The 56021-nt window shown below is 42.2% G+C and overlaps 2 protein-coding genes and 1 pseudogene across 4 annotated transcripts; 1 reads left to right on the top strand and 2 right to left on the bottom strand.

The window, feature by feature from the left end:
- Positions 1 to 14423: 14423 nt before the first annotated feature.
- LOC110486127 (cyclic AMP-dependent transcription factor ATF-4) lies at positions 14424 to 17575 on the bottom strand. Of its 3 annotated transcripts, none has more exons than XM_021557498.2 (3): positions 17387 to 17575; positions 16067 to 16477; positions 14424 to 15731 (listed from the first exon to the last, which is right to left on the bottom strand). In XM_021557498.2, exons 2-3 carry the CDS (start codon positions 16359 to 16361, stop codon positions 14812 to 14814), a joined length of 1215 nt encoding a protein of 404 aa, XP_021413173.1. In that variant the 5' UTR covers positions 16362 to 16477; positions 17387 to 17575; the 3' UTR covers positions 14424 to 14811. The 3 variants fall into 3 exon arrangements, with proteins under 3 accessions (XP_021413173.1, XP_021413172.1, XP_036796663.1); XM_021557497.2 differs by having other exon boundaries at positions 14424 to 15734; XM_036940768.1 differs by lacking the exon at positions 17387 to 17575 and adding an exon at positions 16736 to 17364 and having other exon boundaries at positions 14424 to 15734.
- Positions 17576 to 32820: 15245 nt separating this feature from the next.
- On the top strand, positions 32821 to 40280 carry LOC110486128 (cathepsin D). Its single transcript, XM_021557499.2, has 9 exons — positions 32821 to 33340; positions 33732 to 33900; positions 34191 to 34314; positions 37049 to 37167; positions 37404 to 37603; positions 38340 to 38462; positions 38765 to 38909; positions 39111 to 39209; positions 39437 to 40280. The coding sequence occupies exons 1-9, from the start codon at positions 33273 to 33275 to the stop codon at positions 39596 to 39598; spliced, it is 1209 nt and encodes a 402-aa protein (XP_021413174.1). The 5' UTR covers positions 32821 to 33272; the 3' UTR covers positions 39599 to 40280.
- Positions 40281 to 44689: 4409 nt separating this feature from the next.
- LOC110486129 lies at positions 44690 to 53990 on the bottom strand (annotated as a pseudogene).
- Positions 53991 to 56021: the final 2031 nt, after the last annotated feature.

Below are 56021 nucleotides of genomic sequence, written 5' to 3' on the forward strand. Positions count from 1 at the left end.
TGCCCATAAGCTTGACACCTGTAACAGCGTAATGTATTCGGCAGAAAATCTCATACACGATAACCTAATATCACTTTGTACGGCAAAGACTCAACATCAAAACTCAAAAGAACAAGCAATGGCTCTTCTGCTTCACCACTCACGCCACCCTGTTTGTGTCGCACAAAATGACAAGCATCACAAACACTGGCAATCTTCCCCTTCAGTTGGTCAACTTTTACATTTACTACTACCCCAGTAATTACTCCTTTCAACAGCACCCTTTTCTTGAGTGCAAAACAATTCCCGTTTCTTGCAATCATTCGTTCACCGTGGAGCGCCTTCTCCCTCTGACCAGCAGAAACACAAACAATTATCACAAGAGCACAAGACCCTAAGTGATTCCACAACACCAAACTCTGTTTTCACCCACCCTGAAACCACACACTTCAGGGTCTTCTTCTTTAAGTTTTTATTGTCGGTTTGCAACCAACTGACAGGTGCATACACTGCCACCTACTGTACTGGAGTGTGAAGCCGGTCACAACTTATCTATGGCGCTATATTCTCTTAGCTAACCCTTCATTTCTAATAAAATAAAATAATTTCCTACAAACCTCACTACTCCCATCACCCCCACCCAAAATACCACCCAATCCCCATTCCCATCCAACCTATCTGACCGTGTCAAACAACCTCTCCCTTTCTACATCATACATTTCACAAAATAATAATACACGCTCAACCGTTTCCTCTACCATACAGCCATTACAGACTTCACTGCCATGTTTCCCTATCAACTTCAAAGAGGAGTTAAATCCTGTATGCCCTTATCTCATCCTATACAACATAACTTCCTGCCTTCATATCCCATTACATGACACTATCTCCTGTACAGATTTCCTTGTACTGTAAAAATGTCTGCCCTCGCTACTTTCATCCCATTTTCCAATTCTTCCGAATTAATGTTTTAATTCCCCCTCTGCCCAACTGCACCTGTATATCCACCATGTCATTTTTTCACTGTTTTTTTGCTATTATATCTACTATATCATCCAACAGAACTGAATTTCACAGGAAGGCAGCAGAGAAGCAGCTGGGTCATCTAGGAGGAGGGGCCTGGAGGTCCACCATGGTGCTCTTCACTGGGGTTGACCGGCTACCTCCTGAGGGGACGTTCGTAGAGGGGTTCATTGCAGCTGGGGAGCCCCTTCAGTGGCTGGTGGAGAGGTGTGGTAACAGATACCATGGCCTGGATAGTAACACACAGCAGAGTGGGGATGACAACACGTTGAACACACAAGTTCAGGAGCTGCTGGAGAAGGTAGAGGAGCAGGTTAAGGAAAACCATGGCTGGTATTTTGCAGTAAACGAACTGATTCTGCTAGAGGAGGAGCAGGCAAGGAAGGCGGTGGAAGAGAGGCGGATGAGAGAGGAGGAGAGGGAGAGGCAGAGGCTGCGGATGGTCGGAGGGCCTCCCAGAGGTGACCAGCTCTTATTGCCTTCACTCTTAGAAGAAAGGGTTTCAAAAGGGTTATCCGGCTGTCCCCACGGGACAACCATTTGAAGAACCCTTTTGGATTCCATGTAAGAACCCTCTGTGGAAAGGGTTCTAGATGGAACCCCTAAAGGGTTCTACCTGGGACCTAAAAGGGTTCTTAAAAGAGTTTTTAACAACGGTTAATTTAATAACACCGGTTAACGTTGTTACAGAGTTTTGTATACTTGGCATAATAGTTCATAAAAGTTCATTAAGGTTTGAATAAATAACCTGTGTTTCTACGTTTTGTATACTTGGCATAAAAGTTCATAAAAGTTCATTAAGGTTTGAATAAATAACCTGTGTTTCTACATTTTGTATACTTGGCATAATAGTTCATAAAAGTTAATTAAGGTTTGAATAAATAACCTACACGTTATAAAGCTTTCTATCTCTCTCTGTCTCTCACAGAGCTGAGGGTCCTTTTGCTGGGGTGGAAAGGAGTGGGAAAAAGTTCTGTAGGGAACACCATCCTGGGCCGGCGGGACTTTGAGTCGGGGACAGAGACGGAGCAGAGCCTTAGGAGGCAGGCCGAGGTGGCCGGACGCAGGGTCACCATTGTTGACACCCCCGGCTGGGACTGGTTCTCCATAAGACGCACCCCGAAACACGTCAGACAGGAGTCAAAGCGAGGGGCCACCCTCCTCCGGCCTGGCCCCCACACCCTTCTCCTGGTGCTGCCCATCATCTCCACCCTCACTTCACGTAAGAGGCGGACCCTGGAGGCCCACCTGGAGGGCCTGTTTGGTGATATGGCGTGTCTCCACACTATGGTGCTGTTCAGCTGCGGGGATTGGCTGGGCCGAACGCCCGTCGAGGAGCATATTCAGAGGGGAGGGCGGAAGCTCCACAGGTTGTTGGAATACTGTGGGAACTATTATCACGTGGTGGACAGCAAGATGCCGGGGAAGGACACAAGGAACATCTCAGATCTGCTGGACAAAATAGAGGAAATGATCAGAGAGAACGGTGATGAGGCCTTCTTGCCAATACAGAGTGAGTAGACAGTAGATGATACTGAACAGCACTCTTCTTTCCCTGCTGTCATTAATTCACTTCTGGATGAAATTCAAACACTTACCGTTCAAAAGTTTGGGGTCGCTTAGAAATGTCCTTATTCTTGAAAGAAAAGCACATTTTTTGTCCATTAAAATGACATCAAATTGATCAGAAATACAATGTAGACATTGTTAATGTTGTAAATGACTATTGTACCTGGAAACGTCTACATAGGCGTACAGATGCCCATTACCAGCAACCTTCACTCGTGTGTTCCAATGGCACCATTGTGTTAGCTAATCCAAGTTTATAATTTTAAAAGGCTAATTGATCATTAGAAAACCCTTTTGAAATTATGTTAGCACAGCGGAAAACTGTTGTCCTGATTAAAGAAGCAATAAAACTGGCCTTCTTTAGACTAGTTGACTATCTGGAGCGTGTGGTGGTTCATTTCTTTACTATCAAATGAGGAGAGACAAGCTTATCACACAAGTCAGAGTTATACTTAAACTAAATCTTTGCAATAGCAATGACTTGTCAACGATTCACCATTTCTAATGGTCCGTTGAGAGTGGTGAGACAAAAGTACAAAGGTCTTTTATAGACAAGATACACCCCATTTCAACCTACATGACGAACAACAGATACATAGAATGAGTCACAAGGGGAGACTTTTTAAATTAGAAAGGAGTATCCCGTAGCCAGATAGCATTCGCTATGAATTATCGTTCAGTTTGGTCCCTAAGACGAGGTTCCGATCTCGTTCCTGGTACTCATAGCACAAAAACACCAACTCGACCAATGACATAAATCAATTGTAAACTCCAGACACTACCACAAACATCCCCCAAGGCCAAAGGAGCCAGGGACTGGTGCACACACATTGTGGAAACCAGTAATTGGTTCCCCATTAATCACGCCATCCCTTCACATGGTTTAGTATAGGTAAAGACACATTCACATATGAAGACAATGTTCCCTTCTGTCCTCTTCCCTTTCTGATATTCTGCATAGCACCAGGGACATGTGAAAGACAAGCCTGACCTCTCCCCTCTCTGGGCCCCAGGTGACTGAGCCTCAGGTGACTGAGCCCCAGCTGAGGGAAGAAGTGCAACTGCCAACACCAGAGTCCGAAGGGATACATTCTAATAACAAGTATATCATATAAGCATATTACCATAAGACATCTTAATAATCTATGTTACACAACTAATTCTGATTCTTCCACCACAAGCGTCAGCAATTGTGGGTTCGATTATATGCTCAAAATGGCCAGAAACAAAGAACTTTCTTCTGAAACTCATCAGTTTATTCTTGTTCTGAGAAATGAAGGCTATTCCATGCGAGGAATTGCCAAGAAACTGAAGATCTCGTACAACGCAGTGTACAGTCGTGGCCAAAAGTTTTGAGAATGACACAAATATTAATTTCCACAAAGTTTGCTGCTTCAGTGTCTTTAGATATTTTTGTCAGATGTTACTATGGAATGCTGAAGTATAATTACAAGCATTTCATAAGTTTCAAAGGTTTTAATTGACAATTACATTAAGTTGATGCAAATAATCAATATTTGCAGTGTTGACCCTTCTTTTTCAAGACCTCTGCAATACGCCCTGGCATGCTGTCAATTAACTTCTGGGCCACATCCTGACTGATGGCAGCCCATTCTTGCATAATCAATGTTTGGAGTTTGTCAGAATTTGTTGGTATTTGTTCGTCCACCCGCCTCTTGAGGATTGACCACAAGTTCTCAATAGGATTAAGTTCTGGGGAGTTTCCTGGCCATGGACCCAAAATATCAATGTTTTGTTCCCCGAGCCACTTAGTTATCACTTTTGCCTTATGGCAAGGTGCTCCATCATGCTGGAAAAGGCATGTTCGTCACCAAACTGTTCCTGGATGGTTGGGAGAAGTTGCTCTCGAAGGATGTGTTGGTACCATTCTTTATTCATGGCTGTGTTCTTAGGCACAATTGTGAGTGAGCCCACTCCCTTGGCTGAGAAGCAACCCCACACATGAATGGTCTCAGGATGCTTTATTGTTGGCTTGACACAGGACTGATGGTAGCGCTCACCTTGTCTTCTCCGGACAAGCTTTTTTCCGGATGCCCCAAACAATCGGAAAGGAGATTCATCAGAGAAAATGACTTTACCCCAGTCCTCAGCAGTCCAATCCCTGTACTTTTTGCAGAATATCAATCTGTCCCTGATGTTTTTCCTGGAGAGAAGTGGCTTCTTTGCTGCCCTTCTTGACACCAGGCCATCCTCCAAAAGTCTTCACCTCACTGTGCGTGCAGATGCACTCACACCTGCCTGCTGCCAATCCTGAGCAAGCTCTGTACTGGTGGTGCCCCGATCCCGCAGCTGAATAAACTTTAGGAGACGGTCCTGGCGCTTGCTGGACTTTCTTTGGTGCCCTGAAGCCTTCTTCACAACAATTGAATAGCTCTCCTGGAAGTTATTGATGATCCGATAAATGATTTATTTAGGTGCAATCTTACTGGTAGCAATATCCTTGCCTGTGAAGCCCCTTTTGTGCAAAGCAATGATGGTGGCACGTGTTTCCTTGCAGGTAACCATGGTTGACAGAGGGAGAACAATGATTCCAAGCACCACCCTCCTTTTGAAGCTTCCAGTTTGTTATTCGAACTCAATCAGCATGACAGAGTGATCTCCAGCCTTGTCCTCGTCAACACTCACACCTGTGTTAACGAGAGAATCACTGACATGATGTCAGCTGGTCCTTTTGTGCCAGGGCTGAAATGCAGTCGAAATGTTTTGGGGGGATTCAGTTAATTTGCATGGCAAAGAGGGACTTTGCAATTAATTGCAATTCATCTTATCACTCTTCATAACATTCTGGAGTATATGCAAATTGCCATCATACAAACTGAGGCAGCAGACTTTGTGAAAATTAATATTGTGTCATTCTCAAAACTTTTGGTCACGACTGTACTACTCCCTTCACAGAACAGAGCAAACGGGCTCTAACCAGAATAGAAAGAAGAGTGGGAGGCCCTGGTGCACAACTGAACAAGAGGACAAGTACATTATAGTGCCTAGTTTGAGAAACAGACACCTCACAAGTCCTAAACTGTCAGCTTCATTAAATAGTACCCGCAAAACACCAGTCTCAACATCAACAGTGAAGATGCGACTCTGAGATGCTGGCCTTCTAGGCAGAATTGCAAAGACAAAGCTCAGACTGGCCAATAAAAATAAAATATTAAGATGGGCAAAAGAACAGAAGTCCAGCATCCCAGAGTCACCTCTTCACTGTTGACGTTGAGACTGGTGTTTTGCGGGAGACACTCTAATGTACTTGTCCTCTTGCTCAGTTGTGCACCGGGGCCTCCCACTCCTCTTTCTATCCTGGTTAGAGCAAATACAGGTTTTAGAAATGTTTGCAAATGTATAAAACCAAAAAACTGAAATATCACATTTACATAAGTATTCAGACCCTTTACTCAGTGCTTTGTTGAAACACCTTTGGCAGTGATTACAGCCTCAAGTATTCTTGGGTATGACACTACAAGCCTGGCACACCTGTATTTGGGTAGTTTCTCCCATTCTTCTCTGCAGATCCTCTCAAGCTCTGTCAGGTTGGATGGAGAGCGTCGCTGCACAGCTATTTTCAGGTCCCTCCAGAGATGTTTGATCGGGTTCAAGTCCGGGCTCTGGCTGAGCCACTCATGGAAAATCAGAGACTTGTCACGAAGCCATTCCTGCGTTGTCTTAGTTGTGTGCTTAGGGTCATGTTGTTAGGTGAACCTTCACCCCAGTCTGAGGTCCTGAGTGCTCTGGAGCAGGTTTTCATCAATAATCTGTATGTACTATGCTCCGTTCATCTTTGCCTCAATCCTGACTTGTCTCCCAGTCCCTGCTGCTGAAAAACATCCCCACAGCATGACGCTGCCACCACCATGCTTCACCGTAGGGATGGTGGTAGGTTTCCTCCAGATGTGATGCTTGGTATTCAGGCCAAAGAGTTCAATCTTGGTTTCATCAGACCAGAGACTGAGAGTCCTTCAGGTGCCTTTAGGCAAACTTGAAGCGGCCTTTTACTGAGGAGTGGCTTCCGTCTGGCCACTCTACCATAAGGCCTGATTGGTGGAGTGCTGCAGAGATGGTTGTCCTTCTGGAAGGTTCTCCCATCTTCACAGAGGAACTCTGGAGCTCTGTCAGAGTGACTATCGGATTCTTGGTCCCTTCCCTGAGCAAGGCCCCCCCACCCCGATTGGACCATTTTTAGATCGTCAGTGATGTGTACGCCAAGGAACTTGAAGCTTTCCCCCTTCTCCACTGCAGTCCTGTCAATGTGGATAAGGGGGTGCTCCCTCTGCTGTTTCCTGAAGTCCAAGATCATCTCCTTTGTTTTGTTGGCGTTGAGTGAGAGGTTATTTTTCTGCCACCACTCTCCCAGGGCCCTCACCTCCTCACTTTAGGCTGTGTCGTCATTGTTATTCAGGCCTACTACTGTTGTGTCATCTGCAAACTTGATGATTGAGTTGGAGGCGTGCGTAGCCACGCAGTCATGGGTAAACAGAGAGTACAGGAGGGGGATGAGCACGCACCCATGTGGGGTCCCTGTGTTGAGGATCAGCGAAGTGGAGGTGTTGTTTCCTACCTTCACCACCTGAGGGTCATCTGACAGGAAGTCCAGGACTCAGTTGCACAGGGCGGGGTTTCAGACCCAGGGCCCCAAGTTTAATGATGAGCTTGGAGGGTACTATGCTGTTCATTGACTATATGCTGAGCTATAGTCAATGAACAGCATTCTTAGGTATTCCTCTTGTCCAGATGGGGCAGTATGCAGTGCGATGGCGATTGCATCGTCTGTGGATCTATTGGGGCGGTAAGCAAATTGAAGTGGGTCTAGGGTGTCAGGTAAGGTAGAGGTGATTTGATCCTTGACTAGCCTCTCAAAGCACTTTATGATGACAGAATTGAGTGCTACGGGACGATAGTCATTTTGTTCAGTTCCCTTTGCTTTCTTGAGTACAGGAACAATGGTGGACATCTTGAAGCAAGTGGGGACAGCAGACTGGGACATGAATATGTCCGTAAATACTCCAGCCAGCTGGTATGTGCATGGTATGAGGACGCGGCTAGGGATGCCGTCTGGGCTGACAGCCTTGCAAGGGTTAACACGTCTAAATGTCTTAGTCTCCGTCAGCCACGGAGAAGGAGAGCCCACAGTCCTTGGTAGTGGGCCACGTCGGTGGCACTGTGTTGTCCTCAAAGCGGGTAAAGAAAGTATTTAGACTGTCTACGACGTGACTTGTTTTCCCTTTGTTGTCCGTGATTGTCTGTAGACCATGCACATACGTCTTGTGTCTGAGCCATTGAATTGGGACTCCACTTTGTCTCTGTACTGATGTTTTGCCTGTTTGATTGCCTTACAGAGGGAATAACTACACTATTTGTATTTGGCCATATTCCCAGTCAACTTGCCATGGTTAAATGCTGTGGTTCGCACTTTCAGTTTTGCGCGAATGCTGCCATCTGTTTTGGGTAGCTTTTATTAGTCACAGTGGGTACAACATCTCCTATACACTTCCTGATGAACCCAGTCACCTTATCTGTGTATTCGTCAATGTTATTCTCAGAGGCTACCCAGAACATGTCCCAGTCCGATTGATCAAAACAATCTTGAAGCAGGAATTCCGATTGGTCAGACCAGCATTGAATTGACCTTAGCACGGGTACTTCCTGTTTATGTTTCTGCCTATAGGAAGGTAGGAGAAAAATGGAGTCGTGATCAGATTTGCCTAAGGGAGGGCGGGGAAGCTGAAAAGTTGAGTAGCAATGGTCCAATGTTTTGGTCCAATGTACTACAGTTAATGTATTGCTAGAACTTCATTAGCGTTTTCCTCACATTTGCTTTACAAAAATCTCAGCTACAATAAATGCGGCCTAAGGATATGTGGTTTCCAGTTTGCATAAAGTCCAGTGTAGTTCTTTGAGGGCTGTCATAGTATCGGCTTGAGGAGGAACATGCACGACTCCCAAGAGAATTCCCTTGGGAAGTAATACAGCCGGCATTTGATTGAGGTTTTCTAGGTCGGGTGAACCAAAGAACTTATCACAATCACACCATGAGTGGTTAATCATGAAACATACACCCCCTCCTTTCTTCTTTGTTCCTGCCTGCGCGATGCACTGAGAACCCAGATGGCTGAAAGGACGGGGACAGTATATCCCGAAGGAGACCCTCGCCCTTAACTCGTCTACTTAATTATCCAGAGACTGAACATTAGCAAGTAATATACTTGGTAGATGGTGTGCACGCCTCCTGAGTCGGACTAGAATTCCACTCCGAATACTTCTTCTCCATTGTCCTGAACAAAGGTTCCAGTATGAACAAAGGTTCCAATTTGGGAAGTCGTATTCCTGGTTGTAATGCTGGTGAGTTACCGTCGCTCTGATATCCAAAAGTTATTTCCGGCTTCATGTAATAACACAAAACCTTTTCTGGGCTAATAATGTATGCTATAACACAGATAAAAATACTTCAAAGTTGCTTAGGAGCTAGAAGCAGAGCTGCCATATATGTCGGTGCCATCTTGTGTTTAGATTGCCAAGAATGTTTATTTAATCGATTTTAGAATAAGGCTGTAATGTAACAAAAATGTGGAAAAAGTCAAGGGGTCTGAAAAACTTTACGAAAGCACTGTGTTGACACTGCTGGAGGTAATAAATATGAGGTTGAAAAGTGGCATAATTGCCCTTTAAAATCCTTAAGAGCCTATTGACATACCCATATAAAGAAATCCCATCAAAATCTGTCAGTTTAAGCTAGAAATATCTGTTTGCAATGGATGTGTCTCAATCGACCGCATCTGCCTATGTCAGCCTTCCGCATCTGCGGTGGAAGGTGGCCGAGCTACAGCGGTGTTTGTCAGACCATGAGACATCCCGAAAATCGGTCTTCTCACATAAACGTCTGTGGCATCCGAACAGTTTCGCCTAACTATTATGACCACTGTATGGAAGGGGGAGACTCTAGTAAACCTGATGGTGTTCTCCGTTTTGCTATACGACCCCCACAAGTGTCACGGGACTCGTCTGAAGGTAACCCATACAAACAATTGGAAGTATGGAGGTAGTTTAGTTCCAACAAAAATAAAGGGGTAAATATATGTTGATAAAACGAACATATTTCCTGAGTTTAAAAAATATGACAGACAATTCAAAACCTTATTCCTTATGATTTATTTTTTTGCCAGTCTTTTTTGCCATTCATGAATGTGTTATTCAATGTGTTTCTATGGGCTATGGTACTTGTCACGGCAGATTTCCTCCTCTTCCTCTGAAGAGGAGGTGTAGCAAGGATCGGACCAATATGCAGCATGGTCGGTGTCCATGTTATTTAATAAGAAAACTCACCATGAACACAAATACAACATAACACCGTGAACTAGCAACAAAACAGTCCCATGTGGCACAGACACAGGAAACAATCACCCACAAAACCCAACACAAAACAGGCTACCTAAATATGGTTCCCACTCAGAGACAATGACTAACACCTGCCTCTGTTTGAGAACCATATCAGGCCAAACATAGAAATAGAAAAACTAGACATACAACATAGAATGCCCACTCAGATCACGTCCTGACCAACAGTAAAACAAAGAAAACACAAAAGAACTATGGTCAGAACGTGACAGTACTAAAGGACAAAATCAATATTTTTTCAAATATTTTTTACATTTTAAAGGACAAATAATCATTTTTTGGTTTGTATTGAACTGTTTATCAATGGTAAAACTTAATGCAAGTCCTTTATACTGCAATACTGTATGCAATACTTAGGGCAAGCACATTGACCCAGTATAGAGTTGTAGTGACATATTTTGGGCATTAAGAGATATCTATTATTTTGAATGCTAGAAAGTAGACAAAATAGATTGAAAACAAACAAAGGCTATTAAAGAAAGAACATAATGCATATAATAAAAATATGGGGATTGGAAATGATGCAGATAATTACATTGATAGAAGCCACACGATCTGCAATATTATAGCTGATCTCATTACTCATTACAACGCTATACAAGGTAACAGTAAACATGTTGTCCCCCCACGAATGATGCAGCCTTGGGCCAATTAGTAACAACAATTCAAACAAGGGTAACACTTTATTTGAAGGTACACATATTAGCCACTAATTTCTAGTTTATAAGTATGTATATAAGTAGCTTATGCCTTTATTGTGTTATTAGCAATATATAAGGCTTAATTAAGTGATTTGGCATAAGGCATGTAATGCTGGCCAATCCTCAATAACCTCATTATAAGTTATAATAAAGTAATAGTTATTATTAATAAAGAGCAAGTTACACAAGAAACTGTCTCAATGTGATACTAATAAGGGCATAGTATCTCAATATGTGTGTGACCGTATTTTTACTTGATGATTATTTCTTCCATTAATGACCTCATTGGACAGGAAGGGGCACACCTCCCTCATATATACCATACAGCCAACATTCAAGTTCCATTTTTATGTAAACAAGTAGCAACTCAAATTCCAAATATACTTGCATACATGTTGGCTGTAATTGCATATCATGTGGCATACTCACTATGACTGTGATATGGGGTTGCCTCACCTGATGTGGTCGCCTCAATGAAGGACAATTACATTGTGTGCAAAATGATTCATCATCACTTTAGTAAATCATTTTTAAAGTGCTAAAGACTTACCCTAATTTACCTCAAATGTGTCACTGGTGTTACCTTCATTGGTGTTACCTTCATTGGTGTTACTACTCCTACTGGTGGCACAATTCTATCATAACGGTATAAATTATTTTAAGTCATTAAGCTGCCATAATAGTTAATTTGAAATGGGAAGATGTACCCAAATACAGTGGGGCAAAAAAAGTATTTAGTCAGCCACCAATTGTGCAAGTTCTCCCACTTAAAAAGATGAGAGAGGCCTGTAATTTTCATCATCGGTACACTTCAACTATGACAGACAAAATGAGAAAAAAATCCAGAAAATCACATTGCAGGATTTTTTATGAATTTATTTGCAAATTATGCAATAGTCCCAGTCAAAAGATTAGACACACCTACTCATTCAAGGGTTTTTCTCAATTTTTTAAAAACTATTTTCTACATTGTAGAATGACAGTGAAGACATCAAAACTATGACATAACACATATGGAATCATGTAGTAACCAAAAGTGTTAAACAAATCAAAATACATTTTATAATTGAGATTCTTCAAAGTAGCCACCATTTGCCTTGATGACAGCTTTGCACACTCTAGGAATTCTCTCAACCAGCTTCACCTGGAATACTTTTCCAAGAGTCTCAAAGGAGTTCCCACATATGCTGAATACTTGTTGGCAGCTTTTAGGCCTACAGTATAAAATGATTCAATACAGGTATACATGTTGTTTCCACAAATTTCATTGATTGCAATTGAACATTCAAATATGAATGTGCAAGTTTTTTGAGTATGTGTACTGCAATATACTATTAGATGAAACAGTCAGTAAAGCATTGGGAGTGTCCAGAGTTGCGATATAAAAAAAGGAATGTTTCATTCCAGTAATACATAGCAATGCTGTCACACAACATCCCTCATTACATTGCAGTTAAGCAACATAAAGACAGGAGCGCCTTAAGGGACAGTTTTAAGACCATTCCTATTCAATCTAATTTCAAAAAATCATAACAGGGATCCAAGAAGCTAATCAAGGAATTACTTTACTTTTATATCCTTTCTCAATGTTAAATATGGAAAACTTAGAAGAAAAAACAAATGAAGAGCTTATTGTACTGAACTGTATTTAACAAACATTCATTGTTTTTTGCAATACCATTCAAATACCATCCAAAGATATTTTGTAGGTCTCTATGTCCAATGTAGGCCTATTGCATGTCTTCCCATATTTAAAAGATGTCTGTGAACTGAACATAAACTTCAAGTGTTGCTGACACCAACCACAACTGAGGAATCAACAGAACCCACAGCTTGATAAAGCCTACTGTCTCAGTCAAGGGTCAAGATTGGCCAGTAACATGTCCACTATGGATTTCGCATGAGATTCCCAAGGAAGACTGAGTCGCATGACACTCCTGGAGCCAGGACACTTCCTGCTTTGCGGTGAGGGTTATTATCCATTATTAAATGATGCAACATAAGGGTTTAATTAAAAATTAGCTATCAGACAGACCAGTTGTAACATCAAGAGTTAACAGAAGTTGTGGTAAATTAGGTTTAATTTTCCTACGGAACTGGTTGTGCTTCTCACTGAACAGACAGCATCTTTAGGGAGCTTGTGAATGATTTCAGAGAGCCATACATTGTGCCTCATTCACCACTTAAAACCTGTTTGGGGTAGGGGGCAGCATTTTCACTTTTGGATGAATAGCGTTCCCAAACTGAACAACCTCCTACTCTGTCCCAGATCCTAATATATGTGAGTATAATAGAACGTATTTAGCAGGCGAAACCCAGAGGACAAACCATTCAGATTTTTATTTATTTTTAAGTCACTGTCTTTTCAATATGTTTTCATGGGGAATCCAGAATTCTAATCGACTTTCCTGCAGTTCCTACCGCTTCCACTGGATGTCACCAGTTTGTAGAAATTGGATGAGGTTTTTTCCTTTGTGTAATGAAGAAGTACCATAGCTCAGAACGAATGTCACTTCATGTGAACGAATGTCACTTCACCTTTTGATAGAGGCGCGTAACCAGAAAAGTAGGGTCAGTTTGTTTTGCTCCTGTATTGAACACAGATCATCCAGTCTTCAATTTAATCGATTATATACGTTAAGAAATACCTAAAGTTGTATTACAAAAGTAGTTTGAAATGTTTTGGCAACGTTTACAGGTAACTTTTGAGATATTTTGTAAGTTGGAAGTGGTGTTTTTCTGGATCAAATGTGCCAAATAAATGGACATTTTGGATATATATCGACGGAATTAATCAAACAAAAGGACCATTTGTGATGTTTATGGGACATATAGGAGTGCCAACAAAAGAAGCTTGTCAAAGGTAAGGCATGATTTATATTTTATTTCTGTGTTTTGTGTCACACCTGCAGAGTTGAAATATGCTACTCTCTCATTGTTTACTGTTGTGCTATCATCAGATAATAGCATCTTATGCTTTCCCCGAAAAGCCTTTTGGAAATCTGACATGTTGGCTGGATTCACAACGAATGTAGCTTTAATTTGATATCTTGCATGTGTAATTTAATGAAAGTTAGATTTTTATAGAAATGTATTTGCATTTGGCACTCTGCATTTTCCCTGGCTATTGGCCATGTGGACAAGCGTCCCACCTACCCCAGAGAGGTTTGGCACAATCCCAAATAGAGAATTTCCCCCAAGCTATCTGGACAAAAGCCCCAGAGCAACAAAAAAAGTGTGAGAACCCTAGTCCCAGTTTTAGGTTGAATACAGTGTCGTGTCACTGTGGAGGTCAGTGAGGTAGCTGGAAAATGTGTCCAACACAAGATGATCAGAAAATACAACATTTGTTGGAACTTGGATGTATCCCAGAATGAACTAAAACAAAGTAAATTAACTATATAGGGGATATGGTGCAATTGTTAAACCTGACCCGTATCTGGGTAAATGGTTATGTTGAGCCAGAACATACTGATAATGTTCCTCCATTGAACCAGTATTTGTATGGGTCAGGTCACTGGAGCAGGTCATATCTGGGCTATATTCAAACAACTGGCCTCCGCACTTCTGAACACATTCACACCGGTATTAGCTAAATGAGGCCGAGGACTCCATTTTGAAATTACAATACTTATTTGAGACGCAGTAAAATGGCAAGATTGGTCCTAATAAATATACTGTCTTCACTGTATTATGATCACTGTATATTCCCAGAGTTTGCTAAATGAATTGCACAAGACCAAATGGATTTTACTTTTTAATAGATAAGGAAAGGAATACAATTAGATACAATTCAGACTACAGTAAAAATACACATGTATAATAAGATTCAAAACCTATTTAAGACTACATGCTTCTACAGAAATATAGACGCGTCTTGATAAGAATAAACAATGACAGAGACGACAGAAGATCAGACCAATTACACAAATCAATATACTGTTAGGAAAATACTTAAGGTTTTAATACAAGAGATCAGGGACTACATCAAACTCAAGCTACAAGAACAGTCTCTTTAAACTCAAAGGAAGAGACAGGCAGGAAGGTCAATAGAACTTGGGCTTTGGGAGTCTCAATACATGCATTTAAAAAGCATTATAGATAGTAGGATACTTGGTGGGTTACACTACAGTTAGAGGTCACCGAGTCCCTTCTTGCTCTTCGCTTGGCGCACCTCCTCCATGAGGTCTTTGAGATACTGGATCCCATTGGCGATGGAGTCTGCTTTCTCCGCCAGCTTGTGGTTCCTTTGCTCCAGCTTGTCGCACTCCGCGCTCAGGGCCTCCTGCTTAGTCTTCTTCTTCTGGCGGTAGCGCGTGGCCGCCGTCTTGTTCTGCACCATCTTCTTGAGCTTTTTCTCCTTCGGGGGTCCTCCAGTGGATGTGGTGGTGCGAGATGGCTGGTCTGGATGTTGTGGCCTAGAATTGGGGGTTGTTGGGTACGGTTTTCTCCTATTTTGGAACCTTGACCGAGTTGTGGCGATGGAGGGCCAGTTGAGCTGACCGGAGGCGCTTAAGCTGCTGTCACTGTCAGAGGAGAGGATCTCTGGGATGGTGACGGTTGTCACGCCAACCTCATGTTTAGGGGCCAGGAGGACAACGATGCGGGTTGGGGAGAGAGACAGCACGATGCTGGGGACCGACTGGGGTAACTCCAGGTGAAGCAGTTTCTCGCTGACACTCGCCGAGGCATCCACCTCACTGCCCAACTCTAAGGTGAAGGTGGGAGATGGAAGAAGAGAGGGGGCTGGGGACTGGGGCTCCGATTTGATCTCCAGCTCCTCCTGGGCATCAGGGACCCAGGGGGGAGGTGAATGGACCTCCTGAGGGTCTTCCTGGGGCTGTGAGACGGTCGGGGGGAAGAGTGGATCAGTGGTGGTGGGAAGGTCCGTGGGAGTAGGGAGAGTTGGGAGGGGGAGTGAGTCCAGCTCCATGGGACACTCAAAGGAAGTAATGAGGTCTTCAGGGGAGCTGGGGGAACATATAAGGGAGTCCAGGTCAAACTCACTCAGGTCGACCCTCTTAGCCATCCAGTCCATGCCAGAAAAGGCATCTTCTGTGGAGGACAAAGAAAGCAGGTTATTCAACTGCTCAATAGCCAAAGTAATATGAAAATACAAATATTTGCATTACAAGTGGTGATCATAAATGTCAAAGTGGAAGTCTTAAGTTTTCTTATTTGTGATAAAAGCATTTCACTGTAAGGTCTACTACACCTGTTGTATTCGGCGCATGTGACAAATGAAATTTGATTTGAAAACCTATTACCTTTTCTATACTGCAAAAAAAACAGATCATGGGAATAAAATATAAATTGCTATGGATTTCTACACACTGTCGACCAGTATGAACATACGTGTGGAGGACTTAGGACGTGGTGGTCCTCACCTTTCCCATTATCTGCAGCAATGTGATGGGTGTGGCCTAGCTCATCAGCAGATAGCCAAGGGAAGTGCAGCAAGTCTACCTCAGCCTTCTCTTCCTGGAGGAGCAGCGAAGGCGGAGAGGGAGGAGGGGATAGAAGGAGAATTGGAGAAGATGACGAGAGGGGTGAAGCCCCCTCTATCAAGGTAATTTCATCATGGTGGAGCAGCGACCCCATGGGGTCGGCCATGAGAGAGGAAGGCCCCCAGAGTAGGGCCTCCATATCGTCCAGGCCAAACTGTGAGCTCATCATGGTCATAGCTCTGTTGTTGCAGTACAGTCACTAGGATCTGAGACTGTAGGTACTGCAGTAGGAGGTCGAGCGGTTCTTTTATGCTGTCAACTACAGCAGTGCTAAGGGTTTCCACAAGGGACCTGGGAAAGAGATAGGAGATGACATGGTGAGTTCATGTAATAATGTAAACCGAAGCTCATAATGTGGGCTAAAGAAATTGCCTTTTCTCCTTTATGTTGATTCTATATTATGTCATGGTCATGTTATGTTATGTTGTGTTGTGATTGAGTAATGTAACATTTGTCTGCGCACATTTTTAATTGGGTGGCAAAAAAAATATGTAAGTCTGAACTTGTGTTTATATCTGTAATGCGTTTTGTGCACAACACTGCCCCTACCATTTTACAGCGCACCTCCTTGCACTGGCACTGAATACCCTCACTGCCTTTGTCTTGTGACTCGCACACGCGCCAAATGAGGTCAGTCAGTTTCCACAGCAACCATCGTCAGAACAGAAGCAAAGATTTGTATAACTAAACATGGTTCTATCTGTGATGGAAGTGTGTCTAGCGAATGAGATGGCTGCTTCCGCCTCCCTAACAGCCACGATTGTGTTCACCATCCCGCCTTAAACATTGATTATATCGCCATTTTGTTAGAAAAAGAACACGAACCATTTTGTTCCACGTTGGCATTCCTGGAATAAAATCGTATCACACATTCTATTTTTTAAAAATCTATATTTTTACCAATTTGGTGACAATGTCGCGGGTTGTTATGTTAACAGCTCACTGGCCATTTTACCAGAAAGAGATACAATGTAACATTCTCTGATCTGACTCGTGACGTCTGTATCCAATGTCATTCCAAGGATTTGTCTGGAGAATGGCAACCTTACGGCAAGATATACTATATGCATTTATAAAAATACTTCGCTACACAACATAAGCAGGCTAATAGTTTCACAAATTGAGGTTAGAGCGCATTGTCGTCATTGACCTGTCACAGATTCACGTTAGCCAGCCACTTGCCTACAAATATATACTTACGTCATTTTGACAAATATGAAGTTGAAGCAGTGCACTGGATTGATGCACTGTTGAATTTGCTGCTGCTAGGACCGCCGCAAACCGTTAAACTGCCATTTCGCCCAAGAAAGCGGTGTCACTTGAATGTTGTTAGGTGCTGGTTGAAAATGGCGCATGCTGAGGGCGCAGCGTAATATACAACTCTCAAAAAGACCAATGATGTATATATATATATATATACACACTAGATTACTTATAGGAAGGTTTGTGTTGAAGCCACCGTGCATCCATCTTGCCCCCCCATTGTAGAACATATTTTGGAAGTTAAAGAAAAGCATTTATTAATGTCTACATTCATTTTTGTCACGTTTATACTATTACAGACACCTTAATGCATACTTTGAAATTATATTATGTGAGATAAACATATAAAGTGAAAAAATAAAAAACACTTTCCTTAGTCAGATTCTTTGAGGTTACTGATGTTACTGTCCCCACTACAGTAACAAATACTTAAATACATGTAATTTTGTCCTTGAAACATTAAAGTGAAATAGAATTCCATTCATTCCTATGGAGGACTGCGCCTACTGGGGAGTGCCAATATGTCCGACCAGTGGCTTCAAAGACTCTAAATGGCCAAAACTCAGCAATCAAGGGTTTATATACATCGCTGATGCAGACCTAGGATATCCTTCCACAGGTCCTCACTAGCTTCTATAGCCACAAAGTCATAAACCTCACCCATTTCTACAAATTCTTCTTAAATTCTCTTCCTAACCGTATGCCTAATCCCTAAATTTAAATGAAGACCAAAGCAATTTTTTTCTGTGGAATCTGACTTTGTGGCTATAGAAGCTAGTGGAAACCGTATCATTCCGCACATTGGGGGTTAATAGGGGATAGTTTTAGAAATCATCCTGTAATGTCTAATACTAATCACATAATTTATGTGAGCCAACAACTTTTCAATAAAGTTTATTGCACGTCCTTTTTAGTATTCAGATAATTCACAAATCGGATATAGATAAAATGTCCTGTGGATATTCTCAGCAGTACACACTGCATAGTAAAACATTTCACATTCATACTTGTACATTTTAAATAGTTTATTTGAATCTACATATCACATTACAGTCGAGAGGATTCAAACATTTCAAAGTTCATGGATATATGGAGACTTATGGATACAGAAAGCACCATGGCTGCCCAAACAGCGGACACAGAGCAGTACCGCTGCTTTGCCTTTGTCCTATTCAGGCCTGCAATCTGAAAGCCACGTACTGTCAGCCTATGTACATGGCTGAGACTCCCAAATATTAGCACTGCTAATATTATATAATATATATAATAATATGATAACCGAGGCTGTTCACAGGGGCTGACATTTCAGTAACTTGTCAGCAAAGGCTGGCTTCATGTAGGCTTCAATAGGGCAACCCACTTCAAAAATGAGCACCTCCCTCCGGCCTCCCCCTAAAAAAACAATATCTTGTATGTGTCCAAAACATTGCCAGACCTTTACTGCATTAACGACGGCACACACACACCTCAAAATCTACTGGCTGCTAGAGAGAAAGTCTGACACACTTGGTGCAGTTCACTGAGCTCCTCCTGTAGCTCTTGGGTCACACCACGAATCCTGGTTGCAAACTTAGTCTCAGAGCCCTTTTCAGCCTCTGGCTGTCCTTGTCAGTATAATACAGGTCCATGTCTCTGGCAAACCCTTTAGGATCATCTCATACTTCATGCCCAACTGTTGGGACTTATTACACCCAGGATGCGCTGCCTCCAGCACCCTGGCTATCTGCAGGGCCTCAGGATCAGCATGATGGAGCCTGTGGAAGTTGTACTGCCTCAGCTCAGCCATCCCACTGTGGATGAAACAAAGACACAACTCCAAGTCTGCTATCTCGGCTTTGTACTTCTGCACCACCTCCTCCAGCCTCTTCCGGTCCACAGAGTTGATTTTGTTGTTGCCCATGGCCGCTTTGATGCCTATCCCACTACCCGACGACGCCACCATGCCCGCCCAATTGCTGTGGCTATGAGGGAGGAACCCATGGTCATGTGGGTGAGGACAATGCCCACAATGGCCACCGTCCCTCCCATGGCGTCCGTGGTGCCCCCTGCAATAGCCATGGTTTTGGTTTTTTGCACTTTGTCCGGCTTCTCGGCGAAGTCGTTGAGCTCTGTGAAAAGGCCTCGCAGAGTATCATTACGCTTCATTAGCAGGCAGTTGAACAGACAGAGGCCATTTTTCACATAGAGGCACCTCTGGTTGAACTCCCTGGTGGGATGGAAAGACCGATTTAATGAAAGACAGAGGGCTGATTAAATGGTATGCCTGCCTGTATTGGATGTAAGATCAAAGCTCTATCCTTGAAATGGTGTATTAACCACATGTGTACAGTAAGAGGTTAGTCAGGTCTCACCTGGTTTCATCCTCTAGACTGAGGCCATAAAATGAAGGAAGCATGTTTTCCCAGCCTGAAAGAGACACATACACAATTACAAACCAAATGTATTATCCCTCAGTAATCTATGGTCACATATTGCATCCTAACAGCTGAGAACAGTAGATTTGTTTTTACAGAAGAACAGTTGCACGTTCTTTCATCCTTAAAAATGAATTAAATACAATGTAATGTTGTGTCAAATAATGCGATATACAGTACCAGTCATACGCTTGGACACACCTAGTCATTTTAAGGTTTCTTTATTTTTACTATTTTCTACATTGTAAAATAAGAGTGAAGACATTGACATAACACATATGGTGAAGACTATGTAATAACACATAGTAACTAAAAGATATTAAATCAAAATCAAAATATATTTTAGATTTTAGATTCTTCAAAGTAGCCACCCTTTGCCTTTGACAGCTTTGCACACTCTTGGCATTCTCTCAACCAGCTTCACCTGGAATGTTTTCCCATGAGTCTTTTCCTAGCCACCATGCTTCTACATCTGCGTTGCTTGCTGTTTCTGGTTTTAGGCTGGGTTTCTGTATAGCACTTTGTGACATCTGCTAATGTAAAAATGTCTTCATAAACACATTTGATTGATTGATTGATTGATTGGAGTTCCCACATATGCTGAGCACTTTTTGTCTGCTTTTCCTTCACTCTGCGGTTCAACTCATCCCAAACCATCTCATTTGGGTTGAGGTCGGGTGATTGTGCAGGCCAGCTCATCTGATGCAGCACTCCATCACTCTCATTTTTGCTCAAATAGCCCTTACACAGCCTGGAGGTGTGTTGGGTCATTGTCCTGTTGAAAAACAAATGACAGTCCCACTAAGTGCAAACCAGATGGGATTTTTCTCTTTTTCTTATCGGTGTCCTTTAGCAATGGTTTCTTTGCAGCATGAAGGCCATGAAGGCCTGACTCACGCATTCTCCTCTGAACAGTTGATGTTGTCTGTTACTTGAACTCTGTAAAGCATTTATTTGGGCTGCAATTTCTGAGGGTGGTAACTGTAACAAAGTTATCCTCTGCAGCAGAGGTAACTCTGGGTCTTCCTTTCCTGTGGCGGTCCTCATGAGAGCCAGTTTCATCATAGCGCTTGATGGTTTTTGCGACTGCACTTGAACAAACTTTCAAATGACTGACCTTTATGTTTTAAAGTAATGATGGATTGTAATTTCTCTTCGCTTATTTGAGATGTTCTTGCCATAATATGGACTTTGTCTTTTACAAAATAGGGCTAACTTCTGTATACCATCCCTACCTTGTCACAACACAACTGATTGGCTCACAAATTAACTTTTTTCAAGGCGCACCTGTTAAGTGAAATGCATTCCAGGAGTGTGCAAAGCTGTCATCAAGGCAAAGGGTGGCTACTTTGAAGAATCTAAAATATAATATTTGTTTAACACTTTTTTTGGTTACTACATGATTCCATATGTGTCATTTCATAGTTATGTCTTCACTATTATTCTACAATGTAGAAAATAGTAAAAGTAAAGAAAAACCCTGAAATTAGTAGGTGTGTCCTAACTTTTGACTGGTACTGTACATCTGTGCTAATAATGTTTAACCCACATCCCACTGTCTTCATCCATCTCATTAGATGTTCATATTCCTGCTGAAAAACAAAAATAGGTACACATAGGTTTTTAGATCAAATTGAAATTATGGATAATCTAATAATGCAGGTGAACAGCAACAGAAAGAGGGGAAACCTCATGTGAAGCCTGGTTTTGGCTTAGGCACTGAGAATCGGACCTGTTCCTGTAAATATGCCTTTCCCCGTTCATGCCTTAGATAGTCACCATTAGGGTCAGGGTTTATCAGGGAGGCCACCGCTCCTTTTGAGTATGGTAAGGCAGGGGGGGTCGCAGGGAAAATATTAGTCTTTTTCTTATTGATTCTCCTGCGTATTCTGTGGTGCTGGGCCTACCTTGGTTAGCTTGTCATAACCCTACTGTTTCGTGGCCACAGAGGGCTCTCACGGGGTTGTTGCGAGAGTGTTCAGGTAGGTGCTTAGGGGTTTCCGTTGGTGCTACTACAGTGGAAAGTCCAGACCAGGTCTCCACTGTGCGCATCCCCCCCCCCCCCCCCCCCCCTGAGGTTTGCGCCCGTGCATTGATTATCAAGGTCTCAATAACATGGTCTCATGCCAAATGTTCCAAAAACATGTTTGCAAATTATTTCACGTGAAATTTCACTTACACATGTGAAGTGTCCCAAAAACACATGTTACACATGAACAAAGACAACAAATCAACAAGACACAAGTACATTTAATAACCATAAGGGGACTTTTTGAGTTTCAGGAAGGAAGGAACATAAATAGAGGTAGTTATATTTCACTGTGAACACTTCCCTGTCTCTGTCACACACATACAGTATCTGCTTCACCTCAGATGAAATCATATCATAATAAATAAATGGTGTACTATATCCTTTGAATGGCACCATGTGTGTATGTATAGTCGTGAGCTGCGTTTGTGCTTCTGTCAGCACCAGTTGGAGACAGGGGCATGTACGGCTTTCTCCTGCAGTAGGGATTGGAGTTGTGTGGCCAATCCCTGAGGGGGAATGAGACCGGGTGTGGGAGGGGGGCCCTCCCGACCATGGTGGGGGCCGTGAGGGGTGAGGCAACCTCTCATTGTCTGTGTTTGAGCGCTATTGAACATGTACAATCCCAGAAGCGATGTTAGTTGTGAATTGATGTGAGGGCCTAAAAAGTAACTTGAGGGATGCTTACCGTCGGACTCTGGGATCTATTGACGTCATAGCCCCCATACAAGGACAGGGGTTCAGATTTGGGTAGAGCTGGTGGTCGAACAGGGCGAGGGGACTGACTGTGCTTTTGTTCTATGGAATCCTATACCAATACAAAGAAAGCAAAGATATCTGATTGACAGAAAGTAAAGTTACACTGATAAAACAGTGAACATTGATGTCTTTTCTTCTTTGCAATGAATATGAAGTACTCTCTCTCACCTGAGGCTGTAGTAGGTGCATTTCTGGTAGCGTCCTCTCATACTCTGAAGAGGCTGAAGAGGAGCGGGACATCATGGGGGACCGAGGGGGTCTCACAGGCCATGGGAGAGGAGGAGGGGAAGGTTTATTTTTTGCTAAACCCGTCGAAGGCCTGTGTTAAACCACAGCGTAGAGTAGTGGGTTGATTTGTTTTATTCAAGCTATCTTACTGTATACACTATATACTGGCTTATTCAGTGGTTCTCTTTGTTTACCTTCTCAGTCATTCCAAGTTTAGATCTATCAACATTGTCATCGTCCCCACCTGCAGATGGAGAGGGCCTCAGAAGAGTGCCATACGTCTTGGGAGGAACTGGAGGGCGGTGAACAGGACGGGGGTTCAAACGGGGGCTCTGATAGTCTGTTAGGGAGCCAGTCTGATTGGAGGTCTGTCAAAACAGTTCATCAATCAAATTGGAACATTAACTGCAAAACAAAGTGAGCCAGACTAGAAAGGGAAGAATGAGAGGGGAAAAAGAGGAAGAGGCCCCGGCCTCTGCACAGCAGCATCTTCTACGCTGGTTCTGACAGGAAAACTGATTAGAAGAGCCGAGATGTAATGAAACACGAGAAGAGCGTGTTGTTGACTCACCTGGGTATCCATCACATTGCTGTAGCTTCAGGAGAGGCCTGGGAAGCCTGGGTTCTGTCTCTTGTCCAGGGGCTCTGAGTGGGACATTAACTGGGGTAATGCTGGCTGAGTCTAGATTTGGTACACAGATTGACTTCTTCCTGTTAGACTTAGCTGAGACACAAATCACAAAGTCACGATTATGTGCAGTTAAACGGTATATAGACTGTTGTGGTGTCATAGAGCTTTGGGCCAGTAACGGAAAGGTTGCTGGTTTGAATACCTGAAACGACAAGGTAAAAAAAAAAATCTGCCAAAGTGCCCTTGAGCAAGGCACTTAACCCTAATTGCTCCAGGCGCGCTGTACAATGGTGACTCTACTCCCTGCGGGTGTGTCTCAGGGGAAGTTGGGATATGCCAAAAATAATAAATACATTTCCATTACACACTTTTGTGTATCAAGACAAATATAAGCACCTTCCCAAATTAGTATTATTATTATAATATGAATAATATGAATATGAGTACTTACTGTTACAGCCCATTAGGATGAATTAAATGATAATGTAGCTATTGTGACCAACCAGAGTTTTGAAACCCAGGTGTCCTCCATACGACAGTATAAGGTGCATTTCTTCATGTCTTTAAATCATACATTTTTAGTGCTGTCATAGCAATTGAGTATGGGGAAGAGGTTAGTGCTGTCCTGCATTTGAACTCACTTGGCTTCTACTCACCTGGGGCTCTGACATCTGAGGCCGTTGGTCACCAGCAGTCACAAAGTTTGGCCAAAAGGGGGACCGGCTCCTTGACCTGGCAGACCCTGGTGTCTGGCTATTCCATGGGCTTCCATTGTCCCTATAATTATATCAAATGCAATGCAAAAATCTTTAACACTGTCAAAGAAGGATTTGAAAAATTGGCAATTTTCCTTCTGGCATCATCCTTACCGTTGATGCGTTTTCCTCTTGGCTGTCTGAATCCACCTGTAAGGATGGGAGGTGGACGACTTCACCAAGAATGACTTCCTGGGGGGTATAGGAGGCTAGGGGCAGAATGATGGGAAACCACTACATCAAATCGCTGCAAACTCTCGCTTGTCTTTTTACATGGCAAATCTCCAGTGAGAGCTTTGTTTTGAAATGTTGCACTTCCCCCCCTGATATCAAGTCTACTGTGTGAGGAAGATCCAATACTCAGAAATACAAGATACATCTAACTATGAGCGATGACAAACACGTTTAGCCATAATGTGGGTTAAGGCTTTAGTTTCACACTGAAAGTTTGCGTTGTTTTAATGATAACACAACAACCAACCAATGAAAAGGATATCCAACCATTTTCACAACATTCCCTTTTGGAAATGGTAGGGCGATATACACTACCGTTCAAAAGTTTGGGGTCACTTAGAAATGTCCTTGTTTTTGAAAGAAAAACATTTTTTTGCCCATTAAAATAACATCAAATTGATCAGAAATACAGTGTAGACATGGTTAATGTTGTAAATGACTTTTAGCTGGAATGGCTGATTTTTTATGGAATATAGGTGTTCAGAGGCCCATTCCATAAAAAATCTGCCATTTCCAGCTACAATAGTCATTTACAACATTAACAATGTCTACACTGTATTTCTGATCAATTTGATGTTATTTTAATGGACAAAACATGTGTTTTTCTTTCAAAACAAGGACATTTCTAAGTGACCCCAAACTTTTGAACTGTAGTGTATGTCATTTCTACATTTTATCTGTGATCCCAAATCAACTTGAATATTTTATAAGTTACAAGCTAAGACAATATTTGATTTCATGATATTACTTTGTCTTTACACATCTATTCACTACTGGCCACATCCCTTCAAGTACTGAGCAAATGTCAAAATGTATGAAATTCACTGAATTTGCATTGTGAATGTCGCTTTAATGGATACTAGATATGACCTATTATGATCCATACACATGTGACATGCATAGTTCAAGTGTTATACTAAGTAGTTAATGTTGAGCCCAGTCTGTCACTCACTTCACTAAATATTTTAAACATATACAGTTGAAGGTGTGGTCTGAATATTCCCTTTTGACTGCACAAATGTTCCCATTTGTTCACTCTGCTATAAAATAAACATGTTTTTCAGAATTACTGCAACAGATATATGTTAAATATTTAAGAGGCAAAGGCCTGAGGCTACAGCCTACTAACAAATGACCAGCCAGGCCACCACAAACATCTGCAGTACACTCCTCTCCCCACCCCCAGTTACTTACACACATACAATTCAAGGAAGATCAGTTTGTCTCTGTTTGTCCTCAGACAAATCAACTGTAAATGTCGGTGTTCCTCAAGGTTCCGTTTTAGGACCACTATCGTTTTCACTATATATTTTACCTCTTGGGGGATGTCATTTGAAAACATAATGTTAACTTTCACTGCTATGCAGATGACACACAGCTGTACATTTCAATGAAACTCGGTCTCAACCTTTAAGTCTTTACTGAAGACTCATCTCTTCAGTGGGTAATATGATTGAGTGTAGTCTGGCCCAGGAGTGTGAAGGTGAACAGAAAGGCTCTGGAGCAACAAACCGCCCTTGCTGTCTCTGCCTGGCCGGTTCCCCTCTTTCCACTGGGATTCTCTACCTCTAACCCTATTACAGGGGCTGAGTCACTGGCTTACTGGTGCTCTTTCATGCCGTCCCTAGGAGGGGTGCGTCACTTGAGTGGGTTGAGTCACTGATGTGATCTTTCTGTCTGGGTTGGCGCCCCCCCTTGGGTTGTGCCGTGGCGGAGATCTTTGTGGGCTATACTTGGCCTTGTCTCAGGATGGTAAGTTGGTGGTTGAAGATATCCCTGTGGGGGCTGTGCTTTTGCAAAGTGGGTGGGGTTATATCCTTCCTGTTTGGCCTTGTCCGGGGATATTATCGGATGGGGCCACAGTGTCTCCTGACCACTCCTGTCTCAGCCTCCAGTATTTATGCTGCAGTTGTTTATGTGTCGGGGGGCTAGGGTCAGTTTGTTATATCTGGAGTACTTCTCCTGTCTTATCCAGTGTCCTATGTGAATTTAAGCATGCTCTCTCTAATTCTCTCTTTCTTTCTCCCTCTCGGAGGACCTGAGCCCTAGGACCATGCCTCAGGACTACCTGGCATGATGACTCCTTGCTGTCCCCAGTCCACCTAGCTGTGCTGCTGCTCCAGTTTCAACTGTTCTGCCTGCGGCTATGGAATCCTGACCTGTTCCCCGGATGTGCTACCTGTCCCAGGCCTATTATTTGACCATGCTGGTCATTTATGAACATTTGAAAATCTTGGCCATGTTCTGTTATAATCTCCATCCGGCACAGCCAGAAGAGGACTGGCCACCCCTCATAGCCTGGTTCCTCTCTAGGTTTCTTCCTAGGTTTTCGCCTTTCTAGGGAGTTTTTCCTAGCCAACGTGCTTCAACACCTGCATTGCTTGCTGTTTGGGGTTTTAGGCTGTGTTTCTGTACAGCACTTTGAGATATCAGCTGATGTATGAAGGGCTATATAAATACATTTGATTTGATTTTGATTTGAAGATCTAAGTCTATTCACAGTGTCTCAGGGTAGCATTGCTGATCGAGGATCACTGATCAGGTGAGTGTCTCTCCATGTACTGCCTGATTGGATATTGTTGTATTGAATGTGTAAAATATATATGCAAAGGGACAGTTAGGTAACCATTTACAGTATCTGCAGTGCATTATTAGCCTACTCAGTAAGTAAGCACCAGCCAGACAGAAGACCTAGATAAATTAGCTACAGAATGTAATGTAGAAATGTCAGCTTTCTGCAGCAGGTACCTCTGGCCGGGCAGCTTAATCATGTAGCAAGTTGAGGGACTAACTTAATTCCACTAGCTAGCTACTAATAGCTAGCATGAGGGACTAACTTACTTCCACTAGCTAGCATGACTAACTAGCCAACCTGCTAGACAGTCAGTTAGCCAGCTTGCTAGCTAGTCAGCAGTAACATTTGCCGGCTAACGCTAGCCAGCCAGTTGGTGCAAGCCAACTTTTTTCAGTTGTTGTTGAGTACCTTCTATTGGCATGCCAACTTCATGATAAGTTAAGCATCTTAGCTAACATTACTATTTTTATCTACCTGGCTGTCACACGACTTTCTCTGTGCTAATGACACTGCAGCTCAACCCAGACTGTAAACATACACCATCCATGAATATTATTAGGGGTGTGTATTTCCAGGTATGAACAAAACAAAACACATTTGATAAATGTTGTTTTTATTTGTTTTCTGTTAGTCTATTCCCAATTTGGACACCATAAACGAGAAAACGAGTTGACACCTGGTTTTCGTTTTGGTTTTCAACTAGAAAAATTCTAAAACTATTAGTTTCCTCTTTTTGGCCTTGCCGAGATAAAATGAATTATCCAAAAGCACACGGACCAAGTCTCCTGATCATTCCCATGTTTGGTTAATGATATTTGTCACTCACGAGTCACTGTAGAAGTGGAAGCCTTTTTCACTTCCTCAAAATCACCCGAATTGATACAAACTCAAGAAATCTGTAATTAATTTAGACGTTTTTGCAGAGGATGTTTTAGTTGTGTAATTTTACATCTATCTAAGGTGTTTTGTGCAGTATTTCTTGTGTAGTCTTTTGTAAACAAAGTCGGAGCTGCTGGGCAGGTCTGTCTCACTATCGATGTTATTGCGCTGGCATCTGTGTGCGTCTTGACAGAAAGGCTGAAAGGCCTATTTATTGCCTACCTCCCTACTCTTCTTCATTTGCACACACTGTACATAGAATTTTCTTTTTTTATTTTCTTTTGTGTTATTGACTGTACATTTGTTTATGTGTAACTCTGTGATGTTGTGATATTCGAGCTTTCAAACCTCAATAGCTTTCAAACCACTTGAGCCACATACTCCAAATAAGTGTCATTATGTTGGATAAATTGCGCACAACATTGCACAGGTCTAATTTTCATGATTTGGACATTAATTCGCTTTCCAAAGCTAATAAACATGTGGAAATGTGAGCAGCATTTTGTATTCCTAGTTGAATTAGTAAACAAAATACAAACTTTTTTTTACATTCGAATTTCAATAGCTCAATAGCAATAGTGGCGAAATAATTACAATTTCGCAAATAAACACTGGAGTAATAGATGTGCAGAAGATGAATGTGCAAGTAGAGATACTGGGGTGCAAAGGAGCAAAAAATTAAATAACAAAATGGGGATGCGGTAGTTGGATGGGCTATTTACAGATGGGCTATTTACATATGCAATGATCTGTAAGCTGCTCTGATAGCTGATGCTTAAAGATAGTGAGGTAGATATGAGTCTCCAGCTTCAGTGATTTTTTAAAATTCGTTCCAGTCATTGGCAGCAGAGAACTGGAAGGAAAGGCAGACAAGTGAGGAATTGGCTTTGGGGGTGACCAGTGAAATATACCTGCTGGAGCGCAAGCTATGGGTGGGTGCTGCTATGGTGACCAGTGAGCTGAGATAAGATGGGGCTATACCTAGCAAGTACTTGCAGATGACCTGGAGCCAGTGGGTTTGGCGACGAATATGAAGCGAGGGCCAGCCAACGAGAGCATACAGGTCGCAGTGGTCGCAGTTGTGGGTAGTATATGGGGCTTTGGTGACGCATCCAATTTGTTGACTAGAGTGTTGGAGGCTATTTTGTCAAGGACAGGTAGGATAGTCCGTTTTACGAGGGTATGTTTGGCAGCATGAGTGAAGGATGCTTTGTTGCGAAATAGGAAGCCAATTCTAGATTCTAATTTTGGATTGGAGATGCTTAATATGAGTCTGGAAGGAGAGTTTACAGTCTAGCCAGACACCTAGGTATTTGTAGTTGTCCACATATTCTAAGTCAGAACCGTCCAGAGTAGTGATGCTAGGCAGGCGGGCAGTTGCTGGCAGCGATCGTTTGAAGAGCATGCATTTAGTTTTACTTGCATTTAAGAGCAGTTGGAGGCCACTGAAGGAGAGTTGTATGGTTAGTTAACACAGTGTCCAAAGAAGGGCCTGAAGTATACAAAATAATTTTGTCTGCGTAGAGGTGGATTAGAGAATCACCAGCCGCAAGAGCAACATTGATGTATACAGAGAAAAGAGTCGACCCGAGAATTGAACCCTGTGGCACCCCCATAGAGACTGCCAGAGGTCCGGACAACAGCCCCTCCAATTTGACACTCTGAACTCTATCTGAGAAGTAGTTGGTGAACCAGGCGAGGCAGTCATTTGAGAAACCAAGGCTGTTAAGACTGCCAATAAGTTCCTAATTTCCCTGAAAAGTTTCATATCGCGGGGGCTATTCGATGCTAATGCAGTACGTCACAGGATGTTTTTGTGCTGGTCAAAGGCAGTCAGGTCTGGGGTGAACCAAGGGCTATATCTGTTCTTAGTTCTACATTTTTTGAACGGGGCATGCTTATTTAAGATGGTGAGGAAAGCACTTTTAAAGAATAACCAGACATCCTCTACTGACGGAATGAGGTCAATGTCTTTCCAGGATACCCGGGCCAGGTCGATTAGAAAGCCCTACTCGCTGAAGAGTTTTAGGGAGCGTTTGACTGTGATGAGGGGTGGTCGTTTGACCGCGGACCCATTACGGACGCTGAGATCCTGGTCGAAGACAGCAGAGGTGTATTTAGAGGACAGGTTGGTCAGGATGATATCTGAGGGTGCCGAGTTTACGGATTTGGGGTTGTACCTGGTAGGTTCCATGATTATTTGGGTGAGATTAAGGGCATCTAGTTTAGAATGTAGGACGGCCGGAGTGTTAACCATATCCCAGTTTAGGTCACCTAACAGTACAAACTCTGAAGATAAATGGGGGGCAATTAATTCACATATGGTGTCCAGGGTACAGCTGGGGGCTGAGGGGGGTCTGTAACAAGTGGCAACAGTGGGAGACGTTTTTCTGGAAAGGTGAATTTTTTAAAGTAGAAGCTTGAACTGTTTGGGCACAAACCTGGATAGCATGACAGAACTCTGCAATAAATTGCAACTTTGGCAGTTCTGACTTTAGGGAAAATGTATACACATACATAGAGGCATTTTTCAGCTATGATTTTACCACTCAGAATCCAGAATGGATATGACAATGTGGTCAGCACAGGACGTAATACACCCTTACAACAATCTACTTTTTGATCTTCTTGACTTCTTATCTAGTAAACTGCTACTATGTGTCAAGAAAAGAGCCCCAATTAGGGTTTAGTGTACTCCAGTAAAAAAACTATTGCCATGTGTCCCCGTTCATAGGGGCAAGAAAGACTCGTCACTGGCACTTTATTGGCCCAAACACCCACAGACCCACAAGGTTGAGGTTACTCATGGTCAGTAATGTCTTTTTTTTTTTTTTTTTTGTATTGATGCATTGTGTTCTAGTTCTAGGAAATATTTGCTCCCATAAATACAAAGGAGGATGTCTCTCCTCATACCTCTGGCACTTTAGTCAGACTGCTAGACTGTGCACTGGGGAAGCAATATAGAAATGTATTGATCCCTTAAATTATTTTACTATTAAATGACCCACATCACAACCCTCATACCTCTTCACAAAAATTTACCTAAATCAATTTTGGAAAAAGGATTTTACTCACAAAAGACGTAGGAATTAATTTTTCCAGTTAGAAATAGTAGGCCATGCATCAAATAACTATTTTCATCAGAAAAACGAACCCTCAAATGCACTATTGCATTTTGTAAGTTGTCTGCAGGTGGCTTGTTGTGAATGCACTCAAATATCAAGTCCTTATCAGGTTATGTAAACTGCGTTCTAATTCTCAACGTAGAAGGATTTGTCTTAATGTACAGTGTATGAAAGTGATGCTATGAAAATTATTGTTTCACCTTATCAAGCTCACTCTGACTGACAAATCACTGCCTATTACTGTGATTAAAAAGAGCATGTGAAACATTGTTTTCATAAAAGCATCTCTGCTTCGAACACCTCTCCTGTCCTTGATCCATACCACATACAGCCATTTGCAGATCTTTTCAGTGTCCATGTGAAAGATAGTTATTGCGAGGCTGGAACATTTGTTAACTTCAAAACATGTTTTTAACACCCATGTGAAATGTGAAATGAAGGCCTGCAACACTTACAGATTTAAGTCTAATAGCATGATATGAAAGTAGACAAACATCAGAGCGTGCAATATGAAGGTATAGTCAGTCAACATTCTGAACCTTGTTTGAGGTTGGTAGGTCACATGACCAAGGAGCTCTTGAAATGTTAAATTTAGACATATTCATGTAAGATCTTGTGAGATGAAAATGGACAAACTAAAGGGTGTGCAATATAGAAGGGTAGTCAGTGAACATTCTGAACCTTGTTTGAGTCCAGTTGGTCAAATGACCAATGAGCTATTGAAATTCAAAAATGTTAATAAATAATTAAAAATAGTGCGAGATGTAAATTGACAAAAAATAAATGTGTGCAATGTGTATCTATGCCATCGGGTTAGCTAGAACCAGTTTTGAACGTTTTAGGAGTAATGGTTAAATAGCTATTGAAATTAGATTTGTCACTATGTTGACAGTCCCTAACTGCTGTTGGTGGAGTAAGGAAGACTACAGACATATATCGTGGAATATCCAACCTGAAACTGTCTTTACCTCGGTCCAGGTTGCAGTTGTAAATGAGAACTGATTCTCAACTCGCCAACTGGTTAAATAAAGGTTAAATAAATAAAAAACCTGCAGCTGAGCAACTCATCCACGACTTTATTTCATCCAGTCTGGACTATTGTAATGCCCTTTTGGTTGGCACATCTGCCAAGTTCCTGAACTGGCTATAATATGTCCAAAACTTTGCTCCACGTGTCCTCACCCACAGCTCCACCACAAGCACATCATTACAGTGCTGCTCAACCTCCACTGGCTCCCCATATGCTCACGCATGGACTACAAAATCCTGGTTCACACCTACCAAGCTATCCACAACTCTGAACCCAAGTACCTGTCTGACCTCAATCTGCCATCCTGCCCCAGACGCACCCTTCGCTACTCCAGGTTCGTCTCCCTGCAGCAGACTAAAAACTATGGGAGATGGTTTTCAGTTGCGCTGCTCCACGGCTGTGACACGCACTTACAGACACTATTAGGGCTGAAGAATCTCTGTCCTCCTTTAAGGCACAGCTCAAGACCTTGCTTTTCAGAAAAGCTTTCAAGGGACGTACCCGGTGTGACAAACGGATGTTCGAAACTCCGTTTTAGACGAGACTGACTTTATTACCAAAATTATTATATTTACACTTTGTAGTAAATTTTGACACTATAATAACTTTTTACGACTCATATCGATGCCCGATAGGCTGTTTTAAAAGTGATGCGTTGCTTTTTAAAGGCAGTCGGTCTTTAAGAGGGGTTCTTGCAGATGCAGCAACGCCCCGAATTGCGGGCCGCAATCAGACCCTTCTCCGTGTATCTTGTGATCCGGAGACAACGACTTGTCAAGTGGGTAGTATGGTGGCTGATTTATAATGGTCGGTGCTATCCAGGATCCCCCCCAAGCTTTTATAATTTGAATCAACTGTGCAGTATATAAAAAACGTCCACTCCGGACGTCCAAAGGATCCCCGATTGCACAGACCAATTTAAAAGGATGGACACTTTACTAGCCAATAAGACCGTCTAATGTATGTGCTCTCTCCAATCAGTGTTAGGCCGAGTGAAGAAAACCGAGTGTTTACGGAAATCACCGAAAGACATACGGATATAACTGGGTTTAGTGCGTAGATTTGATAGTGCTCGGGTCTTCTGTGGACAGACGGGTTGGACGTCCAAAATTCGTGCTTAAAGTGAAAGAACTTACCATCCAGTTGGTCTATCAAAGACAGAATATGAAGTGTCTTAAAATATTGTATATAACCATCGCGCTGTTGATAGCGCACAGCTCTGCTATTATAAGGTAAAAATATTTTTCTACTGTTTGGGAAACTTTTGAATAACTAAATAATAATTACTCTTACGCCATCCTGTGAGAATAGGTTATCTCTGGGGTAGTTTAATTTCCTGACATTATGCAATTGTTATTACATGCATGTTTGTTTAGGCACATGTAGTTCAGATTTTGGTGCACACGTAGAACGTTTCCATAACGCTGGCATGTCCATGACATCTAGTTTGCATTGAGGTTAACATAGATTGTACATTAAACCAAGCTGCTCGTAAATGAATGGAGCCATCAGTAGAACACTTGTATAAAACAGGAAGTAGAGCGCACGAGTTCTGCATGATTCGTTAAACAAATTACGACAAAAATGGTCTCTATTTTCCTTATCATACATATTTGCCCTTAGAATTCCCCTCCACAAGACGCGCAGTATGCGCCGCCTGATGAGTGACAATGGGATGAGTTTTGAACAACTCCAGGACATGGCCAAGACCGTTGGTGGTGCAGGAACTAACGTACCAATAAACACTCCGAGCCCGAAAGTGCCAGTTGAGAGACTCACCAACTTCATGGATGTAAGTGGATATTATCACTAGGCCTGGGTTAACTCTAGCTTGTTCTAGGCTGACTAAAGCAATTATAAGTAAAGCCAGGGTTCTCCAGGAGTTGGGTGTGCAGGCTTTTGTTCCAACCCTTCATAACATGGCCAATCTTCTAATTATGGCCCAGATTGAAGATCATGTGGTTGAATAAAAGCTTGCACATTCAGAATCTCTCCCTATGAGCGAGGAGAAGAGAATTGTAGTATAGACTTAGGCATATGTATTTATCATATGAATGTTGTTTGTATCAAATCTCTCTACAGGCTCAGTACTATGGGGTGATCAGCATAGGCACACCACCCCAGGATTTTACTGTGCTGTTTGACACTGGCTCCTCCAACCTGTGGGTGCCCTCCATTCACTGCTCCTTCCTGGATGTCGCATGCTGTGAGTCAGTCTATTATTGCATTCACTGCACTTTACCATAGCCGCAGGAAGTAGGGGTGCTGGGGGGGGGGGGAATTAATGTGTTACTGAGTTACAGTTAATATAAGGAAATCAGTCCATTTAAATTAACAAATTGGTCCCTAATCTATGGATTTCACATCACTGGGAATACAGATATGCGTCTTTTGGTCACAGATGCCTTAAAGGTAGGGGTGTGGATCAGAAAACGAGTCAGTATTTGGTGCTACCACAATTTGCCTCGTGCAGCATCTCCTTCAAATCGAGTTGACCAGGCTGTTGATTGTGGCCTGTGGCATGTTGTCCCACTCCTCTCCAATGGCTGTGTGAAGATGTTGGCGGGAATTGGAACACACTTCTATACATGTCGATCCAGAGCATCCCAAACATGCTCAATGTACTATGCAGGCCATGGAAGAACTGGGAAATGTTCAGCTTCCAGGAATTGTGTACAGATCCTTTCGACATGGGGCCATGCATTATGCTGAAACATGGTGGCGGAGGAATGGCACGACAATGGGCCTCAGGATCTCGTCACAATATCGCTGTGTATTCAAACTGCCATCGATAAAATGCAATTGTGTTCATTGTCCGTAGCTTATGCCTGCCCAGACCATAACCTCACCGCCACCATGGGGCACTCTGTTCACAATGTTGACATCAGCAAACCGCTCACCCACACAATGCCGTACACGCTATCTGCCATCTGCCCGCTACAGTTGGAACTGGGATTAATCTGTGAAGAGCACACTTCTCCAGCATGCAAATGAACATTTGACCAGTGAAGTCGGTTACGATGCCCTGGTGATTACGGCGAGCATTCAGATGAGCTTCCCTGAGATGGTTTCTGACAATTTGCAGGTATTCTTTGTGCAAACCCATAGTTTCATCAGAAAATCCTGGTGGCTGTTCTCAGATGGTGGTTGGTCTCAGACGGTCCTGCAGGTGAAGAAGCTGGATGTGGAGGTCCTTGGCTGGTGTGGTTGTGAAGCTGGTTGGACGGACTGTCAAATTCTTTAAAAGGATGTTGAAGGTGGCTTATGGTAGAGAAAATTAACATTCATTCCTGCAGCCAGCATGCCAATTGTACACTCCCTCAACTTGACATAACTGCACATTTGAGTTGCATTTCTTCCCCATATGCACATATGTAATAATGATGCTGTTTAATCAGCTTTATATGCCACACCTGTCAGGTGGATGGATTATCTTGGCAATGGAGAAATACTCACGAACAGGGATGTAAACAAATTGGTGCCCAAAATCTGAGTTAAATTTGTTTTTTGAGAGTATGGGATATTTTTATTTCAGCTCATGAAACATGGGACCAATACTACATGTTGCGTTTATTTTTGTTCATTATGTATGCATGTATGTGCACTCGAACCACCGCATTTAACCCTGGCAAGGTGACTGGGAATATGGCAGAATATAAACAGTGTAGTTATTCACTCCGCAAAGCAATCAAACAAGCTAAATGTCAGTATAGAGATAAAGTGGAGTTGCAATTCAACGGCTCAAACACGAGACGTATGTGGCAAGGACTACAAAAGGAAAACCAACCACATCGCGAGAAACCAACGTCTTATTTGATGAATGTTGAGGTAATGACTTGGGATGGGATGTAAACAGCCGTGGCAATGACGGATTATAATTCTCTTAGGAGATATTATGGTCAGCATTTAATTGAGGTACTCTAGATCAGGTGAACAAAAGGACTTGAGTTCCTGTATGTTCCTAGAATTACACCATGAGTCGTTAATCATGAAACGCCCTTCTGCTTCCCGGAGAGATATTTATTCCTGTCTGCGGTGTAGTAAGAATCCTGCTGGCTTTACCAACTCTGACGGAGTATCCCGAGAGAGACATGTTTCAGTGAAACAAAGTATGATACAGGCCCTGATGTCTCTCTGGGAAAAAATCCTTGTTCTCAACTCAACTTTGTTATCCAAAGTTCCAAATATCAGGGAGTAATATACTTGGAAGCGGCGGGTGGTGTGCGCACCTCCTAAGTTGAACCAGCAGGCCGCCTCTCCTCCGCCAGTGACGTTTTGGGTCAGCCTGTGGAATGAGTTAAATTTCTCTGGGGAGAGTGAACAAAGGATCTAATCCAGGGAAGTCGTATTCCTGGTCGTAATGCAGGTAGTTCTGGTGAGTTACCGCCGCTCTAATATCCTATAGCTGAATGTAATGACACACATTTCCTGAGCTAATAATGTAAAAAAAAAATGTACATAAAAAATACTTAAGTTTCCTAAGAGCTAGCTGCTATGCTGCCGTCTCTGTCAGCGCCATTTGATCAGATTAACTGTTTTGTACATGTTACAAATGCTTGTGAACACTGAAATAGAAATACATTTAGTTGAAAAAAAATTCACATTAGTGCACTGGGCCTTCACTAGTCCTGTATTAGCGGACAATATAGATGTCTACAGTGCAGATTTTTAAAAACAATTTTTGCATCCTGTCGCTGCAGCACCCCACTCCCAAACTACTTCCCGTGGCTATGCACTTCACTCATAACATTATGGTTTTACTACCTGCCGAGTCTCCTATCATATGAGATGGGTGCAAAAGCTAAAGTTGCAAATACCTTGTTTGCTCAGCCATGTTTTGGCATTGGAAGGACGTGAAGGACGTGTTTGTTTTGTATGAAAATTAATGCCATTTATCCAGCCTGAGAAAGGTGTGAACTTCATATTGCACCTCTGCTTAGGGCTCCACCATCGTTATAACTCCAAGAAGTCGAGCAGCTACGTTCAGAATGGCACCAAGTTCTCCATCCAGTATGGCAGAGGCAGCTTGTCTGGGTTCATCAGTGGGGACACCGTCTCTGTAAGTGGACTGTTCTGTGTTGTCCATTGTTCCTTTGCATTCCTCTCATTTAAGTGGGCAAATCCACAGCATTTTTGTGTCATTTTACCGCTGTCCATTTTAAGTGATTGAATGTGGAGCATAGTCTGCATACCATTCCTTACTGTGTATTGTCTGTAAACCTCACTGTTTTAGTATTCAATAATAGTCTGCTTTGTACATCACACTTCCTGTTCTTCATTCCATCCTTTTCTCAGTTGGCCGGCATGCAGGTCACTGGTCAACAGTTTGGTGAGGCCATAAAGCAACCTGGCATCACGTTTGCAGTGGCACGCTTTGACGGGGTGCTGGGCATGGGCTACCCTACCATATCTGTCAGAAATATAACCCCGGTGTTTGACACCGCCATGGCTGCCAAGCTGTTGCCTCAGAACATATTTTCCTTCTATATTAGCAGGTTGGTTGGTTTTAGGGGTTTTACCTTTTTGAATACATTCTTACTGAGGGCCCTAGGTCAATGTGTGGTTTGTTGACTGTGATTTGTTTTAAAACTTTTGTCCTGGTCAACTGAAATGAGTTTCTTGGTTTTGAACTGGGATATTTTGAGCTCTTGTTATCCTGAAATTCTTTAACTAAATTTGCTGTCATATTTCCTCAAACAAGGAAGTGAAATAGTTAACCTAATTTCAGTTTGTGACAACAAGCACGTTATAGTGTAGAGAATCATTGTACCATCTAAACTGCTGTTGAACTATATTTTCCATTTGACCAAAAATATTGTATTTTCAGCAGTTTGATGGTGTACAAAACTGAAAGTAAGATGCAACAATAACTTAATGGAAGCATAGAAATAGTGCACATAACATATCTACTGCTTAGACTTGCTTGCAATGAGAATGACATATCTATAACTCACATTTCTATGTGAATTTGGTTGGGTCACCCAAAAAGTTACATATTGCAGCTTTAAAATGGCTTCCTTTTTATGGGTAAAGTCTTTGAACATAAACCACAGGTTAATTCAATTCATTTTCATAACTTGTACAACTTTCTATTCTTGTCGCCACTAGCTTCAATGGGGTTGAGTTAATACATATTCTGATATTAGATTGATCAAGACCCTCTTCCAGTGCACTAGTAGATTTATTCAATGAACGAATAACTTGTAACCCCTTTGATATCCTGTTCCTTAGAGATCCATCGGCTGCTGTAGGAGGAGAGCTGATGCTGGGAGGCACAGACCCACTGTACTACACTGGAGACCTGCACTATGTCAACGTCACACGCAAGGCCTATTGGCAGATCGAGATGAACAAGTAAGCAACTTGGTTCTCATCTACACAGAGGCTCTATTATAATATCCATACAAGAGAACTGCCCCCTCGTTGAAGCCATGAAGTTCAAGGCTGATGGGGTACTGCATGCTGTTTCCAGAAAGCAGGGTTCCCATTATAGTGAATGGAAAAATGGCAATCTTCATGTAAATTTAAATAATCAAAGACAATCATGGTAACAATAATTGCTTCTATTACACCAGATGCATGTCCTTCAACCGATTTTATAAAATCGCACACAAAAGTTATGTCTTGAGTGATCACAGCTAATTGGTGCTCTGCAGTGTGGAAGTGGGCAACCAGTTGACGCTGTGCAAGGCCGGTTGCCAGGCGATTGTTGACACGGGAACATCCCTCATCACCGGGCCTGTAGAGGAGGTCAGGGCGCTGCACAAGGCCATCGGCGCCTTGCCTCTACTGATGGGAGAGGTAGGTTAAATGTCTACCTGTTGTTCTGTCAGTTCCAACCTCTGTTTTAGTTCTCCTGAATGGTCAACAAAAGATCTCAATCATGTTTGGTAAGGCTCTATTTTCTTGTAACCTCCATTGTTTATTTGTATTGTACTGACAGAAGTTAAGTTTTGATTTGTGAAGTACATGCAATTATTTTTAACTTTCACTTCCTCTCAGTATTGGATTGACTGTAAGAAGGTTCCATCTCTCCCCGTCATCGCATTCAACCTAGGAGGGAAGATGTTCAACTTGACTGGAGATGACTATATCCTGAAGGTAAATTACGCCTTCTGATCAGTGTTCACTGTGGCCTGCCTGTAGTCTGTGAAATTTGACATCAATCAGCATGAATTAAACGGTTAATCACAGTTCGCATGCATAGAGATGCGTTTTATTACGTCTAGGAAATGTATCTATTTCATTCTGTGGACATACCTGTAGATGGGTCGAGTAGAGGTTGAAGTGTGACAAATCATTCAAAGCTTCTCCCCTATGTGTTGCAGGAGTCCCAGATGGGTCTAAAAATCTGTCTGTCAGGCTTCATGGCAATGGACATCCCTCCTCCGGCTGGACCGCTGTGGATCCTCGGAGATGTGTTCATTGGACGCTACTACAGCGTGTTTGACAGGGACGCAGACCGCATGGGGTTCGCCCCTGCAAAGTAGAAGGGAGAAAAAACAGCCCCTAGCCAGTTGTGGAGATTTGAAAGGATTTGAGTATAAGAAATATGGTGGGCTTATGAAACCAAGGTGTGCAAGGTGGAACTAGTACCTATTAAATCCCCACAGATCATGCTGAATTAAGAGGAAAAGCACAACTCCAAAGGGGCACCTTTGCTTTGTTCTTGTGGGCCCTTTTTTTGTTCTTTTAAGACCAATAAGTGTTTGTGAGTTCGGTGAATGATTAATAAATAGTTGCAGAACGAGACTGATATGAGCTGCTGTAGGCAGTTCAGCTTGGTGTTTTGTATGAAGACAGTGACGCAACTAGGCAGAAAAGATACACTATCTCCTCTGACAACGCAACCACTTTGTTTTTGGAAAGAAGATTACTGAATGCATGTCTTTACTCAAAATAAATTTCCTTTGTAGATGAAGCAGAAGACTGCATGCATATCATTGGTGATTTAACAAAACTTAAGTCCAGTGAATTTAACTATGTACCAAGGTCCAGTAATACTATCAAGGGTTGTGAAACAATGTCATGTGTACACACACTTACTCTTGTATGTCAACCACAATGCTTCTGTTATAGTCTAAAAATGTATGCATTACAGCATCAAGTGATTCTAACCGATTGAAATAAGTGCATTTTATTAAATAAAAATCAAGCCTTTTCCAGAATTAACCATCTTTCATTTTTTTTTTTTTAGTTTATATGCTTCGGCAGACACCCTTGGAGTTTAAGTGCCCTTAAAGAAGCTATACATGTGTGTTAAGCACAGGGAAGGAAATTGACCCAACTGTCACAATTTAAGAGTAAATCATGACCCCAACAGCACAAATTATAGTTGAAGTCAGGTCTGCAAACACACATCCTCTATTTATAGAAAGTCCCATGAATTCAGTACATCTGAAGTGAAGCACTTCTTCAGAACACTACTGTGGTTGTGGTGGTAGCATTTCCAAACGCTTTCTGGTTACAAATGTACAATAGTCAACTCTACACAGATTTAGTTGTATATTGCACTACTGTACACCCTTCACTCCTAGTAGAAGACTACCTGTGTGAGACAATATTGTGGTAATTGGGAAGATAGAAAAAAAACTGATGTGCAAAGTGATAATTTAGTAATAATGATGCATATTTGCATAAATCTTGAAGGCTTGTGATTGAACGCTGGACATCTTGGCATGGGATGGTTATAGCTGCCACCTGACCTGGTTTAAATCCCGGTCTGCTGGACATCAACTCGGTCAACACCGGATTAACCCTGGCTGTCTTTCAATGTGGGTTTACCAGAGCCCTTAAATGCACACAGTGTAAAGTTAATGGAATTATCATAAATAATAAGGGAAATGTCTCAACTGAACACTCCTTTGTTCCAATATCCACACTAACATACCACCAAGAATGAAGCAATGTATAGGGTTGGGCATGCATTCCAAATAAGTGGTATGATGAAGTGGATATGGGAATATAGCCCACATGTCCAGTGCCTTCAGTGAAGTTATTAATTACATTGTTTTAAATACCATTGATAAACCGGAGTTTAAAGGCTGCGATAGAAAACTGAGGATGGATCAACATCGTAGTTACTCCTCAATACTAACCTAAATGACAGAGTGAAAAGAAAAAAGCCTGTACAGAATAAAAATATATAAGGCACTGAATAAAAACTGCAAGAACTTTGGCAAAGAAATCAACTTTATGTCCTGAATACAAAGCGTTATATTTGGGGCAAATCAAACAGCACATCAGAGTACCACTCTTCATATATTCAAGCATGGCGGTGGCTGCATCATGTTATGGGTCTGCTTGTCATCGGCAACGCCTAGGGAGTTTTTTGGGATAAAAATAAATTAAAAAAAGCTAAGCAAAGGCAAAATCCTAGAGGAAAACCTGGTTCAGTATGCTTTCCAACAGACACTGGGAGACACATTCACCTTTCAGCAGAACAATAACCTAAAAAACAAGACCAAAGACAACATTGAATATTCCTGAGTGGCCTAGTTACAGTTGACTTAAAATTGGCTTGAAGATCTATGGCAAGACTTGAAAATGGCTGTCTAGCAACAACCAACTTGACAGAGCTTGAAGAATAAAAAAAAGTACAGATAAATGTTAAATCCTGGTGTGCAAAGCACTTAGATTTACCTAGAAATACAGCTGTAATCGCTGCAAAGTGATTCTAACATGTATTGACTAAGGGAGTGTGAATACTTACGTAAATTATATATTTCTGTATTTCATTTAATACATTTGCAAAAACATTCTAAAACATGTTTTCACTTTGTCATTTATGAGGTATTGTCTGTAGATGGGTGAGAAATATATATTTAATACATTTTGAATTGAGGCTGTAACACAACAAAATGTGTAAGAAGTCAAGAGGTATGATTGCTTTCTGAAGACACTGTATGACTGAGCAAGAGTTACCTTATACCAGTAGGGGCCACTGAAGCAAGATCAGACCCGAAAGGCAAACACTATGTGCAACTGGAAACAAACTTTTTTTCTCACAGTGACCGACAGAGGTGCTCTGTTTTTGGTAATTTTGCTCTCAGCTTAACATCCCAACTATCAAAGTTTAATTTGCAAATGCACACCAACCATTTTGTGTTATGAGTAGGAGAAAGTCATGGCATATTTTTCATACAAGGTATGCAACAACCAGTTTTACCTAACAAAGATCTATGAATGAACATATAGGTCAAGCATTTCATCTTAATGTCACAAGACATTTGAAATCATAGACAGTACAAAGATGGTGTATAACAACTCAATGTATGATTAACTTTCTACATTGGTATTCTTACTCATGCAAACGGCAAACCTACCTAGCATTAAAGTATATATTCTTATTTCTCAACCTTCTTTCATTCAACAACTTTGTGGGAGGAGAACTAGGAAACACATAAATCATCCGCAACTTAAATCCCATGAAGATAGAAACCTCTATGTGATTTATACAATAGGCCTTATAGTGGGTGCTTCCACCAATGGAGGCTGCTGAGGGCAGGACGATAATGGTTAGAATGGAGTGAATGGAATCAAAACACATGAATGTGTTTGATAACATTCACTCCATTCCGGCCATTATTGAGCCGTCCTCCCCTCAGCAGCCTCCACTGGTTTATTTTGCAAAGTTTGCTTCAATTTCAGAAATAACTGCAAGTTGAGCTAAATTGAACCAAAATCAAAAACACTCGCTTCAAGAACGACAAGAAAAAAAAAGTGGGGCAACATGTTCTTTTTTTAACTCAAGAATATCAAGATTACAGTCGTACCACAAGCATTTATTTGCTTTAGGGGCGGCTCACATGGTCAATATTACATTCTATCCATTTACACAGTGGTAGAATAGGCTAAGTGTGACCTGGTCCCATACTGTATGGAGTGTAAGCAACTCTTCTAGCCATGCCAATGCCATACATGACGAGAAGAGTTGGCTACAGCACAAACTGTACGATACCATTCTACAGTACCAGAAGTGCCCTGCAGTAGAAGAACAACCCCTGCCATGTCCCACTCACTGGTCTTGTTTCCTCGTGGACCACAACAGTGCTTAAGACAATTTACCTTGTTAGGGGTGGCAGTACTGACGGTGTCACCAAACTATCGGTCCATTTGAACTGGCATCTCATGTCAGAGTGTAATAAGCACCCTGCCTCAAAGTCTCAGCTAAATAGTAAGCTATATACACTAACGGTCAAACATTTTATAACGCCAACTCATTCAAGGGGTTTTCTTTATTTTTGCTATTTTCTACATTGTAGAATATTAGTGAAGACATCAAAACTATGAAATAACACATATGGAATCATGTAGCAACCAAAACAAGTGTTACACCAAATCAAAATATATTTGATATATTTCCAATTCTTCAAATAGCCACCATTTGCCTTGATGACAGCTTTGGTTAAAAGTTAATTTGTGGAATTGATTTATTTCTTAATGCGTTTGAGCCAATCAGTTGTGACAAGGTAGAGGTGGTATACAGAAGATAGCCCTACTTGGTAAAAGACCAATCCATATAAATGGCAAGAACAGCTCAAATAAGCAAAGAGAAATTGCAGTCCGTCATTACTTTAAGACATGAAGGTCAGTCAATAAAGAACATTCCAAGAACTTTTAAAGTTTCTTCCAAGTGCAGTCGCAAAAACGATCAAGCGCTATGATGAAACTGGCTCTCATGAGGACCGCCAGAGGAATGGAAGACCCAGTGTTAACTCTGCTGAAGAGGACAAGTTCATTAGAGTTTACCAGCCTCAGAAATTGCAGCCCAAATAAATGCTTCAGAGTTCAATTAACAGGCACATCTCAACATCAACTGTTCAGATGAGACTGTGTGAATCAGGCCTTCATGGTCAAATTGCTGCAAAGAAACCACTGCTAAAGGACACCAATAAATAAGAAGAGACCAGCTTGGGCCAAGAAACACGAGCAATGGACATTAGACCGGTGGAAATTTGTCCTTTGGTCTGGAGTCCAAATTGGAGATTTTTGGTTCCAACCACAGTGTCTTTGTGAGACGGGGTGTGGGTGAACGGATGATCTCCACATGTGTATTTCCCACCGTAAAGCATGGAGGTGTTATGGTGTGGGGGTGCTTTGCTGGTGACAATGTCTGTGATTTATTTCGAAATCAAGGCACACTTAACCAGTGTGGCTACCACAGCGATACGCCACCCCATCTGATTTGGGCTTAGTGGGACTATCATTAATTTTTCAACAGAACAATGACCTAACACACATCCAGGGTGTGCACGGGCTATTTTATCAAGAATGAGAGTGATGGAGTGCTGCATCAGATGACCTGGCCTCCACAATCACCTCACCTCAACCCAACTGAGATGGTTTGGGATGAGTCGGACCACAGAGTGAAGGAAAAGCAGCCAACAAGTGCTCAGCATATGTGGGAACTCCAAGACTGTTGGAAAAGCATTCCAGGTGAAGCTGGTTGAGAGAATGCCGAGTGTATGCAAAGCTGTCATCAAGGCAAAGCGTAGCTATTTGAAGAATCTCAAATACAAAATGCATTTTGATTTGTTTAACAATTTTTTGTTACTACATGATTCCATGTGTGTTATTTCATAGTTTTGAGAACTTAACTAATATTCTAAAATGTAGAAAATAGTAAAAATAAAGAAAAACCCTTGAATGAGTAGGTGTTCTAAAACTTTTGACCGGTAATGTATGTAGAGACCAATAATGCTAGAGCCGATTATTGAGGCTTGTTCACTCGACTGAAAGATCTCTTTCATGCCCCTGTTAAGACAAGATATTAACTCGCATTAGACTAATGTTACCCATCATAATCTCAGTTTGAAAGACCAGCAATCTGAGAATGGAGCTAACAAAATATCTTTCAAATAGACCCCAATTTCCATTCCCACATAAATTATAATTAATAAATATAATATTTTTCAGACATCATTCATTCCAAATTGGTTACATAATATTACGGTAACATAATATTAGCCAATGAAGCAATTCCCAATTCAACAAACACTGAGCCCTAAACCAAGGGATATACTATGAAGCAGGTTCAACTTTGATAAACAACCAGAAATAACTGTAGGTTATTTTGGTTCATTAAGAAAGCTTAACTTAGACCAAGTCCATTTGAAGATCATCTTTCTACATAAAAAAAAAGCAATTTTTAGGATATCTAGGCAAGTTAGCTGGCTAACTCCTTGATCATGCTTTGTACCCCTCTGAACAGTACTATTTATAAAACGGCTTACGTGCACCATTATGAAGAGACTGGTTTCATCATCTGAGGTTTAACTGGTATTTGGATGATCCTGTATTTGAATTTAGCAGATATGGCTTGCATGTCAAAAATATGTTGTTAAACATACCCTACCAAAGTAGGGCATTTCTACTTAATCACAAACATAATTACACAAATAAAAAAAGTACAAGAGAAACATATTGATTGATGAAACAGCGACTCCAGACACGTGATGTTGACTTAATCACACAGCAACGTGGTCACAGGGGACATGGTCCATGTCTGAAGCACATATGAATTACCTATCATATCCTCTTCTACAGTATGGAATCTATGGAACCTTAGTTAGAATTATATACCATCTGTCCTAAACCCTAGAACCCATGACCAGACTCAGTCAGAATAAGGAGTCCCTCTGGGTCAGAGAGAGAACAGTAGAGGGTATATCCTATTTCATCCACCTCCACTGGCGTCAGCTCACAGAACAGGTTGACCTTTGGGATCAGGGCACAGGGGAGCCTCCCGGCCTCTAGGTGTCCCACGAGCGAGCGGAGCAACTGCAGAAAGCGGTCAGCCAGCGCCTCCTGGGTCCAGTCGCCCTCCTTCTCACTCAGCAGCAGTATGGCGCTGGTGAGCTGACTGGCCGACAGGCGCGCCAGGGTGGGGTTCAGCTTGCATCACCTTGAGGCAGGCGCAGCGGCAGACCCCGTCCTCCTGGTCCAGCGCCGCAGGCACGCAGTCTCCGCCATGCGGAAGCTTTGCCGCCAAAGGTTTTCGTGGCGCTCAGCAGCCAGCCTGTGTGGTTTGGCGATCAGCGAGGCGCCGTCGTCCATCACCAGCAGAGGCAGGAAGTCCACATAAAGATGGCGGTCCGTCTTGTACTGGACCTCCAGGGTGAGCGTCTCAGAGGGAACCACCGGCCGGATCACGTAGTCCAGAACACTGCCGATGGCCGGCCAGTTGATGGAGCCCGCCACCAGCTTCTCGAACACCTCCAAGACAGACTTGGGGGAGAGGTAGCCTCCTACCATGCAGCGGTCCCAGTAGCTGCTGTCTCGGGGGAAGTATTCTAGGTTCTCCCTGCGAATCAGCCAGAAGCCTGGAACATTCATAATGGTGTCCTCACCGGGCACTGACGACCACAGGTTCTTCTCCAGGGTCAGAGGGAGCATGAGCTGAGCGTGATCTGCTGTCACCACCTGAGAAAGAGTGGGAGAGAGAGAGAGTTGGAGAGAGCAAATAGTGTTATTCTTGTAAACCACAACATTTCAAACCCAGAGACGAGCACAGAGATAAAAAAAAAGCATTGTTTGTGGTCACAACACTCCTAAGCCTGTGAAGTGATATCTATCCTTTATCCCCTTCCCCGGGAGGGATAATACAATTGTCCTACTACTACCCTCTTATTACCTGCAGGTCATCGTAGAGGCTGCCGCTGAGGTACATCTCTCGGAGGGGCATGTCGGGCAGCTTGCCGTGCAGGAAGATCCTCAGCTCAGCGCAGATGTCCAGGGCGGCCCGGCGGGCTGTGGCCTGCTCCTCAGCGGGAATGGTCACTCGCTCCTGGTAGAACTCCCACAGTTTTTCCTGTAAGGAGAGGCGCATCCTGGCCCGGAGGAGGTCGGACTCTCCTGCAGCGCTACGTCCCCGCCCCGTCGTCCTCCGCATGCAGTCTGAGGGGGATACAGCCACGACAGGCAGAGGTTAGTAATGTGCAGGTATGGGTAAAATAACAATAAAAAAAAAAATAAAAAAAAAAAATAAAAAAAAAAAAAAAAAAAAAAAATCGGCATATACAATGTATATAAGCCCATGTGGGCTGGACATTCTGATAATGCCAGACACTTTAATAATGAAATAAATAAATCAAATATGTTGAAAGGGCATGGGAGGTAAATAAGAACGAAAGAAAGGATATTGGGTGACGACAGGAAATCAAACCCAACTAATGGGAATAAGTACCACGAGAGAGGCTGCTAAACCATTGGGTTTACAAACGACCCTCTCCTACAGAGAGTAACCTACTACTAAAGCCAGGCATACGATATACCATTTCTTAAGTTGAGATCAGACCGTATTGAGAATCCTCACGACCAAGTGGAGAATCTTGTAGTGTGTGACCCCCCCCTGGTTTGTGCCACATTGTTTAGCGTGAGCACCAATATGTTGGGAAGACAAAGAAACGACACGAATGACAGTCATTAAATGTGAGAGGCTCAGCAATGTTAGGATTTTGAAAGTTGTGTAGTGTACACCCGGCATAAGAGAACCATCCAAAATACCACAGACTTTGAGGTATTTTTTTTACTTTATAAAATAAATATCTAATGGAGCTCAATAGAAACTAGCCACCTGAGTCTATTTAGTGGGGCTTCTACTAACAAAACTATAGGGTCGTTCCATTCGATTTCAATAGCTTTGGCAGCACCCCTTTAAATTTCAACAAAACTTTCCATACATGTTTGCCCATGGTAGAAGTGGTCAGAAAGGGAATTTTTGGACCTGAATGCCAGAACATTCAGGAGAGAGGTGCCCAAAATGTGATTCATGTTGCATACCCCACCATACCATGGGACATCCACTGCATGTCTCTTTATCTCTTGAAAAGATAAAATGGCTCAGTTTGATATCATTTAAAAGCTTAAACAGGATTGTCAAACTATTTGGTCATTTCTTTAAAACAAAAAAGAAAAGGCCTTTAAAAAAAAAAAAAAAAGTTTAACCTTTAACGTCAATTATCAAAAAATGTGTGAACACAGATTTTCACAAATGTTGTAGCTTGGATCCTATTTTACATCTGAGGTTTATGTTGAGACCGCCATTGGTTGAGACACAGCATGCACTTGAATACAGAGTGGGTGTAATGTTTTGGCTGATGAATGCACTAAAATGGGAATGACATCGACATTTCAACTTTCCAATTGGACCACAAAGATGATTGGAGGTGTATGAATATGTCGAAGATAAATACACGACGCAGAGGACGTGAGGTCAAAAGTACTGAAAGTCAATAGGGAATTATCAATGGAAATAGTTGGTTTTCAGTTCAACATCTGTTAGGAATGTCAGTCCTGAACTTATAGCTACGTGTGGCACGTTCTCATTGGTCCAACCTGAGATAGGATACTTGTTATTTGACCATTGGCCCAGTTTTATCGCAAGGAATTCTAATTGGTCAACCACAGGCTAGGGCTGGGTTACAAAAAAATGACATCCTGTCCCTTTGTTCTGTGTAATGAATCATTGGGGAGAATCACTGAGGACAGGGGAGCATGAACATCTACCTCCATGCATGATTCGTCGTCTTTGAATAAGAATAAACCAATTTTCCTCCTAAGCTTCAACATATGTAAAAATGAAAATAAATCTGAGTTTACATGTTTTTAGATCAATTAAATATATTTTTTAATGCAATTTATAATATAGTTTGACAACCCTGTTTTCAAGCTTTTAAATAATTTCAAACTTAACCGTTAATCTTTTCAAGTGATGAATACATGGTCGTCTCATGGTATGGTATGCAAAAATGGGTCAACTTCAAGCATCTCTTTCTCCTGCATGTTTTAGTATTCAGGTCCAAAAAGAAATTTTCTGATCACTTCAACCATGGGCAATACTTGATCTCACATCCTCTACCTTGCCAACACGCATAACCATCCTGCTTGACAATGTACTAACCAGTCGCACCACTGAAAAAGTACCAGTTTGGTAGCGCCATTGGCAACGTTTCACGCTGTGGGGTGAGCTAACGACACGATTGTAACTGTTATATGAGCAATGTTGATTGTTATTCCGCATTACAACTTTGTGTGTGACACCCTAAATACATTAGCGTACCTTACCTGGTTCAAAGGAGTTGGAGGTGGTGGGTAGAGTCTGCAGTGACCTGCTCACTGTTGACTTCATGTCATGGTTAAGTACCCGTTGTGACGAGCCCATCCAGCTGGGCTCCTCCCAGCTCCTTTTCCCTGATGGTTCCATCTTAGTAGGGCTGGTCGGAGCACTTATGGCACAGTCATACATCTGAAAGGAGATTGAATTGAAAAGCTTCATTGTCCATTAGAATGTTTCCTGAAATGGACATGTCTTCCACTCATGGTTAAAAACAGTGAAATTACTGATGTGGAGATCAGAAGCCAAATAGTGAGAGGTGATCAAATTTAGCCTACAACTGAACTGGCACAAGGGACAAATAACGTACATGATAACATTTACAAGAAAATAATTGCTTAGAGAATGTCCCACTTACTCTTTTGACTGCTAGTGTTGCAATGCCAAGCATGGCAGCTCCTCCGACCCCAAGCACAAGCTTGGCATTAGAGAGCAAAAAGTCAACGGCCGTGCCCATTCCGTTGTCATCCTTCTTTCCTTTATGGTCACCGTTCACTCCCGCCATTCTGTCTTTGTGAATGTAGAGTTAGAAGGGAAAAACTATGAGAGAAGAACAAAGAAAGAACTTCTGCAGATGTGAAGAGTCTTGCGTTCTATTACCATAACTCAAGGACAGTGTAACTTTTATTATTAAAAGATGTATTATCATCTTATGAGAGCGATAGGATAGGTGGTCAGTTAAATATCTGAATAGTTTACCTGTTAGTGGTCTGACACAAGCACGTCTTGCTAAAGGTGTGGTTGGATGGTTGACCCCCACCTACATCAGCCCCCCCAGTCTACTGCTTAGGAAGAACTGGCCCCTCTTCAGTGCGTCCTCCTTGTCGCTCGGCATGGTCAGGGCCTGGGCAGCAGCGGAACTCCCCGGCCACGGCGCGTTGGTGGCAGTTGCGGTCTGTGTAGTGAAGGTGGCGCCCTGCACGGAGCAGTGCTCGGTACAGCTCCAGCACCGCAATACGAGACCAGCCGCCCATTAGGGATGCACATGGAGAGGGGAGGACTCCTGTGAGGAGAGAGAGACAGTAGGACGTTTATTTATTTCAATAGAATAGGTCTTCATCATTATATGCAAGGGTAGTATTGTCTTATTTTCGAACACTGTCGCCTAGGCATCTGCCATTGGTGAAGCAGAGGGACAACATGGACCAAGTTAGGCTATACTAATCCTGAACAGTAACTTCAACTACTTGGTGGCAAGATGGCGCCGATAGAGATGACAGCTTCGCTTCAAGTCCTTAGGAAACTGTGCAGTATTTTGTTTTTTTATGTATTATTTCTTACATTGTTAGCCCAGAAAACCTTAAGTGTTACTACATACAGCAGGGGAGAACTATTAGATATCAGACTTACCAGCACAACCAGCAATACAACTAGGAATACGACTTTCCCAAAGCGGATCCTTTGTCTGCACCTCCCAGGGCATTTCAACTGATTCCAGAGGCCAACCCAAAACAATGCCGTAGGAGGAGAGGGTGCCAGAGAGGTCTTCTAGTGAGGCTTCGGATGCGTGCACACCACCCACCGCTTCGGAGTATATTACTCGCTAATGTCCAGTCCCTAGTTAACAAAGTAAACAAAATTAGGGCAAGAGTTGTTTTCCAAAGAGATATCAGGGATTGTAACATACTCTGTTTCACAGAGACATGGCTAGTTAGGGACTTGCTGTCAGAGTCCGTACAGCCAACGGGCCAACGGGATTTTCAGTGCATCGCACCGACAGAAGCAAACATCTCTCTGGTAAGAAGGGCGGGGTGTATGTTTCATGATTAACGACTCACGGTGTAATTGTAACATACAAGAACTGAAGTCCTTTTGTTCACCTAACCTAGAATTCCTTACAATCAAATGCTGACCGTATCATCTCCCAAGGGAACTCTACTTGGTTATCGTCACAGCCATGCATATCCCCCCGCAAGCGGATACCAAGGCGTCCATCAAGGAACTTCACGCAAACTGGAAACCATGTATCCCGAGGTTGCATTTATTGTAGCTGGGGATTTTAACAAAGCTAATCAGAGAACATGGCTACCTAAATTCTATCAGCATATCGATTGCAGTACACAAACAAGTAACACACTCGACAACTGCTACTCTAACTTCCGCGATACATACAAGGCCCTCCAAGCCATCCTTTTGGCAAATCTGACCATGACTCCATCTTGTTGCTCCCCTCCTATAGGCAAAAACTAAAAACAGGAAGCGCCCTTGCTTAGGTCTAATCAATTGGATTCCACGCTTCAAGATTGCGTCGATCACGTGGACTGGGATATGTTCCGTGTAGCCTCAGACAATAACATTGACGTATACGCTGACTCGGTGAGCAAGTTTATAATGAAGTGTATAAGAGATGTTGTACCCACTGTGACTATTAAAACCTTCCCTAACCAGAAACCGTGGATTGATGGTAGCATTCTCACAAAACTGAAAGCGCGTACCACTGCATTGCAAGGCGACTGGAAATATAACCGAATACAAACAGTGTAGTTATTCCCTCCGTAAGGCAATCAAACAAGCAAAGCGTAAGTAGAGACAAAGTGGAGTCGCAATTCAACGGCTCAAACGCAGGGTCTAAAATAATCCCCGATTACAAAAATAAAACCATCCCCGTAGCAGACATCGACGTCTTGCTCCCAGACAAATTAAAACAACTTCTTTGCAAGCTTTGACAATACAGTGCAACCGACACAGCCCGCTACCAAAGACTGTGGGCTCTCCTCCTCCGTGGCCGATGTGAGTAAAACCCTCGGCAGACGGCATCCCTAGCCACATCCTCAAAGTATGCGCAGACCAGCTTGCTGGTGTGTTTACGGACAAAGCCACCATTGTTCCTGTTCTCAAGAAAGCTAACTGAAATGACTATTTCCCCATAGCACTCACTTCTGTGAAGTGCTTTGAGCGACTAGTCAAGGATCATATCACCTCCACCCTACCTATTACCCAAGACCCACTCAAATTTGCTTACCGCCCCAATAGGTCCACAGACGATGCAATCGACATCACACTGCACTATCCCATCTGGACAAGAGGAATACCTATGTAAGAATGCTGTTAATTGAATACAGCTCAGCATTCAACACCACAGTACCCTCCAAACTTATCATTAAGGTGGAAAGTTTTAAGTTCCTCTGTGTACATATAACCGACAAACTGAAATGGTCCATGCACACAGAGTGTGGTGAAGAAGGCAACAACACCTCTTCAACCTCAGGAGGCTGAAAAAAATGTGGCTCGTCCCTGAAAACCCTCACTAACTTTTACAGGTACACAATTGAGAGTATCCTGTCGGGCTGTATCACCGTCTGGTACGGCAACTGCACCGCCCACAACTGCAGGGCTCTCCAGAGGGTGGTGCGGTCTGCACAACGCATCACCGGGGCAAACTTCTTGCCCTCCAGGACATGTACAACACCCAATGTCACAGGAAGGCAAAAAAGATAATCAAGGAAAATAACCACTACCTGTTCACCCTGCTTCCATCCAGAAGGCGAGGTCAGTACAGGTGCATCAAAACTGGGACAGAGATTGAAAAACAGCTTCTATCTCAAGGCCATCAGATTGATAAACAGCCATCACTAGCACAGAGGCGGCTGCCTACCTACAGACTTGATATCATTGGCCACTTTAATAAATGGAACACTAGTCACTTTAATAATGCCACTTTAAGAATATTTATATATCTCGCATTACTCATGTCATATGTATATACTGGATCCTTCACTATCTATACTTTACTATCTATTGCATCTTAGCCTCTCTGTCACTGCTCATCCATATATATAATCATCCCATTCCTTTACTCGATTGTGTGTATTAGGATTTTGTTGTGGAATTGTTAGATATTAACGTTAACTGTTAGATACTGCTGCACTGTCTGTCGGGTCTAGAATCTTAAGCATTTCGCTACACTCGCAATAACATCTGCTAACCATGTGTGTGTGACCAATACAATTTGATAGGGCAAATTTAGCTAGATAACCATTGTGAATGATGAGATAAGAGATGAAACTGGTCATTTGCTGCTGTAGATTCGGTGGTCGTTATACCGATTGTTGGTACTACTAGCTAGCAGCAAGTCATCAAGTTAATTTGAAAACTAGCTAACATTAGCTATGTTACGCCTGTCTAGCCTGCAGGAAGCCTGGCCGATTAAACTCAACTTGAAATCGTGAGTTGAGTTTAGTCAGCTATGCAGCCGTGTCAGACCAGAGCAACACATAAAACTAGCTAGCTAACCCCTTTCATCTGACATTAGCTAGCTATATAGTTTACGATAGCACTAGCCCAGCAGAACACACGTTAACAATGTAATGTTAGCTAGCAAACTTTTTTAGTTGCTTCTGCCCCGTTGTCCGTATAGACAGTACGATAAGTGAGCTAACAATTAGCTAGATAACGTTACTATAATAGCAAAACCAGTAGCATGAGCATTGTTCCCTTTAATTGGCTAACAGTAAAAATAAAATACAAAAATCACGTTAGTACTACTGTAAAAAGCTAACTAACCTTAACTGATTTAAAAAAATATATATATACTATTAGCTACTAGCCAATCAAAGGGAACAAAGCTGAACGAGGCTGACCTTACACATTGAGGAACTGATACTCACAATCAATTGAATAAAAATATAGGATATTGACAGAACAACATTTTTACATTGTCAAGAGAGAACGCTGAACTTACGTTCGAGAAACTATTTCAAAGATTTATCCTTAAAAGTACAACAGACACAGTTCCCCCTCACGCCGGGGTCAGAATGACAAACAGGAAGGTATTGGCTACTTATTTTTTGCACTGGAGTTACTACATCCGGTTTGAAGTATTTTTATGGTTGAGAAATGTGACATTACAGCACTCAATCTTATTTAGCCTACAAACCTACACATTTCTATGGTGGAATAAAGCATTTTTATAAAGAAGTCGTATAAGAAACATATGTGAATAAGATCATAAGCCAAAGTAATATTAGGACTAAATTAGTAGACCAGAGTAGGCTAGAGAAGAGTGGAGTATTACTTTATTGTTGGGGAATTGTTTTATCACCTGTAGCATTATCACTGATTACAAGGACATGACTAGGATAAATGTAACACATATAATTAAGCAAACTCATATTAATATGTATTGGTCAGTTTGTGAGCAGCTAAAATACTGCACAATCCCTCTGGCACCAGTGATGGGTAGATTCAACAAGTCCCCGAAGAAGAAAAATGTGTGTATTATGTGATCTTGGGTTAATAGAAAGTGAAGCCCATTTTGTGTTTAATTGCCCTCTGTATGATGACTTGAGACATGTTCTATTTGTTAAAATTGTTGGTGCTCACTCATGAAGTGTTTGACTACAGGATGAACACAGGCTGAAGTTCTTTTTCACAAATTGCACAATTTATTTTCCTGGGGTAGAGAAGGAGAATTGTATTGTTTGTGTAGAGAGACAAGGTGAAAACTGTACTTTGTTATGATTGCTAATTATGCATTTAAGTGTTAATTGCATTCCATTTGTTTAATGTAACATTTTGTTTTGTGTTTTGTACACACATACGTGACACTTGATATCTTGTCTTATATGCCTATACGGGCTGGGCACCATGTTGCTGGTGGTTTCAAGTTTTATTTATCACATGCCTAAGTACACTGAAATGCTTAACTTGCCCTTGCCCTCCCCAACAGTGCAGTATTCAATATCAAATAATATATCTAATAACAAAATATAAAAATGTTTTTATCATTAATATCTACATTATTTTTGTTGTGTAATTGAAGAAAATGCTACTTAGGAATTACACATAACTAATCAAAGTTGTTTCTGAGATTGGGGAACCAAATGCCATTAAGTGGTGAAATCTCACAACTAGCTTACCTAAGCAGCTCGCAAACAATCACATACTGTTTGTCCCCATTAAGAATGTCTGAGTACTTTGTCTGCTAAATTACCCTTAGTGAAAATGAGGCACAATAATCTGCATTGTCAGCAATCTTATCCAAAGGCTTACATTTAATTATATTCTCTCAAAACAATCATAATCTTAAACAAACAGAAACAATGCCCCACGTTTTGGCTAGGTGCCTTTGTGAAGAGCACAACTCCAAATAGAAAGACTGACAAAAGGAGTAATGTTGAATATTATATGTCTAAAGTAAAAAAAAAAGTTTAAAAAATGGCTAAGAATTGTATTTGATTTACAATAAAAAATGTACAGCACAGTTCTGTCTAAGGTGTGTCTGTCTAAGGCTGGTGAGGCCTACTTCGGTCAGGGAGTCTCGGGCAACTGTGGTCAGAGGTCAGGGGGGTTTCGGGCAGCTGAGTTCAGGGGGCTTCGGGTAGTTGTGGTCAGTGAGTTTTGGGAAAAGCACCAGTTTTGAAAGTGAAACTACATTGGCCAGACCCATATGTTAAGAACAGTTTCCACTAAGGGAGGAAAGGGAAACAAGGCATGGGTTTTACTATGTACACAATAAGCACCAGATGCACCAGAGTATAAATATAGGTGTGAAACCTCAGGAGGCTCACCACACATCTTTGACACTTTGACTGGAGGTATGGACATTTTTTGGCAATTTGCTAATTTACTGAAATAGGGATTTTTTTAACTAGGCAAGTCAATTAAGAACAAATTCTTACTTACAATGAAAGCCTACCCTGGCCAAACCCTAACAACGTCAATTGTGTGCCGCCCAATGGGACTCCGAATCACGGTCAGTTGTGGAACAGCCTGGAATCAAACCAGGGTCTGTAGTGACGCCTCTAGCACTGAGATGCAGTGCCTTAGACTGCTGCGCCACTCAGGAACCCTGAGCT

This window comes from Oncorhynchus mykiss, chromosome 13 (genome assembly GCF_013265735.2).
Source record: "Oncorhynchus mykiss isolate Arlee chromosome 13, USDA_OmykA_1.1, whole genome shotgun sequence".
Classification (NCBI taxonomy): domain Eukaryota; kingdom Metazoa; phylum Chordata; class Actinopteri; order Salmoniformes; family Salmonidae; genus Oncorhynchus; species Oncorhynchus mykiss.

Bases quoted from the DNA above. Each gene is read 5' to 3' on its own strand.
- LOC110486128 (XM_021557499.2), top strand. From the start codon at position 33,273: ATGAAGTGTCTTAAAATATTGTATATAACCATCGCGCTGTTGATAGCG. The intron at 34,315-37,048 runs GTGAGTCAGTCT...ACCTCTGCTTAG, and splicing joins CTTCCTGGATGTCGCATGCT to GGCTCCACCATCGTTATAAC. The intron at 37,604-38,339 runs GTTGGTTGGTTT...CCTGTTCCTTAG, and splicing joins TTTTCCTTCTATATTAGCAG to AGATCCATCGGCTGCTGTAG.
- LOC110486127 (XM_021557497.2), bottom strand. From the start codon at position 16,361: ATGACCATGATGAGCTCACAGTTTGGCCTGGACGATATGGAGGCCCTA. The intron at 15,735-16,066 runs GTGAGGACCACC...TGTCCTCCACAG, and splicing joins TGCTGCAGATAATGGGAAAG to AAGATGCCTTTTCTGGCATG.